The sequence below is a fragment of the Dysidea avara genome, chromosome 11, assembly GCF_963678975.1.
Source record: "Dysidea avara chromosome 11, odDysAvar1.4, whole genome shotgun sequence".
In the NCBI taxonomy this organism is placed as follows: Eukaryota; Metazoa; Porifera; class Demospongiae; order Dictyoceratida; family Dysideidae; genus Dysidea; species Dysidea avara.
In genome coordinates this window covers 18,584,712-18,650,711 of record NC_089282.1, presented here as the reverse complement: position 1 = coordinate 18,650,711, position 66,000 = coordinate 18,584,712, and the positions used below count along the sequence as shown (strand labels likewise).

General features: G+C 38.8%; 2 protein-coding genes and 4 long non-coding RNA genes across 6 annotated transcripts; 1 reads left to right on the top strand and 5 right to left on the bottom strand.

The window, feature by feature from the left end:
* Positions 1-207: 207 nt before the first annotated feature.
* Positions 208-14,953, bottom strand: LOC136238665 (heat shock cognate 71 kDa protein-like). The gene is made up of 3 exons (XM_066029238.1): positions 14,803-14,953; positions 7,335-8,441; positions 208-2,432 (listed from the first exon to the last, which is right to left on the bottom strand). The coding sequence occupies exons 2-3, from the start codon at positions 8,422-8,424 to the stop codon at positions 442-444; spliced, it is 3,081 nt and encodes a 1,026-aa protein (XP_065885310.1). The 5' UTR covers positions 8,425-8,441; positions 14,803-14,953; the 3' UTR covers positions 208-441.
* A 10,958-nt stretch (positions 14,954-25,911) lies between these two features.
* On the bottom strand, positions 25,912-27,716 carry LOC136238679 (uncharacterized). Its single transcript, XR_010693154.1, has 5 exons — positions 27,039-27,716; positions 26,932-26,988; positions 26,810-26,867; positions 26,619-26,723; positions 25,912-26,261 (listed from the first exon to the last, which is right to left on the bottom strand). It is a non-coding gene; the product is annotated as an uncharacterized lncRNA (long non-coding RNA).
* A 3,735-nt stretch (positions 27,717-31,451) lies between these two features.
* On the bottom strand, positions 31,452-34,026 carry LOC136238673 (uncharacterized). The gene is made up of 3 exons (XR_010693144.1): positions 33,882-34,026; positions 32,143-32,260; positions 31,452-31,695 (listed from the first exon to the last, which is right to left on the bottom strand). It is a non-coding gene; the product is annotated as an uncharacterized lncRNA (long non-coding RNA).
* On the top strand, positions 34,024-57,545 carry LOC136238671 (kelch-like protein 26). Its single transcript, XM_066029245.1, has 2 exons — positions 34,024-34,237; positions 55,948-57,545. The coding sequence occupies exons 1-2, from the start codon at positions 34,200-34,202 to the stop codon at positions 57,269-57,271; spliced, it is 1,362 nt and encodes a 453-aa protein (XP_065885317.1). The 5' UTR covers positions 34,024-34,199; the 3' UTR covers positions 57,272-57,545.
* LOC136238678 (uncharacterized) lies at positions 44,303-45,653 on the bottom strand. The gene is made up of 3 exons (XR_010693153.1): positions 45,384-45,653; positions 44,631-45,323; positions 44,303-44,571 (listed from the first exon to the last, which is right to left on the bottom strand). It is a non-coding gene; the product is annotated as an uncharacterized lncRNA (long non-coding RNA).
* On the bottom strand, positions 45,685-46,798 carry LOC136238674 (uncharacterized). The gene is made up of 3 exons (XR_010693145.1): positions 46,140-46,798; positions 45,929-46,087; positions 45,685-45,806 (listed from the first exon to the last, which is right to left on the bottom strand). It is a non-coding gene; the product is annotated as an uncharacterized lncRNA (long non-coding RNA).
* Positions 57,546-66,000: the final 8,455 nt, after the last annotated feature.

Genomic DNA, 66,000 nt, shown 5'->3' with positions numbered 1-66,000 from the left:
ACTATTGGAGTAATTAATGGTGTATTTTACTAAGCCACAAACAAAATTTTCAATGTCAATACAATAATATTAATGTTGATACAAGTAACTATAGCAAAGTATTCTGTTTTCTGTGTGATGATAATCCAGTCTATAGTATGATACACTCACAGTTGCACGTAATTTAGTGACAAAATGTACCTACTCATATGTAGCAAGAATTCAAAGTTATTACAAACAACTGACAATTATTTATTTTTATCTTAAAAAGTACGGTTGTGCTACCTTATACATACAACTATGATACAATAATTCTACTTCGAAATGATTATACTGTCTATTGCATGATCCAGGAATCATAGTTAAAAGTATATGTTCTACTACTTATTAAACTAAATGCATACCATTCTTCTAACAATTATAAAAGTTCGTTAAACGTAGATCCTTCAAGGATTACCAGATTCAAGGATTACCAGACTGAGTATATGATTGCCCCTCTTGCATCCTGCTAACTTGCAACAGCTTCTGAATGGTGGGCTTGTAGATCTTCTCAATTTCCTCTTGCTGTGCTTCATACTCCTCTTTTTGTGCTAATGGATTATTTTCAAGCCAGTCAATAACTTTGTAGCACTTACTAACAGCCTGTTCAAATATTTCAAATTTGAAATCATATTCCAGAATACCCTTCAAATTAAAAACGTAACCCTCGCAAGCGTTCTTGGCTGCAATTCGCTCCCTCTGTTTGTCATCATCGTCTTTGTATTTCTCTTCCTCAATAATCATTCTCTGAATGTCTTCTGCTGACAAATTATTTTCAGTATTAGTGATTGTTAATACATGTTTAGATTCCCCATTTACAGATGATACATTTACAATTTGATCAGCACTAATATTCCTACCACAACTTGCAAAATTGGTTGAGTATTCAGTAATTGGTTGAATTTGGTGGCTTTCACTAGATCTATTTTCCATTATGCCTTTATGTGAAATATACACACGTATAACTCCATTGCGGTCAACATCCAGTGTAACCTCAATCTGCGGGGAGCCTCTAGGAGCCACAGGAATCCCAGTCAGTTTAACCATCCCAAGAAAGTTATTGTCTTTGGTCATTGCACGCTCTCCTTCATAAACCTGAATCAGCATATCCGTCTGATTGTCGGTATATGTACTGAAGACTTCTGGATTCTTGAAGGGAATAGTGGAGTTACGTTTGATAAGTGATGCCATAACACCTCCAGCAGTCTCTATACCCAGGGACAGTGGAGCAACATCAAGGAATAGTAGATCTTGTAGTTCTTCACTCTTGTCTCCATTGAGAATAGCTGCATGTACAGCTGCTCCATAGGCCACAGCTTCATCAGGGTTGATGGATTTATTGAGGTCTTTGCCATTAAAACAATCTTGAAGGAGTTTCTGAATCTTGGGGATACGAGTGGAGCCACCAATAATAACAATTTCACAAATCTGACTTTTGTCAAACTTTGCATCATGCAAGCACTTCTCTACAGGCTTGATTATGGCTTGAAAGAGGTCCATGTTGATTTCCTCAAATTGAGCTCTGGTGATTGTAGTATAGAGGTCAATACCCTCAAACAAAGAATCAATCTCAAGGTTAGCTTGTGCTTGAGAAGAAAGTGTGCACTTGGCTCTCTCACAAGCTGTTCTCAACCGATAAATTGATCGCTTATTCTGGGAAATATCTTTCTTGTGTTTTTGTTTAAACTCCTTCACAAAGTAATCGACCATTCGGTTGTCAAAGTCCTCACCACCAAGGTGAGTATTACTACTAGTTGCTACTACCTCAAATATACTATCTTCAATAGTTACAATGGACACATTGAGAGTACCACCACCCAGATCAAAGATCAATATATTTCTTTCTTCTCTTTTGATAGACAAAGGGCCATAAGCAATGGCAGCAGCAGATGGTGCAGTAATTATACGGAGAACATTGAGACCTGCAATAGTGCCAACATCTTTGATACACTGACATTGAGTATGATTGAAACAAGCAGGAACAGTGATCACAGCATTGGCAATGGTTCGTTTCAAATAAGCCTCGGCTGTTTGCTTTATTTTAGTGAGTACCATAGACAAAATCTCTTCAGCACAGAGCAATTTTGTAGTGCCTTTGTACTCCACGTTTATTCTTGGCTTTCCTTTGTCATTTACCACATCAAAAGGCCAATGATCTCTGCCTAGATTTAAATCATCATCCCATTTTCTACCAATCAATCTTAGAGCACTAAAGATTGTACCGTATGGATTCAAGGAAGCCTGGTTTTTGGCAGAATTTCCAATAAGCCTCTCTATGTCATTAAAAGCAACATAACTTGGAGTAGTCCTATTTCCTTGGTCGTTGGGAATAATCTCCACTTTTCCATGTTGAAAAACACCAACACAAGAGTAACATGTTCCAAGGTCAATCCCAATTGCAGGAAGATTCATCTCTACAATGCAAACAAAAAGATAAACACATCCTTACACTTCCTAATCTCACTTATATATATAATTAATTACAAAAGTTATGGATGTTAAAAATAATGATTAAAGAGAAAGATTTGCAGCTTTGCATGTCTGTAAAGATTTAGCTACTTGTAATCTAAGCAAGAAATTACATTGGTATTTCATTAAAATACATATGTACAGAGGCATGTATATATCAAGACACTCGGTACTATGCAATGTGGCAAAGGAAGTCAGTCACCCCCTGTGGGTATATATTGACAGGAATAAAGAAAATGGCATTTTCACACATGCATAGCTCCATGATTCCTTCTCCAAAGCACACAATTTTTTGCATTATAGCTATCTCCAGGTATGTAAGTAGGCCATGCAGAAAATTTGATTAAGTTTGCACCAGCTACTTGTGAGATATGGACATTCAAATTATTGATTTTCTTCATATTTCCTTCTATGGGGGCTTCAAATCTTTTTGATGGCACAAACATGCAACTTGATTGCCACAAACTTCGGCACAAATGAAGAGTGCATAAAGGTACATTAATGTACTAAGCTTCCTATAAATCTTAAAGAGTTATGAATACTTATTTGCAAAAAAGATCAAACTTTAGTCATGGATACAGAGAATGGAAATACATTGAGAATCGGTGTGTACATATGCTAATCATCATAGCAGTGCCTTCTGATGACTTGAGAAACAATGGAGTTACAGCTACAGAGGTATAAAGCAAATATTAAGCGTTAGTGTTGTGAACCTGCTGAGTTTGCTAAAACTGGTTATTGAATGGTGAATATTGGCCAGTTATTGAAGTTGGCAGACATACTGGTACTCAACAAGCCTGTTGGAAGCCTTAGGGTGGTACCAAGGTGACCATCAACATCCTGCCTTACAATAACAATCACACATTTACAAAAGTTTTGAGGTTATGTTGTGATGTTAACACTTGTCAGCAGGTGTAGCAGTACTTTGTAATAGCCACTGATCTAACGATGTGCTAGCAAAGACATGCTTCACTGTCTCCTGCGATGCCCATGAGTGACTGCACGTATTTACTTTTTCAGTGAACTCCAGTAGCAGAGGTTATCACGTATGTCAAAGTATTTGGCCAAATCCATCGCGAGACGATGAACTGACGTGCAAATGGGAAGCTGGAAATGCTATGTTGGACACATTCCTAGGAAGATCTCCAAAGTCAGCTTGATCTTTATTGCATGGTGGTACAAGCTGACCTTCATCTCAAGTTCAATCTCAGCTTAGTTTACAAAAAAAACAACCAATAAAGTGGTTCAACTCAACAACCTCAACCTAGTCACTCTTGTGTGATCATCTCAAATAATTGGCAAAAAACTTTGGCGAATTGAACGCTATTCGCCAAAGTTTTTTACTATACAGTACCAGTTTACAACACTACTAAACAAGCGTAAAGTCACGGGATTAAGATACTCTAATAGAGCAATCACCAAAGTTGCACAAAAACTGTCGAAACAAACTAACCAGCATTCAAACCAGGGACTTCCAGACCTAACATCTTCATCCTTAACCACTGAACCACTGCTAACTTGGCTGTTTACCACACTTAATTTCACACTAAATTGAGTAAAAACAAATTTCCAATAAATACAAAAAGAAGTGAAATACACACAAAACAGCCAAGCTGTGAAAAAATGGTGTTGTTTTTAAAAGCTTGGGTGAAAAAGGTTGTGAAATCAAAGGAGGTGGTCAAGAAATGGCTGCAGTGATATTAATGCTAATAAATTTCAAAGTGCATTTATTAACAATACCACTGCAGCTACGTATTTCTTGGCCGCACTAATACTAAAATTTACAAGTTAAAGGAAAAATTAGAAATTTTAAGTTCAATTATGGATCATAGAAAAAAAAGTAGGGAAACAAGGGAGGTTGCCTACACCTCCAGATATACTAGCGAACATTTAATCCCTAATCCAGTCTATACCCAAGACCCTTAGGGATTAAATGTTCATTAGTATATCTGGAGGTGTAGGCAACCTCCCAAGCTTGTTTCCCTACTTTTTTTTTCTATGATCTCTAATTGAACTTAAAATTTCTAATTTTTTCCTTTAACTTGTTTGTTTACTTTTTTTTGTAACATTATTATGACTGGTGAACCCACGCATACCACATCAAAAGAAGGATGGTGCCAGAATTAATGTTTTCATCTGAACGCGTGCCCCAGCTATCACAAACTGCTTCAAAAGTACGGTGGCCATTACGCTTCGATTTCAGCTATGATCAGCCTGTTACACAGTGCTACAGATGAAAAACAGTAAAAGAAGTCCCTCTGCAACAATCCAGTCACCACAAAAATATGATGATTCGCATGCCCCCAACTATCAATCACTGCCTCATAAGTGCAGTGGCTATATTACGCTTTGCTATTCAGCTATGTTCAACCTGTTACACAGTGTTACAAACGAAGAACAGTGTTAGAAACATCTCTGCAATCACCATGGAAAATACGGACGATTTATACAAACGTACTGTAGGGAAGCCATGCATCACACTACCGTGAATCGACACTTTTGGCTATAAGCAAAAAGGAATGGGACACAAAGGAGGACAAAGGTAAGTCCATAATGCGTGCATTGTACGTACTGCAGTATGCAAAAGGCACGTCTCAGGACGAAGCGACGTTGAACAGTGAAAAGATCAAGCCCGTAGCATTATCCGTTATCGAGTTACACTTGCCTGAAGGCATCAGGCAGGCAGGCAGTTAGTCAGAAGAAAATTCCATTGTATGAATTAAAAAAAAAAATTGTAACAATTTATTGGAATCCTTTAGGATCGTACTGAAGGAACTTTTGGGCTTGGTTATACGTAACCAATACTGCCAAGGTGCCAGGATGGAGTTGTGAAGCTGGTTTTTGAGGGAATTTTTTTGGCTAAGAAAACCCAAATCTCCATGATTCCTAATATACAGTACCACCATACTGTATGATTAGCATTATCAGCACTGCAGCCTTTCTTAGCCACCACCTTTGATTTCACAACTTTTTGCACCAAGATTTTTAAGGCCACAATTATGCATGAGAATAGAGATCCCTCTCAAAATATAACCAAAAATTCAACATTAAAAACTGTAATAGTAATTATATGTACGATAAAACAGTCTTTGTCTAACTAACATGAAATACAGCATTAAAACAAGAAAGTCATTATAGAAGTACAAATGTGACGAGAATCCCACATGTTGCTGGTGTAAGCTTAATTTTACAGCAGAATGCATCATTCAGTACGATATTACTGTATAGTAGGGACCACAAAGGAGTAGGCGTGGCCCATGAAATAACATCACCAAAAAACCAGCCTTAATTTTCCCTGACAACTATTGGTTAGGTAAAACTAAGCCCAAATAAGCTTTCAGATTGATCTGAAACATTTTCAAGAAGTTGTTATGGATTTTAAAAAAGTTATTCAACGAATTTTCTACTGACTGAGTAACTGACTGATGCCTTCAGACAAGAGTAACTCGATAACGGATAAGGCTACGGGCTTGATTTTTTCACTGTTCAACGTTGCTTCGGCCCGAGAGGTACCTTTTGGCATACTGCAGTACGTACAATGCATTCTTCATGGACTTACCAGTGTCCTCCTTTGTGTCCCATTCATCTTCGCTGACAGCAAAAGGTGTCGATTTGGCGGTAGCACATGGTGGCTTCCCTTTGTAATGTAAATCATCCGTATTTTTCATAATGGCTATTTTGCAGAGGTGATTTGTACTGCTGTGTAACGGGTTAAACATAGCTGACAACAAAGTGTAATGAATACTTCACTTTTCAGATGATAATTGATATAGGTGGAGTGCACGGTGCCATTTCAGATGCGGTAGTAATTATTTACAAAAAAAGTTAACAAGCAAGTACACAGAAAAATTTGGAACTTTCAACTAGAGTAGGGACCATAGCATATCGATAAAAAGTACTGAAACAAGCTGGAGTAGTGCATGATATTTAATGACAGTAAAACAATAAGAAGTGTTATATCCCTACTGTGCATTTCCATTATGGTATCTAGGGATATAACACTTCTTATTGTTTTACTGTGATTTAATATTGTGCACTACTCCAGCTTGTTTCAGTACTTTTTATCGATGTGCTATGTCCCTACTCTAGTTGAAAATTCCAAATTTTTCTGTGTACTTGTTAAATATTAAATGAAATGGATAAAATATTAAGAATTCTGTAATATTTTTAGCACTTGTTTTGCAATGAAAGAAGGTATTAACAGCAAAAACTTTGGTTGCATTGTGTTACCCAAAGGCAAAGAAAGTGAAGTTCAAAAATCATGCATTGTTTCATGTCACTGACAAGAGATACAGTGTATAAGTGTTATTCCACCTTGCACTAAATAAGCCGTTTGCTCTCATTTTTTTCCTTTGCCCTGGTCATTAGAAGAACATAACTTACCCAGCTGTTCATGGATACTGTGATGTAGAAAAGTTGGATCTCCCTACAGGACTGCATTCATAAGTTAAAGTAAGCACCTGTAGTTTATTTTCTGTATTGTCACTGTACAAATTGATCTTTCTGTTGATACCGCTTTGCAATACTGTAGTGTTGAAAGTTCTCAGCTTCTATGGCTGAAACGTATAACTGTGGTTGACCATTTCTTTGGCTATCTCTAGATACATAAAGGAAATGAAATGGATTTTGAAAATGCTTTAAAATTTGAGGTTCTCCAGATCTGGTCACAAAAATTGAATCTTAAAAAAATGTCAAAGCCTGATTTTTGGTCCAGCATCACCTATTATTGTAATACCATCATTTATTGTTTCACTACATTTTATTGCTTAGATCCCTACTTCATTTTAAAACAATAATTTCTTGTAGAAAGTATAGACATATTATAACATTTAGTCATAAAATGATACCTTCAGTTTGCTTCTGAACTGGTTCCTGACACTTCCCATCAAGTTTCTGAGACAGTTCATGTATCAGTTGATCCTTTTCTGCAATTTCTTGGTCTTTTTGTTGTAGCTGTTTGCAAAATTCTTCATCCTTCCTCTTTAACAGCTGATCTTTCTCAATTTCTTTCTGCTGTAATAAGATATGCCTTTCCCGGAGCATTTCATCTTTCTGGTCTAAAGACTTAAACAGCTCAATGATGTCATCCCCTCTATTAGGCCTGTATGTATAGCTGATATTCTTCAAACTCTCTATCACTTCTGCAATAACAGGTCTGTCTCCTGATCTGTCCTGTAAGCAACACTTTGTAAGCAGGTTTAGTGCTGGGTAATTGGTCATTACTGCAAGGTAATGCTCCCTTCTTTCAATCTCTGACAAGACAATTCTAGCTGCAGTTACTTGGTTCTTTGGCATAGGCCATTTCATGCTCACTAGATGTATGCACACGCATCCGATTGAGAACACATCCATTGGTAAGCCATACACTGGCTCATCTATCAAAGCTTCCGGGGGCATAAATGCTGTAGTGCCAGGAACCATTGTATGTCTGTGGAGACCAGGTGGTATTACTTTAGACACTCCAAGATCTGATACTTTCGCTACAAGATGTTTTGTAAGGAGAATGTTATTGGAAGAGAGATCTCGATGAACAATGTTTTGACTGTGAAGGAACTGGATACCCTGACAGGTGTCCATGAGAATGGACAACTTAAAATGAAGAGGAAAATTTTCTCTTACACATTTCTCAATCAAGCCAGTTAGACTGATATACATCAACTCCATCACTAACCATGGTAACTGGGCATCAGGACTAGGGTAGTGTATTCCTAGGAACTGTACCACATTGGGGTGCAGTATTCTGCTACACTGAACACATTCAGTGAGGAAATCTCTTTTCTTCATTTCACTCATCAGTATTGGATGCATCTCCTTAGCAGCACAATGTGTCCCGTGCACCATCACCTCATAAACATTAGCATATGAACCAGTTCCTATTGGATCCTTTCTCCTTGTCTTTGTAACCACTGATAACTCCAAGCTGCGAAGGTGTTCCATGGTAGCAAATTCCTATCCTAATATTTACAATTGCAAATGCATAGCAACACTACTTAATACACTTTGCGCTACAACTGTCCACTACTTCTGTATACATTTATACACTGATACTGCACAAGTATATGGAACAGGAAGTTGAAATACAGTTGGGATCTCTAAACAAGAGGTATTGAAAACATATACTTAGCCACCCTTACCCATTTGTTGCGCACCCTTACCCATTTGTTGTGCCTGTTACAAAGCGTTATACACACGAAGAGCAGCACTAGAAACGTCTTTGTAAATCAACCCAAGCACTATACAAAATACGGGCAATAAGCATGATAGCCAGCCACTCAGAAGTCATATCATGCTACTGTATATTGGCACCTTTGTATTCTCTGTGAAAAGAACTAGGACACAAAAGAAGCTTAGCTACAAATACAAGTCCATGATATGTGGATCGTACATACTGCAGTATATCAAAAGGCACATATTGGGCTGAAGCAATGTCTATCAATGAAAACATCAAGTCCATAGCCTTTACAAAAAGTATTGACTAGAAATTTTCCTTCACAGTGCCTTGGCAGTATTGGTAAGGTATAACCAAGCCCAAAAGTGCCTTGAGATTGACCATGGCCAATATGCTTCCGATGAGTTGCTACAAATTTTAAAAGTTTTCTAATTTTCTGCCCGGCCGACCAACTGAATGACCGACTAGTAAGAATGTACAAACCTCCATGATCCCTAATATAGTGCATGCATGGTTACTTCTATTACAGTGGAAACTGTGCATAATAGTCACCTCATGGCTAGACATTTCTGGCCTGTATTTTATATACAAGTGGTTGTTATAGGGAAAAAACCTGCATAGGGTAGTCAGCAGTATTTTAGTAGTTATGACAATTATAACAGGGTAGAGGCTCTCGTCAACTGCAATATGCTGGTATTGTTAACAATTATCTACCACTTGTATCCACACCATGTGCACAACACACTATCGTGTGTCTTGGTTCGGGTACAATAACAATGTTACGCTATTACATTTAATAGTGCTACACCCTGAACAGAAGGTTGGCATTATCGGTAAATCTTGTACAGGTGTACCTGTGCAAGTCATTCTAATTTCTAAAGCAAAATTCATCCCTTGAATACTCACAACAGAATTAATCACGCTTCCAGATATTAGTAAGTACACACATTATGTTATGAAATTAACAACTTATTTGGTGTATTATCTATATAATTACATGAAAACTAACAAGGAGAAAACATCCTGACCACCTGGTAGACTCTTGTAAGCGTTCGAGCATAAATCGGATGGCTGCAGGTTCGAGGCTACCTAGGTCCAGTCATGGATTTTTTCTCCTTTCTCCAACTTTTCAAACACATTAAGTAGCTAAAGTCTTTGAGCAGGCTGTAGGACCAGGTGTCCTACAGACCTTCAGCACTTGTGCTGTAAAGCATTAATAAATTTAAAAAAATAATAAATTAGAGCATTGCATTAGTGTAGCATAATTCCATTAACAATGTTTCCATTAACTAAACAAATCATTATAAGCATAAGGAAAATTCTAATTTTTCCTTACACTTGTTTGTTTACTTTTTTGTAACACTATTATAACTGCTGAATCAGCGTATACCACATCAAAAGAAAGGATGGCACCAGAGATAATGTTTTTGACTGAACACATGCTCCAACTAGCAATTACTGACTCAAAAGTAAAGTGGCCATTATGCTTCGCTTTCAGCTATTTCAGCCCATTTCACAGCATTAAAAACAAAGAACAGTAGAAGTGCCTCTGCAATAACCATGGAAAATATGGATGATTCCCATTTACAAATGTAAGGAAGCCATCATGCTACTGGGAATTGACACTTTGAGCTGTCAGCAAAAAGAAATGGGACACAAAGGAGGACAAAAGTAAGTCCATGATGCACACTGTACGTACTATGGTATGCCAAAAGGCACCTGTTGGGCTGAAGCAATGTTGAACAGTGAAAATATTAAGCCAGTATCGAGCTACGCTTGTCTGAAGGCATCAGGTAGGCAGTCAGTAGAAAATTCCAAAAGTTAAAAATTTTGTAACAATCTATTGGAAGCATTTAGGGTCGTACTGAAGGCACTTTTCGGCTTGGTTATACCTACCCAATACTGTCAAGGCTCCAGAATGGTATTGTGAAGCTGGATTTTGATATATTTGGCCAGAAAACTCAAACCTTCATGATCCTTAACATAACCTTCATGATCCTTTATATACAGTACATAACATACAGTACTACTGTACTGTATGATATATACTGTATGATATATACTTGAGCTGCTAGCTTGAACCACTTATACCTATAGATTCATAACACATTCAAACTAGCTATAGCATAAGCTAGCATAGCTTGAATGCATGTAAGCTAGCATGTAGATACATCGCCAATTATCAACTGAGTTTGGTCCTTCGCATTTGAGTACATCCTATCAACTTCCAGTTTTCACCACTCTCTTCATTTCTCCTTGAGCTATCTTGTAAAAAATTATTTGGTATAACTCATGTGGTCTATTCTGCTGGCAAGCTCTGTGTGTTAGACTGAGACCATGTAAATAAGCATTTATCAACCACCAGCATCCATTATCGATGCAATTCCACAATTATTGACCACCTAGCTACTGTTAACTGAGTCAAAACTTAGCCCTATTCTACTTATTGTAGTGCACTAATCCACCAAGTTTTTGCCCTTTGCGTATGTTGCTGACGAGGTATTGATAAAACTTAGATTTAAGATCAGAACAATGATAAGTGGTTTCCATTACATTTGCCTACAGCAGCAACTACAGCGGAACCTCAGTTATCCGGACACCACTTATCCGGATTCTTGGTTAACCAAACTACGGAAATGACTGCTCTATTAGAGTAGTGACTGTTCTATTAGGGTAGTTGAAAATACTGATATTAAAAAAAAATCTTTATGGTTATTAATGCACAGTTTCAGAGATATGGACTTTTCAGACTTATGGACTACCCCTGGTCCCAAGGGGTTCGGATAACTGAAGTTCCACTGTACTTACTATTCAGTCTTAGCTGTGCCAGGTATTTGCTTCTCCATGCTTATTTATAACAGATCATGTGATCATGTAAATTTCTGTAAAGAATTGGACTTGCTGTTGGTCTTTCTGATCAGTAATACTACAAATAGAGTCTCCTTCCTTTTTTCAAGTGAGTATCACTTGATAGTGTTGAGTGTGAGCAGTTGTCATCCGTTTTGGTTAGATATCAAGAATCCCTTCTATGTCACATCTTCATCCTGTGATAAACAAAGTTCTGACACCAGGTTTCAGTCAGGCACATATAAAAAAGTCCTTATAAACAGACCCCTTCATTTCCTATCATGGATGACAGAAACTTCATAATAACTCTGGAAATGCATGGTTGATCATTGGTATCGTGAAGGTCAATATTAGATACCAATTGATAATTGGCCGCTTACACTACCAATGCTTAAAAGTAAAGCATATGTGCATCCTTGGTTAGTATACTACACTGCAGCACTATTTGAGTCTTGAGTGAATAATAATAATAAGACTGCTGTAGTATTTAAGAAATTTGTACTTGATATTTTATAGCTTGTCAATAACATAAATTTATGGAAACTTAGGAAACAACAACTTATCCTGAATACAGGCTTGTTGGAGTTAACAAACGGTAGCAAGGGAAAAGCCATACTGGGAACCAGGTGTGGCTTGCAAGAATTCACTACATGCGTTGACACAGATTGAGACAGCTGTTGCTTGCCTCCTTATAGGGTTGCACATATTTACAAGCCATTAAAGTGCTAACCAAGCAAAGCTATGAATATGTTAACATTACCATCTACTTATAAGGGAACAACAGATCAATGAATCATTTTTTCTATAATTATATATAAGCATGCCAATGTGTCTTCTGACCATAAAAAAAAATTGATAGGACATAATGTCCTGAGGGGAAGCACACTGTCTGAGCTGTGCACAACTACTACTAACAATACAGGAATTACCAGTTGGTTGCTTGGAGGTGCTACATCCTTGCAACCCAAGGGAGGGATCACAAATGTGCCAATGCTAACAAAAATCAGCTACATAGCAGCTTTGTGGCTATTACAAACCATACTCAGGCTACTTGGCAGTACAGTATATAGCTAGGCAAAGTGCAGTTGCCCAGCTAACCATATGTTCTTCCAACCAACTACAAAATAATTGTTGGTCTCCTGACACTCAAAAAAATTCTTATCACAAGTCTTGGTCCTGTTGGAGTTTAAATCTTTACTGGTTGTGAATTGGCCTTGTGTCAGCAAATACTGTCCTCATTGACTGCTAAAGCTCACATTACTACATATAGTAAATGAGATAGCTGATGATAAAGAGAATTAGAAGAATGGAACTGGACACAGTCTTGAAGGGTGGATGTGTAGCTCCATGTTTAGTGTGTATAGCTTCCAGTTACGATAACAATAAAAAATTAATTTGTGAATCCAGTAATCAATTACATAATTGAAATCTCACCATGTTGGTCATGTAGACTGTGATTGAGGTGTGTACATAATTGTGTATGTATACATGGTGCTTGCTGAGATTACAATGTGACTACTTCTTATTATGTTCCCTTAGTCATTACGTAGTGACTAATGCATGGCACTAGACAATATTAGTGTCATTCTGTGATGATGTAAAGTATATTGTCTATATAGTAAGTTATGCAGATTCTAAGGTGATTTCACCGGTCCAGTCAGCTTTTTTAAACTGAAAAAATTAAAACAGCAAGCAAAATTTAAGTCTAAATGAGCTGTTTAAAAAAGTGCATGATCAAACTACATAAACCGCTCTCCAGCACAACCGAGCCTTAAATGTGTTAAGCACTTCTAAAAATAATTATCAATTATAATTATCAATTAAGGTAATTTTGTAGGCGCTTTGCTTATAGTTCTGTTTTAACTGTTTTGCACGGAAGAACACACTAAAATAAAATGGTATATTAATGTACAAGTAATACCATAAGCGGCGGTACACTCAACAAGGGAAGCGCTTGTACAGAAATGCAGGCACTAAACAGCGAAACTGCTGAGTTACTATTCATCAAAAACCAGGTTTCATGGAAAGCCACACCATGATATTTAGCACTAATAAGCTATAACTTAGTGATTTCTAGGTCCTCACGAACGAATTGAGCTGCTATCCAATTGTAACAGCACGGTAGTGGGCTCGTGGTATTTCTGTAGCAGTACTAATTGCCATTATCCTTGAAAGATACGATAAATAACCAGCCTCTCGTCAGTTTTCCCACAAAGTCTCTACGACAGGACCTAGATAATATAACCACTCATTGACACTGCCATAAAGAAATAGTACTAATTGGCTGACAGCTGCTATTTTTGATGAATAATAACCACATCAAGCAGTAGTGCTAAATGCTGGTTTGCAGGAGACTTAATTTACCTTTCCCAGTAAATTATTAACACTCACTTTGTATGATTCCTCCGCTATTATAGCGGCTATACAGCACTTTGAAATTAACAACCTTCTCACTAACACCTACTCAAGTTTCGTGCCAATTTGCATCATCCATCATTATCATGCATTAAAAAATAATAACCTATTAAGCGCCTAACCTGTAACCTTAAGCTAGCAACCCTTCTGTATCTTTCTGTGTAGACTTAGAGTGGTAAAATTTAGCTGTGAATGATTTATTAGGATGATTGTATTAAAATAGCTGCAATTAAAATGTCTCAGAACAGACCCCACCCCTAATGAGCTTTTCTTATTTGTTTTGTTAATTAGCAAAACCCAAACCATCAAGGGTACAACGCTAATGTACAAGGTTAACTAGCAATGAGATAAATAACCTTTAAAGGAATCTAAATCACAGTTACTTAAGTCCTCAATGTTCAAGTTGTTGCAGTCCAGGATTGTCCTTGGCAAAAATGAATAAAGGTAGCTATTGGTTTGTTCTGGCAAACAGTTGCATGAGCTTTTGATTGTGGTTTGCCCTGGTAGTTGTTAAGGGGTATGGTGCTGGCAAATACTGGGTGGGAATGTGCATCATCTTGTTTACAAACTTTAATAACAGAATTAAACGTGAGTGTCTTCTACGATTCTCAAGGGATTGCCATTTCTGCCTTTGAGTTGGAAACTTAGCTCTTAGTTAGGCACAGGTGTGTATTTTTAAAGCTTTATGTGGCCTGAGCCAGTTCACAAAGATAGAAATTGTATGGTGTGCTTTAATTAGTCGCACGGATATTCTGCAGACCTAAAGTAGCATCCTCCAATATGTCTGTGAGTAGGCTAGGATAACTATAATAGGTAGTTGTCAATGTGACACGTCGCCAGACATATAATACGCATGCATACACTGATAAGGCATAATAAAGTACCTTAAACACGGCGGCCGGACAGCTGATTTCGCTTTTCGCCGTTAACGATGACAATACCGCGCTGATCAAGAAAGTACTGCCTATCTTCGGCTGCAGTCCTTGCTAAGTGCTACAATATACAGTTACCGAGTACTATCCATTCTCCGTTGCTGATTACGTAGCCAGGTCTTCCTGACGTCATGCTACAATTACGCAATGTATGAGCTCCAATTTCGTACATAGAAAATCGATTGTTTGTCCAGCACATGCCAATTAACTGGTGCTGGGGTGATATAGCAACCGGGGAAAAGATAATACACTCTAATTGCTAATAGAGCAGTTAACCACACCCTAGATTAGGCCACTCCAAATAAATTCTCTGTTTCCCGTCCTGGACTCTGGCATATTTGCATGCGGGTCCATTTCCATTATTTCATTAGAAGATTGGCAGCTATCCAAGCCATTATTTTCCTGGCAAAGACTGCATAAAAGCATGTTTAAAATTGTTCCTTCCTTTGTAAGTTGCAAAAATAACACAAACGTGAAGTTTGTGCTGACTTGATAGCACTGCTGGCACGTGAGCTGACACTGTTTCAAGATAGCTTTTACTGAGCCTATCAGTATGCAAGAATAACCGGAAAATAATGGAAGAATACGGAATAATGGAATATTTAGAGCAGGCAGTAACCAGATGCGGGCGGTGGACGGGAAACAGAGAATTTATTTGGAGTGGCCTTACACTGACTAGCTATTCAACAAAACTTTGAAATTAACTACTGAGCTGAGTCAGGCATTGCCGGTCAATGAAAGTGTTATACGTTAAGAGACCCAGAGCCTAAAATGTGTTGTTTGACCATTTAGAAAGTGCAGTGTTTTGTCAGTTTACTGCTGCACGTGTGGAAGTAGTCTGGCGCGGCCGCCCCTTCGCAAACAGGAAGGGTCTGGAGACTCTAGCATAGTGTGCTTGTGCGAAAGGAATGTAAATGATTAGTGGGAGAAACGTGGTTTTTCGTAATTAGATTGCACCATTATCGTTAGTCATTGCGATATTCATATCCAGTGGAACGCTAAAAAAAACTCACCGCTTCTAACTTTCAAGACTACTTAACGTACTCTTTGTACTTTTTTACTATGCCATCCTTATTCCTCCATGTCCTTCACGATAAGCTGTACTAATTGGACAGGACCCGAGGCAAGCAAAACAGAAGCCATAGTTTGCCGCCTATCAAGTTAGCCAAAACGGATATCTACGTCACTAAATGAGCAGGCTAGCGATTTGATTGGACGCACCAGTTTTCGGTAAGTTTGCACAAGTACACAATGCTAGAGTCCCCAGACCCTTCCTTTTTGCGAAGGGGCGGCCGCGCCAGACTAGTGTGGAAGTAGCTTTGAAGTTTCCATTATTAGGCCACATAAACTTACACAGTAAATTTAAATGGATCAATTTTACCTCCATGGGTAAATTTAAACTGCAGAAGTTTTGGTTAAAATGACCATCTAAAAGTGGTTGTAACCCGAGTAGGTATTTGAACTAAATCAGTCAAAATAACCAGGGAAGGTCAATACAACTGTTCGTTGAAATAACATATTTTGGTGATTTGAGTGTGAATTATCAAGTCTACTATGGTAAAGTTTAGATGACCAGCTACATGTTTAAATTTACAGTACACTGGCTGTTATAACAGTTGTGTTACATCCCACAATCAAAAGTGAACATGGAGAACATAGGTTTTAAATACAATTTGAAAACTCTATAAGACCAGGTATGTTTAAGGTATTAAAATGCAGTATGTAACAATTATTGTGAATATGTGTCATAGATAGATTTAGCACATATTTGTCGAATCACGTATTGTGGTTGCTGGTGGTATTAAGTATTCATTGAATTGCATTTAGTAGATGCTGGTAGTATCACTATTAACTATATTTTTTGGCAGGTGGTCAGGTTGTTTAATCACGTGATCAGGTGCACGTGATCCCCTCTCAACGCAGGTCGGTGACAAGAACGTAGCTGCTATTGCGTTTTCGAGCCTTTGTTGTAATCTGTATGGCTCGATGTAGGATTTTTGGCCCCTGCAGCTAACTCGAGCCTATCTGGACGAGAGTTCCATAGCCCGTGCTGTGGAGAAGGATCTGACCTTTCACCTTATTCCTTGTTTATTAGGAGTAAGGGAGTATGTGGTGGAATTCGTAGAACGGGGTTGGGAGTGGTGGGGCACTTTTACGCACGACGAGTTGAAGTTCGATCACACGAGCCAACAAATGGCGCCTTCTGCATCACGTGCGTAACTGGCTGGAGGCATGCGTGATTCTTTTTGTGCTAACCACAGTTAAGCTATTAACCTCCATTTAGCACATATTTGTCGAATCACGTATTGTGGTTGCTGGTGGTATTAAGTATTCATCGAATTGCATTTAGTAGATGCTGGTAGTATCACTATTAACTATATTTTTTGGCAGGTGGTCAGGTTGTTTAATCACGTGATCAGGTGCACGTGATCCCCTCTCAACGCAGGTCGGTGACAAGCACGTAGCTGCTATTGCGTTTTCGAGCCTTTGTTGTAATCTGTATGGCTCGATGTAGGATTTTTGGCCCCTGCAGCTAACTCGAGCCTATCTGGACGAGAGTTCCATAGCCCAAAGAAAGCCCATAATGGGGTAGCAGGGGGTTCTAAGTGGCTAGTTGGAGTAGTTTAAACCTTGTCGAAAATGATCATCTTGTTTGAGCTTGGTTTTCCTATCGCCCAGATGAGGTCTTGTCACCTTTGATAGGCACTGTTAAGCGTTAGCGCCATAGGGTTAGCACGTGTGTCTGCCTATTCATGGCTACCTGGCCACCTCTGTAAACCGTGCCAGCAGCACAGTTTAGGAGCTGCAAATTGCTATTGGTTGTTGATACTGGCCGGTATAGAAAGGAATATATTTCAAAACGTTAAGTGAGTGATGTTACCATAACAATATTCAACAGCTAGAGAAAGTACAGCGTAGGGCAGCTAGATGGGTCCTAAATGATTTCAATCGATTCAGTTCAGTCACAGCTATGTTACAGCATCTTTCTTGGCCAAGCCTTCAGCTGAGACGTAAAATATCCAGATTACAAGCACTTTTTTAAATTATACATCAAGATTATTCACTGTCAATTCCTCCTCATTTTATTTCAATGACAAGATCCACCAGACTATATCACCCACATCGTTTTATTCTACCAAATTCATCTACCTATTCATACCAACAGAGCTTTTTCTCCAGATCAATTAAGGATTGGAACAACTTACCATCTTCCATCATTGAGAGCAACAATATTGACTCTTTTTCAGCGGAACTGCAAACATTGTATGGAACCCAATAACTGTAATCTTTGTAACTACGTAGCTAAATTCATTTTATGATTGCTTTTTTTTTTCCTGAGCATATCAGCTGTGCTGTCTGCTCAGTAACAATAATAATAATAATAATAATAATGTTGTATCAGTGCCATGCCCTGGTCTGGCCGGCGAGCAATCCGCTGTCAGCAGGCTACCCCAGCTTCATCGATACTTAGCTGCGTGACACTACAGCCTTTGTTTGATTGAAGTTTTATGGTCATAGTTATGACTTATGCTAAGACTGCTTGCTATAGGTGTGTCACCAGCGTGGCGCCAAGTTGGCAGTATCAGTATCCGTAGCTATAGCTTGTTACTATAATGTACGTGTGTATGCAAGTGCGTTTTAGTGGCTGCATGGCCTGTTGGATTTTTGCACTGTAGTCATGGGATAACCTAGGTGATGTGCAGTTGCGCTCTGTCCCCAGCTCGCAGTGCAGTCATAGTGAGTAATATTGGCTCACCTATTTGTGTACTCTTGACACAATCATAATTGACGTGTTCCCCGTCTCCGGAGAATTGAGGCACAGCCCAGTCTGATGTGTCTATGTGTGATACTGCTTAGGGCGATCTCACATCTCTGTTTATAGTGTAAGCATGTGTGTTAACCATGCCTGGTGTGATTTCAATAAACTAGTGCATGATACCGCTGGCATGTGGTAGTGATCAAATACCTTAGTACAACTTTGTCTTGTTGCCTGAAGTAGTGCTACTAGATCTAGACTCACTCGGTTGCTTTGTTCGGTGGTCACCATAGCTGTTATAGTGTGCTGCTTATCTGTCACATCCTGACTAGCTGGATATAGAATATTCTAGTCTGTTTTTTGTTTGTTTTTCTTTTTTTTTTGATTGCTAGGAGTTCTAGTCAAGGTGTTCCCAGCAAGTGAGCTGTACTAGTCGCAGCTGGTCATCTTGATTATTGGTTATTGATTTAGCTGATATGTGTGTACTGTACATGTGTTACTGAACATCGCTGCCACGTCTAGCTACAGCAAATAATATAGTCTGGTGCTAACGCTCAAGTTGATGACTGACTACGCTGTGCTGGTCACTTAGCAGGTATAGTCATATGCTCTCGGTGTAGCTGAAGCGTGCTTAAACTGTGGCCACAGCTGCTGCAAGTCCTGCCATTTAGTGGTAGTGATTGGCTGATGTGTGACTGTACCATGCTACCAATGTAGCCGTCCTGTCATTCAGTTAAGTGCAGTAACTGATATGCTACTGTATAGGCAACTGAGTAGCCATTTTGTTTACTGCCATCGATGTTGTCATGTATAGCTGATACATATCTGTAGTGAACTGTGCTATACCACTGTATAACTGTCAAATATACTGCAAATGACACTGTCAGGTGCTATCGTTATAGCTGATGCAGGAACTAGGCCTTTATGATCAGTGTGGGTGAAGAGGAGTCTTTAGAGCACATGGTTGGACATGCTAAGTATGTAAGATTTTGCAGAGACCAAAGCCCAACCTCAAGCGATTGCTATGGCCACTGTACTGCATTACTGACATAGTTGTCTCACTCACTGTGACTGATACTGAGTGATAGTGATGCAGTCAGGTGAGAAAGCTCATAGCTGCCCTGTGCTGTTACTATCTGTAAGATCTGTCGATGGTGCAGGTGGTACAAATAACGCAACTAATGTGTAGCCGCAATCATGATGTGGTTAGGATTATCTATCCCGGCATGGCTGTTACGTCTGCAACTAATGCGTCAGGTGCTTTCAGTATGCAGTTGAAATTCCTGACACTTCTGCTGTACATTATTCGTAGCAGTCTATCTGATGTGTGGATGTAGGATCATGACAAAGCCAGATGTCACATCTACTACAATTGATGCAGTCAGATGTAACAATATACCTGATATATGTGACTGCACAGTGCTACTGATGTAGCTGTCGTGTCCACTGAAGCTGCGATTGATGTAGTGAGCATGTGTGGTTACACTGGTGATATTTCTGCTACCTCCATTGTAATTGATATAGTCTGATGCTAACAGTATAGACTGTACAGTGCTACTGGTGTAGCTGTCCTGATCATGATGCAGTCAGGTGATGATATAGCTGATATGTAGCTGCCCTGCTGAAGTTTCTACCACCTCCGCTGTGACATGTTCCTATGTAACAATATAGCTGATGTGTGGCTGTTGCTACAGTGCATGGTAATAATGTATAGCAGTACTATGGCTGTCCCATTTTTCATTTTTTTTTTTTTTTACCACTAATGTAGTCAGAAGCTAGCAATATAATGACTGTACAGTGTTGTTGACGTAGCAACTACAGCTGATGCATGCAGTATAGCTGCCGTGTAAATGTGTGATGACAAGAGGTCACGTTCACTGTGATTGATAGTCAGGTAGCTGATGTATGCATGATTGTACTGTGATACCAACATCGTTATCACATTAATTTTACTAGAATTGATGTTGCATCATTCCTGTTTGAGAGCTACCAATGTAGCCCGTGTTTGAGTACTATGGATTTAGTCCACGTTTACTGATGTAGCTCATGGTTGAGTGCTATCGACATAGCTCACGTTTGAGTGTTACTGGCGTAGCTCATGTGTGATTGCTACTGACGTCACTCATGTTTGAGAGCTGCCAACTTACCTCATCTGAGTGCTACTGACATAGCTCATGTATGGCTGCAACTAATGTAGTTCATGTCTGGTGCAGCTTGCGTTTGAGTGCTACCAGCTTACCTCATTTGAGTGCTACAGACTTACATAGCTCATGTCTGGGAGCTCCTGTCTGGGTACTATCAATATAGCTCATGTCTGAGTGTTACCAATGTAGTTTCTGTTTGAGCATCAGCGATGTAGCTCATGTAAGCATGTTTGAGTACTACCAACGTGGCTCATGATCATGTCCACATAATGCTAATGATATAGCTCGTGTTTGAGTGTTACTGACATAGCCCATGTTTGAGTGTTACATGGACGTAGATCATGTTTGAGTGCTACCAACACAGCTCATGTCTGAGTGCTATTGATGTAGCTCATGTTACCAGCTTACCTCTTTTGAGTGCTATGTACCAAGTAGCTCATGTACGAGTGCTACTAATATAGCTCGTGTTTGAGTGTTACCAAACATAGCTTATGTCTGAAATTGAGTGCTACTGATGTTCGTAGCTCATGTTTGCATGCTACTGATGTAGCTCATGTTTGAGTACTGCTGATGTAGCTCATGTTTGTGTTTGAGTGCTACCAACATAGCTCATGTCTGAGTTTAGTAGCCCGTGTTACCGACTTGTATAATTACCTCTTTTGAGTGCTACTGACATAGCTCCTGTCTGAGTGCTATTGATATAGCTAATGTTTGAGTACTACTGACTGCTCGTGTTTATGTGCTACCAAGATAGCTCATGTCTGATACTGAGTGCTACTGATGTTTGTAGCTCATGTTTGCTTGCTACTGACATAGCTCGTGTTTGAATGCTACCAGCGTACCTCTTTTGAGTGCTACTGATGTAGCTCATGTTTTGAGTGCTACTGATGTAGTTCATGCTTGAGTGCTACCAATATGTTTATGGTGGAGTTCTACTGTTGTAACTCATGTTTGAGTGCTACCGACATAGCTCGTGTGTGAAAGCTTTTAACTTACCACATTAATTATGGGTGCTACCGATGTAGCTCATGTATGGGTGCTACCGATGTAGCTCATGTCTGGGCACTACCAATGTAGCTCATGCCTGAGTGCTACCGACGTATAGTAGTTCGTGTTTACGTGCTACCGACATAGCTCGTATTGTGAGATGTAGACTCATGTTTGAGTACCAACTTACCTCATTTGGGTGCTAGCAACATGGCTCATTTCTGGGTGTTATAGCTGCTCATGTCTGGCTACTAGTGATGTAGCTCATGTCTGAGTGCAACTGACAGCTCATTCTGGGTGTTACCAACATATTGAGTGCTACCGATGTAACTCAGATTTGGGTACTACCAATGTAGCTCATGATCATGTTTGAGAACTGCTGACATAGCTCGTTTGGGTGCTATACCGTCTTAACTCATGTTTCGGTGCTGCTGACATAGCTTATGTGTGAGTGCTACCAATGTAGCTCATGTTTGAGTGCTACCGGTGTAGCTTATGCTGTGTGAGTGCTACCGACATGGCTCATGTTGTGAGATGTAGCTCCTGTTTGAGTACCAACTTGAGTGCTACCAACATAGCTCATGTCTGGCTACAGCTACTGATGTACCTCATGTCTGGGTGCTACTGACAGCTCATGTCTGGGTGTTACTGACATGTTGAGTGCTACCGATGTCACTCAGGTTATTACCGACGTACCTCATGTTTGAGTGCTACCAATGTAGTTCATATGTGACTGCTACCAATGTATTTTTCTACAGTTGTGACTCATGTTTGAGTGCTACCGACATAGCTCATGTGTAAATGCTTTTTAACTTACCACATTTGAGTGCTACCGATGTAGCTCATGTATGGGTGCTACCGACGTAGCTCCTGTCTGGGTATTACCAATGTAGCTTATGTCTGAGTGCTACTGATGTATAGTAGTTCAGTTTGAGTGCTACTGACATAGCACATGTTTAAGTGCTACTGACATAGCTCATACTGTGAGATGTAGCTCATGTTTCCGTACCAACTTACCTCACTAGAGTACTACCAACGTAGCTCATCTCTGGGTGCTATACGTGTCTGGCTACTAGTGATGTAGTTCATGACTGGGTGTTACCGACATATTGAGTGCTGCTGATGTAACTCAGGTTTGGGTACTACCGATGTAGCTCATGTTTGACTGCTACTGACATAGCTCATGTTTGCAACATAGCTAGTGTTTGACTGAGTGCTACCAGTGTAGCTCATGTTTGAGTGCTACCGTTGTAGCTCCTGTTTGAGTGCTACCATTGTAGCTCATGTTTGAGTGCTACCGTTGTAGCTCATGTGTGAGTGCTACCAACATGGCTCACATTGTGAGATGTAGCTGATGTTTGAGTACCAACTTACCTCATTTGAGCGCTACCGACATAGTTCATGTCTGAGTGCTACTGACAGATCGTGTCTGGGTGTTAATAACAAATTGAATGCTACTGACAACTCAAGTCTAGGTGTTAATGACATATTGAGTGCTACTGATGTAGCTCAGGTTTGAGTACTACTGATGTAGCTCATGTTCGCTACTATTGACATAGCTCATGTGAGAGTCCTACCGATGTAGCTCATGTGTGAGTGCTGCCAATGTAGCTGATGTTTGAGTGCTATTACCGTTGTAGCTGATGTTTGAGTGCTACTACCAATTAGTGTAGCTGATGTTTGAGTGCTACCAACGTAGCTGATGTGAGTGCGACTGACGTAGCTGATGTTTGAGTGCTGCCAACGTAGCTGATGTTTGAGTGCTACTGAAGTAGCTGATGTTTGAGTGCTACCGACGTAGCTGGTGTTTGAGTGCTACCGACGTAGCTGGTGTTTGAGTGCTACCGACGTAGCTGATGTTTGAGTGCTACCGACGTAGCTGGTGTTTGAGTGCTACCGACGTAGCTGATGTTTGAGTGTTACCGATGTAGCTGATGTGAGTGCTACCGACGTAGCTGATGTTTGAGTGCTACCGACGTAGCTGATGTTTGAGTGCTACCGACGTACCTAATGTTTGAGTGCTACCGATGTAGCTGATGTGAGTGCTACTGAAGTAGCTGATGTTTGAGTGCTACCAACGTAGCTGATGTGAGTGCTACCGACGTAGCTGATGTTTGAGTGCTACCGACGTAGCTGATGTTTGAGTGCTACCGACGTAGCTGATGTTTGAGTGCTACCGACGTAGCTGATGTTTGAGTGCTACCGACGTAGCTGATGTTTGAGTGCTACCGACGTAGCTGATGTTTGAGTGCTACCGACGTAGCTGATGTTTGAGTGCTACCGACGTAGCTGATGTGAGTGCTACCGACGTAGCTGATGTGAGTGCTACCGACGTAGCTGATGTGAGTGCTACCGACGTAGCTGATGTGAGTGCTAGCTACCGAAGTAGCTGATGTTTGAGTGCTACTGATGTAGCTGCCAATCCACCTGTCCCCGACTGAACCAGGCCTAGCTATCATTCCCCTTTTCCCTCCCTCCTAGGGGCTATACTTTAAAATGTGGGATCCAACCAGCTTAATTTGCGGTCAACCAATCCATAAATTCCTTTCAAAAGAAAATTCCAGCAACCTTACCCTAAAAAGGCCAGGTACCCTCTACGCCTACCTCCAGGATGTACTATATTTCACTCCCTTCCTGTGTGAAGGGAGGAGAATGAGTATAAAATCGATGACTGGTTAGTGGGGACTTCCGGTGGTAGGTGATAACTCACTCGGCGAGACAATACTGGAGCATCTACCGATACAATCAGTTGTGATCTGTGTGTGCCACCGCGGCTAGAGCACTATTGATCAAACTAGTGCCGGAAACTTTCTTGAGAATCTTCCTGGTCACATTCTGACGGTTATCACTGTGGTTCGCGGGGTAAAAGTAGAAGTTGATACCCTATTATTCATCACGATATCATTCCGTTTGAGGTAGAGATGAAGTATCATTGCTCTCCGTCTCGCACTTTTACGCACGACGAGTTGAAGTTCGATCACACGAGCCAACAAATGGCGCCTTCTGCATCACGTGCGTAACTGGCTGGAGGCATGCGTGATTCTTTTTGTGCTAACCACAGTTAAGCTATTAACCTCCATTAATGTATGTTATTACTAATGATGACTGACTTGTTAATTAATGTAAACAAACAAACAAATAAACAAATCTTTTGTGACATGGGTTGATTTTACCACGGATGGTTAAAATGACCAAGATGGCAAGGTTATTTCAAAGACCTGGCTAGAGGTTGAAGAGACTATAGAGCATCTGGGTAATATGACTGTATCTTACAAAGTTAAAATAAACCAATACATCCTTGTGTAATTAATTTTTCTGTATGTGTGTATGTAAATAGTCTTTCTTTTCCTTGCCATGCCCGCGTGCTGACCCAATTACCGGTCAGCTGTGCGGTCGCATGTTGTCCGAGGATCCACTTGCTTTTATTTTGTATACACCTTGTTCATCATAATTTGATGGTTAATAAAAAAAGTCAGTCAAATACTCTAATAGAACGGTCACCACATATAACACTATTGAGAATCCTCCACATAGTTGCTGAGTATGAAAACTAACATTTGCAGATTCTACTCATAAATGGCACTTATACCTATACAACTCTTAGCATACTTAAAAAGCAGTGTGATTTAGATATTTGGCCATGAAGCTGCTCAATTTCAGTCCTGAAACATAAATAGCTTTAGCTTCTTGGGGGCTGTGCCCCAGATCCCCTGCTCCATACTTGCTACCCTGCATGGTGCACCCTCCTGGACCCTCTCCTCTTTCAGCTATCTAGTAAGTAAAAAATAAAATAAACATCCACCCTCCCTCACTGCTATTTTGAGTTCAGGAGGATGAGAAATTAATAATTAAGTTTATGTGCAGCAGTAGAGCATATAACTAATGTTTATGAAACATGTAGCTATTGCAGTTGTTGAAGTAAAGTTAGCTGATGTAAAGTGTATTACTCAAAACTTGTGAATATTTATTTATCGTCATACTTTCCACCATCACTAATAAATCACTTTGGTGTAAAGAACAAGTATTTATGTTGCCATTGCTTGCATCCCAGTCTTCCCAGATCTTTTTTTGTCAATATTCTGGCTATGCCTTTCATTTATTTAGCTAAATGACAGGCTGAGCCTGTGTTAAAGGTCTGCATGTGAGTAACATGGTGAGCCAGAGAAACATACAGTTTAGTACACAAATCAATTACATACAGTTAATTATGTGTACTGATAATTTGGGATTGGTCATCAGGGGCAATAGTGACATTGGAATAGGATGTGATAAGTTCTCTCAGCATAAAAGTTGTTGGTAAAATGAATTCGTAATGTTTAATTATGTTATAGTGAGTGAAAGATAAATGACTGCCATTGACTGGTACATACATACAAATAGATGCAAAGTTTTGGAAGTAAAAAATAATGAAGCTGTTGATGATGTCCTTGAGTGAGTAACCTTTTGATGTGCTCCAGACCTTTAGCAAAGGTATATATGCAGTGGTGTGACTTTGATGTTAAAGTTGTATCCATGCATCGTTGCTATTAGAAAGTTAGTAAGATCAGACTCATGAATACAACATTACTTATAAAGCAACAGCATAAAAAGGCTACTCAAGTATACTGGAATAGAACAATGCAGTAGAAAAAAGTCTCCATTAACAAAACATGTTCATTAAATAGATAATATATGTAGAAAAAACCTTTACCTTCAGTGCTGGACACTGTAAAGTACTAGTAAGAATAAATACTTAGGTTTAAAGGAAGAAAATCCATCCCTCTTGGAGGAGACTGAGTGTGGCGCTTGACTAGACATTGGGTGGCCTGCAGTTCAAATACTGGGGTAGGAGGGATTATTTTTCCTTTCATTGGCCCTTTTATGTTTCACCTTATTGTTACCTAAGTAAAGTAATCATTAAGTCTCCAGTTCCTGTTAGGTTAGGATAATCCAAAGGCTGCAGCACATGTTGCTGTCAGACCTTCAGTGCTGGACACTGTAAAGCACTAGTAAGAATAAGAATAAGAACAATTGCATATATCTAGCTAGGATGGTAAAGAAATGAACATCTATATAGACTTAGTTCTGTCACCTCAATGTTAAATCAGCTATCATGGCCAACTCTCCAGACTCGCCGCAAATTATCTCGACTACAAACATTACACAAAGTTTTTTACCAACAGATATCACTTACAATTCCTCCATACTACCTACCAACGTCACAATCCACGAGACAGTACCATCCACTGCACTACATCTTACCACATGTATCTACCACAGCACACCAAAATAGTTATTTTTCAATGATTGGAACTCTTTACCAGTAGATCTTATTGAAGTTGCAGATGCTGACATTTTTATAACCGGACTACAATCATTCGGAGTATTGTAATTGTGTTGCATGTATTTGGGCAAATCTGAGCACACCAGCATCTGAGCACACCAGCAGGGCTGACTGCTCAGTAATAATAATAATCAATAATAATCAAGATGAATTAGTGCTAGTTTCCATGCATGTATGTAGCTGTTGCTTCTCATGGTCTTGAGAACAGAAACAGGTGGCAGACCAGAGAAGTGCTGTAATTTGTATCTCATATAGACCTCAATTCTAATTATAAGCTTACTACCATGGAAACCTTAAGCCATTTCATCCAGACAAATGCTACATTGAATTCAGAGTTTTCAGTATCAATTCACCATTAATAGTATCATTGTTCATTTAAAACAGGTACTCAATGGGCCACATTATTCTCTGCCCATTAAGTTTCTAATTACATTAAATGTTGTACAGCATAATGTCTTACACTGCGATTTGCCACGTTCAGCTAGTGAATTGTGAATGGGTGGTGAATCATCCAATACGCTTTTGTTTCACTTAACTATGGAGATTCTGAGTGATCTACTTGTCTGATGACAAGTCAGTTGGGTGATAGCTAGATCGTATATTCTTCGTAACGGTGTTTGGTAGGCTATCGTTTTGTTCACCCAAGTTGAGTCCATAAGCGCCTCATAAAATAATTACGTATACATGAGTCAGCATTATAAAACCGATAATATAGCGATTTCGTGACATCATGGACGAGAGAAGCATGAACAGAAGCAGTAAACTGTCTAATAAGCTGAGTTGATTGCCATTGTTTGAGGTACAATGTGTGCACTTGTATTACCAAGTATTATGTTTTTTATGTTTCTTGTCTACCCCTGAGAATCGAGCTGAGAATAGTATATGAACAGAACATGGCTTACAATTCAGCCTTAAGTGATCAACATTAGGGCTTGGAAAATGTTAGGTACAACATAGTGTACTGCCATTAGGCCATGCAGGTAAACTTGATACTTGTTTCTCAACCATGCCATGGGCCCATGGATTCTATGTGGGAGGGAGGTCATTTTATATATGTACACTCGGCTGCAGGTTCGAGGCTACCTAGGTCCAGTCATGAATTTTTTCTCCTTTCTGCAACTTTTCAAACACACCTTATGTAGCTAATGTCTTTGTATCTAATGTCTTTGAGCAGGCTGTAGGACCAGGTGTCCTACAGACCTTCAGCACTTGTGTTGTGAAGCTTTAATAAAAAAATAAATAAAAAATTAACACCTATCGATGCTAACCCCATACTGCCCATACAGGCAGCTAGGGTGGCGATCAAGTGGGGATTTAACAAAGCAAATGTTACCTGCTGGAATACTGCTGCTACCTGTAAACCCATTGTCATTAGATACAAAATAGAAAATTTATTGCAGTGGCCTACACCTGGCACTGCTGGCAGGATATTTTATTGGTAGCTAAACCCCGAATCTCACCTACCAAGCCTGTACTGGGGGTTACGGATGATAGGTGCGGTGTTCATTGTTGAACGAAGTACTCACAAACTACTGCAAAAGTAGGTTATCCACTATGCAGAAATTAGCGGATCAAAATACGTGTGCATGTGATTAATAAAATTTGAGGCAGGAGGATGTAAGTAATGCAGTTAGGAATGAGAAACAATTAATCTGGCCTTAGAGTGTACATTGATTTTGGGGTCATGCAACTTACAGCTAAATGTGCTGTGCTACCATGCTTTATTAGACTTGTGATTGAAGCTCTTGAAATGACTAAGGTTTTCAAACTAAGTGTATATAGCAGTCTTGTAGTTAGAGAATGAGAAAGTCAACTAGGGTAGCAACCCACCCAGCTAAACTGGAGAACAAATACCAACTGTTCATGTCTTTGAAGGTCCAGGTAGGACTTCGGGTGCTCACACCTTCATCTGTGAGACATGCATGGTACAGCCTCCTGCAGATGACTAGTCCTGCCCCAGGAAGATCTGCTGGCACTGACTCGAAGCACCTGAGTGGCACACAGGTGTCCCAGTGCTGGTTCACTGGGTGGGTGTGACTGCTAGTGGCAGCTAAAGGTTTTGCTTTGTGTGTGTGTGTGTATTGTGTACCTGTTAGTCTCGCATAACCAGACCAGTGTTTTAATGTAAAGGCTCCCAAGCTGAAAAGGGTTTGCTACAGACATGGGTCTCAGTACACGACTAAACTAATACTTCAGTACAAATTTGAAAGTACTGGCTTTATCTCAAATTTCCCAATGTATTTGTAAGTTTTTTGCTAAGTACATAAAGTACTTATAAGTATTTTAAGCACTTTTTAAGTATTGTGTACTTTGTATGCATGTGTATACTAAGTAAGATTGGAAAACACTAGAAGAATTTATGAAGTTATATATTATACTTCTACAGCAAATGACATGTGAGTTATGGGTGCTAATTTACAGTGTAGTAGGTTGTCGTCATAATTTCCATGTTAAAACAGCTCGCTTCAGCACATGGAGGAGTACAGGAAAAGTACTATATCTTATTTGTCAGTTCATGGTGAATAGATTAGTAGCTTGTTTCAGTCATGATTCATTAAGCACCTGTAACTAATTTGCCATATTGTTGCTGTACAAATTATCAACTGTTCCAACTGTGTAGTGCTATAACTCAAAGACCACTCATCTTACAAGGCTGAAACTTTGACACCCACTCCTTTGTTACAAAAATGGAATTCGAGAAATGTGCAAAGCTTTTGCTCAGTCGGTTGCATTCAGCATGAAATGACAAATCCATACATGTGCTTGTTGCCATTTTGAGTGGTGTAATCAACACTTCACATTTCCTGCTGGGTGTTGTCACAATTTGCCTATTGGAAGTGTACCAGACCCTTTTAGCACGGGCACTTATAATCTCTAATTGATATGCCTTTGCACTGAAATAGTGGTGTGGCAGCAGGAGACTTTGTATGTGTGTCTCAGTAATAATCCATGCCAATAGCATTGCAAAAGAATGGTGCAATCTATGTACATGTCACACTTCTAGTGGTTTTTTTTCGGCCACTATTGTGGTCAAATTAGTCTAGTATGATTGTATTCCTGCTGCAATTTTAATATCACTGCAAATGTATAAAGTGCTCCCAGTCATTTTCAGCTAAAAGATGATTTAGGAAATTAGGACAATACTGAGCATGACAGTTCAATTTATAAAGCGTCACTGCATCATGCATCAAGTTTCATACCACAAGTTGCTGCAGAGATTTATAGATGTATTCCACACATCATGGAATTTTTCATTTATTGACCAGTGAAATAAAGAATATGCTGGTGTGAATGCCAATCTAATGCAATAAATTATCTGTATTATCTATGCAACAGGTAAGGTATATAACTAACGATTGGTTAGTAGGCACATTTCAAAGTCAGTTTATAAACTACATATATAAAATTAATGTGTTTTGCTTCATGCATACTTACAAAATTCTTACTAATAAATGAGCTTGGCTCCAACCATGCAAAAACTTCACACATCCCTGCATAGCTCACAAAAGAAGTTGGCTTGCTGTTAGACTATAGACTACAACTCATACGATAACAGTGCATTTATATAATTACATGGATTTTAATACCAATCAATTAGTGGGTGTGGCTCCATATGTATAAGCCTGCAGGCAGTAACTGTCGCAAAGACAGAGCTGCCACTCCTATTTAAATATTATCAATACTAGAAAAACGATATAATATATTTATACAATTTTTGAAGTCCAGCTTTGTTAAATACATAATATCAGTCTTATCATAATTCTCAGCAGCAACCTACATTGATTCATGCATACCTGCAGACTGCAATACACCTACAGCTACTGATAATTGCATGACTACATATGCCTATAGAACACCACTGCAACTCTAGCATACATAGTAGTACGATTATATATTGCTACTGTATTTGCAAAATTAAGGTGTACCACGCTACTATTAAAGTGCAATGGTGATATCAGTAGTCATACTAGCTCCTACTTTTCATAACTACACGTGATACATGCATGTCTACAAGTGTATAAATATGTGAATGTGGCTACAGTGGAACCTCTTTTAATGGACCCTCCCTGTAAAGGACACTGTACATTTAACCTCCTTATAAAGGACAGTTACTGAAGTCCCTATAGACCTTTACCAATACAATTTTACCTCTGAAAGAGGACAACCTCTTTATAACAGTAAAATTTCACCAAAATTAGTTGGTCCCAAAGTGTCCGTTAAATAGAGGTTCCACTGTATACTGTTTGTAACTGCTTTACTAGAGTATCTCAATATATAGGTACTTGTGTTTTAGTGGAAGTACAGCTGTGTGGTTGAAGAAACATTGAACATGAGTTAAACGCATGCATGTACGTAATATCGAGAATGACTGGTTGTTCAGTATGTTTTACTCTAAATTAAAATTGATTGTTGTTAATTGACATTACAAACCCACTGCGATAATTCTCAATCCTCTCACTATTCTTTAACATAATTATACATAATTTGTATGAGCAGAATAATTACAATAGTTGTTTTGTTTGTTCTTACTAATTGCAGGTTTATTCAATGTCTGGTCAGACTGATGATCACTCCGAATACAGCAGCAAATGGCCAGCACATCATTCAAACATCATGAAGAAAGAGTTTTCATTCTAAAGATATGACAAAAATGTATTTATAGTGTATTGAACCATAAAATTACTTTAAACCAACAACAGTTACGGATTTAAAATTAACTGATGCGTTGCCAGTGCAGGTGCGCGTAATAAACATGAAAAGGGTCTAAGTAACTTAGACACCTCCAAAAATCCACCAAAAAACTTCACACCACAGGGGTCTAATTAATTTAGTAACCAGATGGCCTTGTGTCATGGCGCCTGAGCGAAGCAAAGGTGCTACTACAGGGCCTGAGGTACACAGTAAGTACTGTTAAGTTGGTCTCATAAAAAAAACTACTGTGTTGACCGGTAATGGTCATGCAGCCTTCCAAAATGAAGAGACAAACAATAGCAATGATGTTACTGGTACACATTTGCTTTGCTTGGAATGATTGTGGCACAGCCATGTAAATAAATACTGGAGAACACATTAATACTTACGTAGCTGGTGAGCAGGCAATGTGTTTAAAGTTCTGCACATCCAGTCCCATCCTAAATTATCCTTATAGTTCATTCCTCTACCTCTGCTTATTTTTTCATCACACGGACTCAGTGATGTCTAGTATCAACAGAATGCACAATAACAAACACTTGATTGCTTTCAATACCAGCAATCAGGCTCTTATGGAATGAACAAAACAACCTATAATATTATCAGCATTGTCATTAGGCTAACACCAAGAAGTGATGATTGGCTTATTGTGAATGAGGCATTCAGTTGTTGGACAAACAGACTAACTGATACAATGCCTCATAAGCAGTAAACTATAGTAAGGCGATGGATCAGGGGAAAGACTGCCTGTCTGATTTACCTTTACATTATATGGGACACAGGCCTTTTGCATCTTCTAAACCAATGCTAGCACTAGTAATCTGTTAGTCTGTGATTGTACCAGGAGCTTTATAATTACTGCTAGGTGCCTTTGTGTTTATAAACCCCTTGTACTAAGTGTTTATATAAAAAGGTAGTCAGATTTTGGAGCTACGCATTCCCACATTGGTACATTTTATTATTTATTATTAACACTTTACAGTGACCAGCACTGAAGGTCTACAACAACGTGTGCTGCAGCCTTAGGATTACCTAACCTAGTTTCAAGGACTTAGACATAATAACATAATATACTATAAGGGTTGGCTCTTCTGAAGCTCTTTAATAAACTCTAATAAGTGACTGAATTTTGGAAAATCACCCATATGGGTGCGCATGAAATAATTAGAATTTTCATGTTTGATGGGTTGCTAATAAGAGCAGGACACAGTTTTGAAAATATTTCAAGTATTATATTGTAATTTAAGGTATTGAGAATGACTTTAAACTGTCAAGAATTAGATTTGTACTATACAGTTTGTGATTTGATCATTAAATACTTTAGGTGTCAAATGTGCCCATATGGGTGGTTTTCCAAAATTCGGTCACATTAAGCAGATGTATCTGTTTAGTTGCATAACCCCAAAATCAATGCACACGCACATGCAAGCTTGGTAATTGTTTCTCATTCCCACCTGCATTACTATTCATCCTCTCGCCTCAAATTCTATTAACGTGTGCACACATTTTGACCCGGAGAAGACTGGCCTTACAGCACAGAAAAAATATTTCCAGATAACTTTAATAAGAAGGCTAATTTCTGCATAGTGGATAACCTGCTTTTGCAGTGGTTTGTGAGTATTTTGTTCAACAATGAACAGCACACCTATCATCCATAACCCCCAGTACAGGCTTGGTAGGTGAGATTTGGGGGTTAGCTACCAACAAAATATCCTGCCAGGTGTGCACGTGGGCCACTGCAATAAATTTTCTATTTTGTATCTAATGACAATTGGTTTACAGATAGCAGCAGTATTCCTGCAGATAACATTTGCTTTGTTAAATTCCCACTTGATCACCACCCTAGCTGCCTGTATGGGCAGTACAGGGTTAGCATCGATAGGTGTACATATATAAAATGACCTCCCTCCCACATAGAATCCATGTCATGGTTGAGAAACAAGTATCAAGTTTACCTGCATGGCCTAATGGCAGTACACTATGTTGTACCTAACAATTTCCAAGCCCTAATGTTGGTCACTTAAGGCTGAATTGTAAGCCATGTTCTGTTCATAATTATACTATTCCCAGGGGTAGACAAGAAGCAGGAAAAACATAATACTTGGTAATACAAGTGCACACATTGTACCTCAAACAATGGCAGTCAACTCAGCTTATTAGACAGTTTACTGCTTCTGTTCATGCCTCTCTCTTCCATGATGTCACGACTCTGAAATCGCTATAAATACGTAATTATTTTTATGAGGCGTTTATGGACTCAACTTGGGTGAACAAAACGATAGCCTGTTTGATAGTCTGGCAGCGCCCCGCCCCTCCGCTTTTAAAGTGAGGGGCGGGCGCTGCCAGACTAGGTGTTTGGTGAAAGCTCAGAAGTGTTATCACGTGATAATAAATTTTCGAATCACGCCCATATTGGAAGAGACAGTTACTTATTCTTCTTACTACCATGGAACAGAAGCGCAACCAAGGAATCTTTTGTTCTTCGTAAGTTATAGATACACTTGCTGTAATCTTGATGTGCACAGTTATACTGTTTCAACTTTGTATGCAGTACTTGCAGAGCTCTCAACCTGTCAGTTACCTTAGAGTGATGACTGAGTTTAAAATGAGTGAGAAATAAGTATGTAGGAGTGAGACATGCTGGTGAACATCCGACAATGTGCAAAACATACTTAGCTAAGGGGTCTGGTGGCCATGTACCCTGGGAAAATTTTGAAAAATAGCTAGATTATACAGATTTGAGAGCATCTTAAAATATTATTATTAATGTAAGTGATAAAGCAGTAAAAACAACTCACTTGCATGGTACAACTATACTATTTAGCTACAGTATGTAACATAGTCTATAGAGTTATTGTTTGCTACTGTGAGCTTTATTGTATTCAATACACAAAGAAAACACCATAACCGGCAATGCTGGCACAAAGGCCACTGTGAAAGGGGAGTAACTTGTACTGAGCTAACCAGATATTACAAGTAAACAACCACTGTGAATAATATTGGGTGCTATTCACTATAGGAAGCCTTAGAGATAAAAATTAAATTTGCTGCAGCATCACAGTGCAGCTACACGTGTATTTGCATGTGATACAAGAGAGCCGGCGCCGTTCACTACGAAATCTCAAGTATGAAAGTATACGGATCGTTGTCGCGGGGTACAAAGATTGTAACGGGCTTGGATTAGACAGTCTGTTTCTGAAAAATGCGTGAGATTTTTGCAAAACCATGCGTGAGTTGCAAAACCAAGAGTGAGATTGGAGTCAAATGCGTGTGTCTCACGCGCAATGCGTGAGAGTTGAGAGCTCTGTACTTGTAGCTAAGGCGGGTACTGATGAAAGCCGAATGGAACGGAACCAATCGGGGCGCGCTAAGTTAAAAATCATTTAAAACAGATTGTGCACTGTTTCCAACTTTCACACAAAAACTAGAATTGTACTACAATCAGTTTGCTTCTACTAGAAGTCATTTGCTCGACAGTTCTATTTAATTCCCACTGCAAGAATGTTCTGCAATTGTCTAAACTGAGCAATGATAATTTTAGCTAAGCTGCTAAACTATTTTTTTGTAAGCAGTGTTAATATAACATACTGCAGTTTGCTAGCTCTCGTAAATCGCTGCCAATAATGCACCAATCAATGTCATGCCCCACCTACCCCAGGTCGGGAAGCAGGTGGGGATTTGTCACCCAAGCTCGTCCCCGGGGTAGGGGCATTTGCAACACGAATATCCGTACTTTTCCATACTGTTGTGATTCCCGGGATAATTAATAGGGGATTTGTAACTCAAAGTTGTCCCCAGGGGTGGGGAATTTGCATTCTCGCATTTGCAAATCCCCAACTTGGGGTAGGTGGGGCTTGACATTGATAGGTGCATAATGGTAGAATTATAGTCGCTTCAGAAAACCAGCAACACTTGTGCTATAAAGGCTTGAATACCGCTACAACATGAAAATACTACAGTAGTTTACCTTTTAGAATGGTAAGGAAGTACTACATCAGGATTAAACTAAACTGGATGGATTTTATTTACACACAGCTTGCCATGTGGCGGGCATTTAATAGAACTTTCGAGCGAACTATTACTAGCATGCCTATGAACAGAAACAAATATTGTGTGACAGTTGGAAACAGTGCACATTCTATTTTTAAACTTGGCGCGCGCCACAACTCATTCCGTTCCGTTCCATTCCGGATTCATCACTACCCCTTCTAAGGCAGTGAGTGGATTGATATCAGTATGATCACATCCCAGTGGTGGATGTAAAATTTTCGTCTGGTTTAGCTTTGCAACAGGGTCAGATCTATTATGTGGACATTAGTGGAAGTCACTCAACCAGACCTCTCAACCTGGAAGCAGACCTGGTCGTGAGTAGGGACCAGTCTATTTTGCTTTTTTTTCTACCTATTTTTCTTTCCAGCAATTCTTTTATTTTTCACCTATTATGCTCCATATTTTGCTCAAGAATTATAATTTTGCTCAGCACTGATCTTTGTTAATTGAATATTTCCAAGTGCAAAGCTACAGTTTCGCCTTAAAGTGACTGTTCTATTAGAGTATCTCGATCAGAAATTACTTCTAACATGTAAAGCAAGAAGCCAGCTAATATTGCTTAACATGTGCGACTGTTTTATTAGGGTATCTCGATTGTCACTTGTTGTTCTTGTAACAATTAGCTATGCATTGTCGATATTTTAGCGTGTCTGACTGTTCTATTAGAGTATCTCGATCTTTTGTGCAATTTTTATGTCCACTTCACAAAATTGCACATATTATGCCAGCATTTTGCTCTTTGCTTTTACCCAACCATTATGCCAAAAATTTTGCTGGCGAAATCGACGGGTCCCTAGTCGTGAGAAAGCCAGCCATGCACTCATCCCCATACATGCAGCTGTGAAGCCTACCATCTTTATTAGTGCATAAACGAATGTACTGCATTCGTTCAATGGTTCGAAGGGTGCATCATTCGAATGACATAAGTGAAGTTCGGATTTTGCGCATGCGCAACCTGATCATATTAGCGAGCAGAAGACCATAAGAATTCAACTGCTCATCACACCATGAATAATTTCACTGTGAGCAGTTACGCTTGAGACACTAGAAAGTAATGGAAGGTGGTTGTGCTAAGTGTCCAACTAGTTAATTAGCTTGCATCATGAGTGGCCACGCCCATCACTAATCGCGAAGTGCAGTTGGGAGAAGCTGTAGAGGAAAAACATTGAGTTTTGTGCTACTGTAAGGTCTTTTAGCAACAGCTACATCTTGTTTTGTGTTTTCTCCAGCAGGACAAGTTAATTAGCTCTCACCACAAGTGGGCACGCCCACCGCTAAGGACAAGCTGTAGAGGAAGAATATTCCTGAGTTGTGTATTGCTGTAAGGTCTTTTAGCAGCAGTTACATCTTGCTTTGTGTTTTCTCCAGCTGCTATATCTTGTTAAACAGACGAATAATAGTGTCAATGTTCTATACCATATGCGTATTTTGTACCATATGCGTATGGTATGTACCATATGCGTATGGTATGTACCATACGCGTACGGTACGCTTTTCCGTTCCATACGCATACATACACGTATGGTACGTACCATCATGTATGTGTATGTTTGTACCATACGCATATATGCATATGGTATGACCATACCAAGAGTTCATAATATATATACTGAGGAGAGTATCCTACCCCTGTAGAAGGGCGTATCGTGAAGTTATGACGTAGCGCTTCTGAGTTCGCCCGTTTTTCTTTGTATAATTAATGATGTCATTAGTTTAACATGGTATCAATTGAACGCGTGCCTAACAACGTCGCTAGCAACCAAATTAACTCTAGCTCTAAGCGTTTCTCACCGAACTACAATTGTTCCTTCATGGGTTAAGACCGCTTCGTAGGCGTTTCTTGCTAGGCCATTCGCAAATACGGCTATACTGGCTATACTGAGCGTAAAATAGTGCTAACGATTCTTGCATTTTTACGGCTGCTTGTACGTCACAAACCACAACATCTTGTCGTTATGTCATAACTTCACGATGCGCCCTTCTACAGGGGTATACGAGAGTAGGATACTCTCCTCAGTATATATATTATGAACTCTTGACCATACGCGTATGGTACAAAATACACATATGGTATAGAACATCAACATGAGAAATTCCATTTGCCAAAGGGAGCCAAAACAAAAACTGGATTAAGCTAGCCGACTGTACACTCAAAATTATGCCACCTACATAATATGTGCTGCCTACATAATATGTAGCTATAGCACCAATATTCATCAAACCTTCGAATGTTGCATTAAAACCTTCGAAGCATAAAATCGACATTCGATTATGCACTAATCTTTATGATGGGGCACATGCACATACATTTGTTTTAACAAAACATGTTTTAAAAGGCACAACTAGCTAGCTATGTGAGTGCAATACTGCATGCTGTTTACCACAGCTTATAATATCTCTATGCTATAGTGTAGCCTACTATATGACAAGAACCTATTATTTTTGCTCCATCGTTGAATCACGTGATATCAGTCTTTCAACTCAGCTGATGTATTGGTTCACCAGTGATTTATCGTTGAAATCACCTAGAGTAATCAGTATCCAGCTGTGGATTTAGTGTTCAGCTCAGATTTTCCGCACAAGTACACCTCACAACAATCGAAATTAAGTAATAAACATTTTTTTAATTAAACCAGGCGCACGCCCACATCTGGCCAAAGGCCGGCTGTGGGCGTGCGCCTGGTTTACTGAAATTGTTTTCGTAAAAGTGTGTGTGTGTACCTATCTACCTATGTTTGTCCGTACGCACCCACGTGAGCAAAATTGTTTAATAACGGTAAAAGCAGCTTTTACATAAGAAGTAAAAGTGAAATGAAGTCTGTATTAAACTTCTGCACAGGTGAACTTTGCTCTGAGGTGGTTTCTTTTTGACGGACTGAAATATGGGTGTGGTGACTTTCCTCAGACTACCTTCCCCTTGAGGTTTTCACATTTAGCAACTGAAAAACAACGGTGTAGGCCTCATACACTGCCAGGAATAGCCTATCGCTTCGAGTTGAAAGGGGGCGTATCCCTTACGTACGTGAACAAAAATGAAGAGCAGCTTTGAGGCTTTGTCGAGAGAATTTGTGGGAAAAAATACGTTAGTCACACTATAAAACAGTTTAGAAGATAGTTTTGTGTGTAATATGTTGGTAAAAGTGGTTTATTTAACAAACGCTTCCTTAGCAGTGCATAGCAACGTAATTGAACGAATTACGAATATTTCATGAATTATGAAATATGAGAATTAGCTAATAATATTATTGCACAACCCAAAACTACCCTATTGTAAAGTAGTAATACATAGTTGGTGAATTCATAGTAGTATATACTGCCTATAGTTAATTCCAGATGAGTTAGCTAGCTGCATGGCACCTGGTTTTTAGAAGTAGCACAACATCAACTTGTTTTTTTTTTAAAGCAATAAACATTATTTTGTAATAACACAACTGGTAGGATTTCACCTAATTCTTCACCTTTCATGTGTGCTGAGTCTTTTCTCAAAAGATTTCACCTTCAAATAGGGCTCAGTTCATTGAGTTTGACAGCAAAGTGACTCATGACACATTCAAAAATGCGGGAAACCGCCAAAATTTCCGGCCCAAAATACAGAGACACCCCACTATTCTTATTAACTGATCATGTGGTACCTGCTACAAGCTTAAATCAAGGAGATTTAGCGTGCCTTAGAAAAATTTATTGAAAATCGTGAGATCAGCAAGCGGTCGGGATATGAAGGCTGAAATCGTGTGTCACACGACCAAATCATGAGAGTTGAGGGGTCTGCTCAACAAGTGTGCTTTGCTCAGCATGCTGTTAGGAGAGTCTGGGGGCACCAACCCCAGGAAAATTTTGAAAAACAAGTTGATGTTTTAATACTCTTCCTATCTAACTAAAAATAATAGGCAATTAGCTAAGGTCACATAAACTTTATTTGTTTTTCATCATGTACTCAAAATAGCAGTGCGAGAGGGTAGATTTTTATTTTATTTTTGCTGAAGGTAGCTACTATCTTTAGAACGTGCTGGATAGCTGCACTCAGCCACCAGTGGTATAAAAAATCCTTGATGAGGTAAGAAAAAACAGCCATGCAGGCAGGATGAGAAACTAATAAACTAAGTTTGTGTATATGTAGCCTAAACAACCATATATATAATTTAATTTATATTCATGCTATTGCTATTAGGGCTGGAAGATAATTTAGATAAAAAGATTATCGAGGTACCTAAATCACTTATCAAAAATATGATAATGATTTTTGTTATCAAGATAATAGTAAATCTTTGTAATCTATTGTATATCAACCATGCACAGTCACTTGTGGAAAGGTGTCAGAACCAGTTTAGGAAGTGGTAAAATTTCTGACTTATCAAGCTCTACATGATTTTATGTCAACAAATATGTAAAACTAAACAGTGCCATAGCCAGCACTCAGAGCAGTGTGTGTGCTGATGGAAATGATACATATGCATACATACACAGGCAAGAGAGTTTAACTGGCATCGGAAAACCACAATACTAAAACACAACTTACACAAAAAAACCAAGTTAAGTTAGCTATATTGGAAGTTTATATTGTAGGTGGCATGGTCTCTGAAGATGACTCAGTAGTGAAGTGAGGCTATGCACAACAAGGGACATGGTGAAGGCACAATTGGCAAATGATCCCAATCAAGCCAATATGGCACAATAGACTCTGTTGTATCTAGAGGCCACTGGTGATGTGCTAGTATATCAGGGGCGTGGCATTGGCACTAGTTAGTACAGTGATCACAGTCTATAATATTATGCATACAGTCATGTGCAACATACAGGAGATAGTTACACATTGTTGTATATCATCTTCTTGCTTATTACAGATTCACAGTAGAGTATAGTTAAACCAGGTGGAAAATAATTCCAGCTAGAAAGCCAGGTGAAGGATGAAGATGTACAATACAAGTATTACATTACAACATACTCATTACCTTGTTGTTTACGAGCGCATCAGCTGGTTGCATGTTCACTGACGCCTGGAATGCATATCCTGCATACAAAATACACAGATACAAACATTTAAACACTGATATATACTTGTAATCTTGTTGTTTACGTGTAAAATGGCCTCTGGCTCTTCTGCAATCATGGACCTGCAATCACTCCATGAACATTTACTAATCTTCTCCTTCACGCAATCTGTAATTAAGCAAGGGTATGGTACTGGGCATTATATAGAATTAGTTATCAGCATGAACAGGCATACTTATATGGTTGTGCCTTCATTCACAGGCGAATCTATCTCTGCTTAGTTCATGTTTGTAGGCCTCTTAGTTTTCTCAAACATTTATTTAATTATGTATTATTATATATGACGTAATCTCGACCACTTTTCCTATTATTCTTAGTACTTGGTTGTATAATCCAGTTAGATAATTAGATTTATAAATACTGTATTGTAATTCACGAATTATTTGGTAATTGTGTTGCTATGCACTGCTAAAGGAACCATTCCTATAACAAACCACTTTAAACTGCATATTACATACAAAAGTAGCTATCTTATCAACTGTTTTATAGTGTGTCTATCATATTTTCTAATGCAAATAATCCTCAGGGCTGCCCTTCATTTTCGTTCACGTAAATGCACCTATCAATGTCATACTCCACCCCCACACCCCCAGGGAATACAGGTCAAATTCCCCAGTACTGGGGCTAAGAAGCTGGTCAAAAACCCCACTATGTCCCCACCTCAAAACAGGGGTTTCTATTAGGGCTGAGCGATACTGCCATTTTAGTATCACGATCGATACTAAAGCCACTATTCATGATACTGAATAGTTCACGATACTTACAAATAAGTCAATCATAGCTGGTGCTACATAGCATATTGCTCAGCATTCCTGCAGGAAGTCCTTATAGGTGATAACAAACTAGCCACTATCATCCTTGTTTACAGTAACAGTTATTGTAACACATGCTTTGAGGTTGTTATGGTGTTCACACCTCTCTGCAGGGGAAACCAGATGGGTGGACTTTATCATTTACAAGAATTCTTAGCCTAGCACTGCATAACAAATGAATTTTTAATGACAGTAATGTACAGGCATGGTATCACGATAGTTAATAACAAAACATCACGATATCGATACTTTCAAAATATCGCGATATATCGCTAAAACGGTAGTATCGCTCAGCCCTAGTTTCTATAGGGGATTTGATTTATGTATTGAAATATTTTTTGGTTCAGCATAATCAGCAAACTGCTGCCATCAAAAGCGTAGAGCTTGACATTGATAGGTGCACAAGTACTGGTAATGCCCCCCCCCCCCCCCCCCCCCCCTTCAACTTGAAAGATATGCCAATTCTGGTAGCCTAAGAGACCTTCAACATTGTTAAAAGTTGTTAAACATCTGTAAAATTGAAAGAAATGACCATTAAGTATATGAAGAGTCACTACACCCTTATTTCAGACCACTCAAAGTGAATGTTTACTACAAACTTTCAATTCTTACATTTTAATGTTTTTGCTTACATGGGTGCATATGGACAAACAAACATAGGTATAGTTTGTTCACGTTCACCTGAGCCTCCCCCCCTTTCTTGCTAATAAGTCTTGTTATGTGGGCCAGCTGCCCAAAACGTTAAGTAGCACTGTGAAGCCTTTTAATGCTGGAACTGTTTAGCATTGATATGGGCAAGAGCAAGTGAGCTGTGAGGGTCATTGGAAACAGCTGAAATTGAAAACTGAAAAACTAAATTTGGTCAAAATAATATAATAACAGGTACCTCTTAACAAAGACCACCTCTGTAATAAGATCACCTGCATAATAAACCAGCTTCTATTATAAGACCACCTCATTATAGTAGTTATGTCAAAGTAGGTCCAACAAATATGGCTAAGGTGTACTCATAATGTAATAAAGTATCAATCAATCAATCAGTATTTAAAAGTTAAAATAACAGCTGCAGGGTTTTACAAAAGGATCTACTCTCTTACTGTGCCAAGATCGACCTAAAGTCCATGGCCATGTCACAAATGAAAATGGAGCAACTGTATGCTTAATTTACTTTGCTGATACTGGATTTGATAATGGATTTCTCATGAATTGTGCATTATTCAGGAATTGCGTAGTTACAAAATCAACATTAATGATCTTGGATTTTATGTCTTGATAATAGTTAGGCACTCGTAATAGGCATCTTTGAAAATTTAAAAACCTGAGGTAACATCACCTCAAGTTTTTAAATCTTCGAAGACACCTATTACCAGTGACTAACTTACCAAGACACAAAGTCCAAGATCATTAATTTAACTAAGCAACTCTTAAATCATACACAATGCATGAGAAATCCATTATTAAATCCAGGAGTAAATTATGCATGTAATTGCTCCATTTTCATTTGTAACATGACCATCAACTTTAGGTCTTGGCACGGTAAGACAGTATATATTTTTATAAAACCCTGCAGCTGTCATTTTAACTTTTAATTACTTACTGATTGATTGATCGATACTTTATTACATTATGAGTACACCTTAGCTATATCTGTTGGACCTAACTACTATAATGAGGTGGTCTTAATAGAGACGGTCTTATTATACAGGTGGTCTTGTGGTCTTTGTTAAGAGGTACCTATTAATATGAAGTTTTCAGTTTCATGTTTCAATTTCAGCTGTTTCCAATGTCCCAAGTTGTGAGGTTTTGAAATATTGTATAGGCTGTGTTTCTCATTATGCCTGCATCAATCAAGACTCACGGTAGTGAGTCGCGCGGCCAAGAAACTACAAAGCGCACGCCCAATTAAAAGACGCGTGGCCACTACTGTGAGTTATTTACGTGTAGGGCCGGTTTCGCAATATTAGTCCTAAATTATACAACATCTCTCAATAGATTTGTATTGCGTTACGTGATAAAAAAATCTTTAGGAGTCGTCATCATCATCATAGTTTTCTTGTGACCTCGCTAAAATAAAAAAGTAACCATCGCAAAATAAAAAATAGGTGTATTTCACTTTATTTCTCTACCTTATGTTACAACTACTGTCACGTTATACCAGTCAACATAGTCGTGTTTGTATAGTCCATCTAGCACTGACATTATCCAATCCTGGTTTGCCTATACGCGTATTTTCTTCAATTAAACCTCTAATCCCTACAATAACTTTTAAAGGCACGACGTGGACACAAACTCTAATGCCTGATAAACAAGTTGTGACAACGCGCTGAACCGTAAGTTCCCTAGGGATGGCGTTTTAAGCAGAAATCTTTTAAATTCCATTTAGTGCCACACCCCAATGCGAGCGTTTATAAATCGCCAGTTGTCTTATGGTGTGAAAAACAAAATCACTAGCGAAGGTGCTTTAAGCATACTCTTCAATTCTCTATTTACTTGTAATTTTTAATAGATTAACCACAAAGGCCGATAAGGTGAATACAAAAGGTAACAAGCCTTTAGGGGTTACCACCTCTATGTAGTATTTACCATGTAGCTTGTGTTTTGGCTTTCGTTGAGTATTATGCACACACAAATGGTGCAACAAAATTTTGTAATGGATTGCTCGAATGTGGTTGGTGGTGTTGTGGCTCGAATGTGGTTCGTGGTTTGCCAGTGACCATGTATGAGTTGGGGTTGTTCCACACAACTTACACAATATTCAAATTTCATGATGGCCATGAAAATTTCTTGCCATATGGTAAACATACAACAATGTGTAACAATGTTAATCAACATCACATCAAGACTTGAATAAAAATAGTTCCAACAATAGTGATGATTTCTTGTATGTCAGCATGACGATACTGAGAACTGTAAAAGAATAAGCAGGCACTGAAGTTAACCTTAAATTAAACACTCATGCAACTGACCTGGAACATTGGTCGCAACACCAAAAACACTTGTTTCGATATCTGATGACACAATCCAGTAGGCACTGAATTAAAAGAGAATGTACAAAAAATCAATATGCCGGGCTGTATCAATAATAGCATGGATAATCAAAATGAACAAAAATTATATCCCAGGCTAAGTGAATGAATAACATAACTGTTGGGTAAGCATGTCAAACCTGAACATTAGGACATTAGTCAAACAAAAGTACGCTATCACAACTTGGTCATAATACAATGTTTGTACCACTGGACTTCACACTGGTTGCCCAAAAATTGTGCCATTCCAGGACAACAGCATAATTATGAAACAAATAGTTACTACAACACAGAAGGCTTACTGTTGTACTGTCTACACTGATATACCATAATTTAAAAACATAACAGGTAGGCATTAAATACAATACACTTAACATCTGGGTACTAGGAAAAAATCACTAACATCACAACATGTAAACTGACCTAGAAATTAACACCTGATGCCACTACAGTCTACACTGGGTATTTGTTTGAACCCATCAACACTATACCCGATACATCTGAGTAGACTGACCTGCAAATTCACATCACTAGTATACAGTGATAATTGATAACTACAAAAACAACAATTGCAATAATACAATTCTTCTGTACGTCAACTGAACTGAAATTCATGACACTCGATACCGAGACCTGTAAAAGAATAAGCAGGCACTGAAGTCAACCTTAAATTAAACACACATGCAAACTGACCTGGAACATCGGTCGCAACACCAAGACACCTGTTTCGATATCTGACGAAACAATCCAGCAGGCACTGAATTAAAAAGAGAATGTGCAAAAAATCAATATGCCAGGCTGTACCAATAAAGGATGGATAATCAAAATGAACTAAAAATATATATATCCCATATGCAGGTTAAGTGAGTAACATAACTGTTGGGTAAGCATGTAAACCAGAACATTAGATCATTGGTCAAACAAATGTACGCTATCACAAACTGGTCACTGATAATTGATAACTACAAAAACAACAATTGCAATAATACAATTCCTCTGAACGTTAACTGACCTGAATTCATGACACCTGTATTTTTGTTCTTGCATGGTCTCAACTTACATATGTACCATGATCACATTCAACTGCTAGTGGATAAACCAGTATGACCAGATGGCCTGCAAAAACCAGCAAGCAGGTGTTAAATACTATACACCTAAAGCCTGGAATATGAAAAATATTATATAAGCATTATTCCACACTGATATAGTAATAGATTATAGGACGTTGTGGAACTTGCCTAAACGTGTAAACTTGAACATGAGGACAACTGCATAATCTGGACACTTGGAATTGTCCAATACCTGATGAACAAGTTAGTACTAATGACATTCACTTCAACATTTTATCCCAGCTGGCTGAATCTCTTGTAACTGAGTAAAAAGTGTTTATTTTCCACCTGCAACCAAAGTTCTACATTTTGATCTGTGGTTGAGTGTACATAAACTGACCAGGAAAATCAGTATGCCATAGCCGGGGTATGGAAATGGTTCCTTTCCTTCTGTTGTGACATTACTTACAGCTGACTGGTAAATGAAATGATCATCAATGTCCCCGTGGACCCCAACAATGAGTATATCAATAACTTCACAAGTTGGAATGAATTTCCTTTCAACATGTGGTGGAATGAATTTCCTTTCAGCATCTGGTGGACAGGTCCATAAACCCTATCGCACAAACACGGTGAATCAGTGTGTGGCGATGTGACACGTTACACAAACTTCACTTCTCGTTTCGTTAGCATTCAAGACCGGCATATATCATAGAGTACCTCGATCAGTATTCTTGACTCTTACTTCTTCAAGCGTTGCTCAAGCGATGTAGTTTCTCACGAGGGGCTCGAGTTTCTCATTAAAGTCAAGCCGATTAAAGTACGCCTCACCATCTAGTTACATTCTTAAACCATTCAATTTAAAACCACGTATCACGAGTGTCCGCTTAAGGTAATTAGGGACTTTCCACGAGATTTCCCCTAAATAGATCACGTGTTAGTTGTCAATCCGGTGGATTCTGGTGGTATACATGGTTCAACAATGCGGTAAGTGTACATATGCTGTCAATAATTGTTTGTGCACTGCTAAACTAAGTTATTTTTGTGTGATAAGCATGCTTGAGGAAAGGTCTGGGGGATGACACTAATGTTTTGACAGCAGTTGATGATGGCCAGGCGAAGAACTGCGAGAAGAACTACTGTGATAGTGTGATAGTAGGGAAAAATTCCTGCCTAGGGGCATTATCTACAGCTACTGTATTATATTGCCGATATGTACATCCGGGCCAAGAATAAAGGTGAAAGTGGTAGTAAGGCTCAATCCTATTATTCTGCTGAACAGGCAAGGGAGTCTGGGACTCTGGGGGCATGCTCCCTCAGGAAAGTATAAGTATTACAACTTTTTTGTTTTAATTGCTTCATCAAGTATAAAAATTTCAGTCAAAAGGTGATGATCGAGGCTCTGGTCTTATGCACTGGTTGGAGTGGTTGTATCGATACTGCACTGTGGCAACCTTGAGGGGTTAGTGCTGGCATTATCCTTGGCAATACTATTCCACCTCCCCGAGTCTTGATGATTGAGTCCTCCATTCCTTTCTCTGCTGCTCCAATCCTGAAGTTGTGACCACAGTCAAAAGGTGACGATCGAGGCTCTGGTCTTGCATCTATACTGTACTGCAACACCCTTGAGGGGTTAGTACCGGCATTGTCCATCACAATACTGTTCCATCTCCCATATACAAGTCTTGATGGTTGAGTCCTCTATTCCTTTCTCTGCTGTTCTAATCCTGAAGTTGTGACCAAAATAATAAAAAATGGTTATAACAGGATAAATGATTATGGTGATAACAATTACAAATGTATTTATAGCTGTGTAGCAACTGTAAACTAATTAGTCACTTGCAAGTTTAATTAGGTGTCTGAAGCATTTAACATGCACAGATATGAGATATATTCGTCACATGCAGGCAGTAAAGATAGATTTACTCTAATAGAACAGTCATACTACACCGTAAATTCATACTTCCGAATTTACGGTGTTATGAAACAATCATTATTATGTATGGATTTTACTGACTCTCCAAGATAATATTCTGCATTAATGTTAATTGCTCATTTCCAAAAAAATTACCTTTTAAACCAAATGTAGAGTCTATCACTGACAAAAATGAGTGATATCCACCCCAAAAACACCTTCGCTGTAAAAAAGGCGCGCCCAAGAAACTACAAGTACCTGGGAACCCAATGTAAAAAAACAAAAAGAAAACAGCTCAGCTGAAGTGAAAAGTAACTGGTAACTTAAAGAGCTGATATCTGAAGTGGCCAAGAATACAATTACTAAAGTTTAATCCATGCAAGAACACCTTGGCTATAAAACAGGTGTGTACATGAAAGTAACTGGCAACTGAAATGGCTGATATCTGAAGCGGCCAAGAATGAATGGTCATATGCAACTAATTCAAAAATTTAACACTGAACCTTTATAATTCAGCTGTGTTCTATATTCACTCTTGCTGCATCGTAAAGTAATTTCTTTTAACTCTAATTGGCTGGTAATTTGGCCGCCTTTTTTTGCTCTATTATACTGACTATTAAAAAAGGCGGCCAAATTACCAGTCAATTAGAGTTAAAAGAAATTACTTTACGATGCAGCAAGAGTGAATATAGAACACAGCTGAATTATAAAGGTTCAGTGTTAAAATTTTGAATTAGTTGTATATGACCATTCATTCTTGGCCGCTTCAGATATCAGCCATTTCAGTTGCCAGTTACTTTCATGTACACACCTGTTTTATAGCCAAGGTGTTCTTGCATGGATTAAACTTTAGTAATTGTATTCTTGGCCACTTCAGATATCAGCTCTTTAAGTTACCAGTTACTTTTCACTTCAGCTGAGCTGTTTTCTTTTTGTTTTTTTTACATTGGGTTCCAGGTACTTGTAGTTTCTTGGGCGTGCCTTTTTTACAGCGAAGGTGTTTTTGGGGTGGATTTTAAGTACCTGTACCAAATTTTAATAATGGATCACATGAATGTACTATTTCATGATAGGAGGTACAGGATGATACAAAATTGAGATAAATTCATTAGCCGTACATATAAATGGTGGAAGTCCACCCACCCTTGTTCAACAGGGTGCATGGATGTACTCTTCAAGACTAATAGAATAGTCAAGAGACTAAAATAACAAGAGTCAAGTGTATAATTAATAACCTCCGACCCACATCACTTTTTTGAGTATTGAAGATTCAGGCATGTAAACAAGTTTACAACATGAAAACATGCTTGTTCCAGTACAAAACCATTGAGAGTGAGCACATGTTCACTTCTTTGATATTACTACATTTGGCAAGGGGCTCAGGTGAACCCGTACTGACTATAGGTATGCACACACACACACACACACACACACACGCACACACACACACACGCACACACACACACACGCACGCACACACACACGCACACACACACACAGCCAACTGAAGTTGTTTAGCAATACCAGGGCCCTAAGTAGGGACCAGTAACCAGAGCTTATGATAACATCCCAACACCAGACAAAATCCGGCCAAATTGCCTAGATGTCTGTCCATAATGCAATTTGTCCGGACATAGTGTCCCATCAAAGCAAAAGGATGGAGCCTAAGGGCTGAGCTGGCATGCTATCAACAATAACAGTCACTTGGTTGCCAGGAGATATACATTCTTACAACCCAAGGGAGTGACCACAAATGTACCAATGCCAACCCTCCGTTGTACTGTAACCACATAACAGCTGCAGTAAGGCATGTGACATCTTATCACTATAATGTTCATTTGCTATGCTACAGTGAACGTATTGGGCATTCATCTTCCACATGTCCACTAAATTTTAGCAATTGTCCAGCCAATTTTGGTTTGCCAGGACATTGTGGCAGGACAACAGAGAATCCTTATCATAAGCTCTGAGTGACAAGCTGTTGTCTTCACACCGATCACAGTAGTGACAATGTCATGTCAAATCCCCCTGACGGTGGAACTGTACACATACACGCACACACACACATTTTTACAAAAAAATTTTTGGTGTTCCTGGTTTATTAGTCTTCTAAGGTAACACTTGATTGAATAAATACAATAGAATTATTGCATAAATCTGCGTGACATGCAATGCATGGGGTGCAACATAGAATTACTATAATGTAGTATGATTTTTCATATCCCTTCAAACACCTGATTTCCTTCCATTCTACATAAATTCACCTAGGCCTACTGATAAAAGTAAGTTTTGGCGAATTTTTGCAGAATAGTTACCAGGCAGTTTGATCCAGAGTTAAAGGGTGAGGTCCACTCTAGAACATTGTAGTTGTAGCTTCAGTCTAGTCATAACAAATAATCGCTCTCCAGCAATTTTTCACCATTTACTCTTACCATTAAGTCTTTAGAAGTAGTAGTAATCAGTCGTAATATCATTAAACATTAGAACAGTACTGATTTTATAGTTGTATTTTACGTATGCATGAAGAGGCCTGATAAGGGTGGTGCTAGAACAACATCAAAAGTTAATTAAGTTGTTAGCTATACATAATAGTAAATGTTGTTTATACACTTGGCTGCTAATCTTCAAACTAGGTAGCTTCACCCATTGCCCCCTGCTGTAAACTGATTTTGGGCATGTGCCTTAGAGGGGATTTCAGTCAAAACCAATGCAACCCCCAGTATCTGACACTGCATCCAGAACTATTATAGATTTTAACCAACTGTAAGTTTTGCCTACCACTGACTGTCAACACTTTCTAGCCTTAGTGATTCCGATGTATTGATGTACCAGTGGAACCTCAGTTATCCAAACCACATCCATACCTTTAAAACTGTGTATAAAGAACTTTAAAATAGCATAAAGAGTATTGGTAAAAATATCAGTGTTATTCAACTACCCTAATAGAATAGTCACTACTCTAATAGAGCAGTCATTTAATTTCATAGCTCAGTAAATCCAGATAAGTGGGTCAAGATAACTGAAGTTCCACTGTAGTATATACTCCACTTTGTAAATGTAGTACCATGCAATTTTCTGTCAGGTTTTAGAATGATGCAGTGTGTTGTGTGTGTGCATGCATGCATGCATGGGTGTGTAGTGTGCATGTGCGTGCGTGCGTGCGTGCATGAAGCTCAGGATCGTACCAGATGGCATTCACTATATACTTATATGGACTAGATAAACATGGGATGCTGCCACCTTTAAACAAGCCCTTTATTTGTGCCACCTTCCATCGTTCATTTAGAAGAACACAAGGCATAAGTGTACCACCACTTGTCCTTGTCAAAAATAGGAAAGAGTGACCACACCCCTGGATGGCATCATCTCATGCATATGATGGCTGGCTTCAAGTCAAGTGTGTGTGCGTTAACCTTACTTCCAGACAGCAACCAATGGGAGAATAGTTCATTACATTTAGAAATCATTGGTTTGAGGGAACTCGCTGCAGCAACAAACCAGTCAGGTTGCTTCCTACCGCCTAGCTTTATATAATGAACACGGTGTTTGCAAAGAATAGGATCCATCAGTACACTGGGAAACATCCATGAACCAAGGTGTGGTATTGCATTGACTACATATTGATGCGCCATTCACAATGACCGTTTTGCACTGATGCTAAGGTGTTTTGCTCAGCTGAATGCTGGACTGATCATAGATTGGTTTGTGCTACACTAAGGCTTGCTCCAGTTTTCAGGAAATGAACTTCATGTAAGCAGAAGAGGGTTAATGTTGGTCCTTTACCAACTCCAAACATACCTCTTACTCCCAACTATGATGGATCCATGTCTTCTCCACATCGAACTCTTGCATTAAGGTCTCCCATCACTAGTAAAAGATCATCAGGGGGTGCTGAACTGATCACAGTCTGCAGATCATCAAAAAAACTGATCCTTTATCTCAACAGGTGCTCAATGGGTTGGGGCATAAACACTAATGATGGTAATGTTAAGTTTGTTAAGAGTCACTTAGACACAGTTGTAAATGAGCAGATACAGCTAATTGCAGACCGAATCTCTCTTAAATCCCTCCATGTTTGTGCCATCAAGGGATCCAGCACAATAGCAACTCCTTCACCATGCTGGATAGTATCACCAGCCTATGAGAGTGAAGCACCATATATCCACCCACTTCATAGACATTATTACCAAGCCACTTGGTCTCACTAATACATACTACACCCATATGAAAACATTTCACTTCTTGTACCAGAAAATTGATCTTCTTGTCAACAGATACTGGATAACCCTTAGATCAAACAGTAGCAGTCTTTACTCCACCATCCATATTGACAAAGCTTCTAAAATTCCAGCGCCCTACACATAACCTTAGGCAGTTAAAACTGCCACAGTGCTTTGTGATAGTGACACACGGCTTCTGAAGCGAAGTTGCAATGAAAAACACTAAGGGCTCGCTACACCGGACCACTGTAGTGCAAGGCTCTAAGGATTCCAGTGGCCACTGATTAAATCAGTACGAGAAGCCACAGGAAACTATATCCTAAGAGTGATCGGCTTTGGCTAGTAATTTTTTGTAAATACAAACATTGCCCAGGTGTCACCAAGTGGAGGCACCGATTAACATAGTCTTCAGCCAGTGCACAGTGTTCTGTTATTAAGAAAAGAGATGGGGAACTATGTGTTGGACTTGAAGAGACTTTGGGTAGATGGAGAGCAGACAGCACTTGATGAAATACAGCAATTGACAATAAGGAGTGAGCTAGCCAAGCCTCCTGATAGGGATGAGATATTGAGGGCTCTTGGACAACTTGCTGTGGGTAAGGCTGATGGTATCAATGGTCTATTGCCTGATGTTTTAAAGTGTTAAGGTGGGCCATTTTTGAAGTATATCCTCAAGTAGTTTCAGACCATTTGGGAGGAGAGATGTGTGCCCTCAGGGTGGAGAGATGCTCTGCATCCCTGTGCTGAAGAAAGGACACTTGTCCTGTTGTGATAACTGGAGAGGCATTAGCCTCTTGGATGTGATTGGCAAGCTGTTTGCCAGGGTACTGAATGATAGGCTGCAGTTGGTAGTAGAAGAAACAGTGTCAGATTCTCAGTGCAGGTTCAGGGCTGGCAGAGTTTATGTTGGCATGATATTCTGTGTTCGTCAGCTAGTGTAGAAGGCCATTGAACATAATACTAAATACTAAAGTGTTTTTGCTGTTTGTCATGACTTGCTATGATTCTGTATCCAAAGCAGTTCTTTGGTGAGCATTGCAGAAGTATGGTATACCTGATGATGTGCGGTTTCTTCTTCTTGTGTGGTTTCTTTGGTTTCTTCTTCTGCTACAGTGACAGCTGGAGGTGGAAAAGTCTGAGCCATTCTCAGTTCGGAATGGTTGCGTCAAGGGTGTACCATTGCTCCCACTCTGTTTATCCTGTGCTTTGGGTTAGTGATTGATAGATGACTTAGTAGGGGTCAAGCAGTAGGTGTGAAAGTGCAGTTTAAGCTGGGTGGGAGGTTGATTGGAGGATACCAAGCTCTTTTGTACTGTCAGAGTTCTTATTTGCAGCTGCTCTGGTGTGCTCTTTCAGAGAGGATATGGTTTTGGTTGCCAGGATGTTAATGATGTAGCTAGCGATCAAGTTTGATCTTACCCTGAGTGTCCCTAAGACAAAGCTGCTGGTTGCTGGGATTGGTCTAACTGATAATGTCCTGGCCCCATTGAAATTGTATGAGTTCAAGTATTTGTGCGATCATTGGTTAAGGCATGTGGTGGGGTAGTTGGTGAGTAGGATTGTGCAATCATCTAGAGCTTTTGGTAGTCTCTGTGACTCTGTATTCACTGGAGACCAAGAGGATGGTGTATAGATCTGTAGTGTTGGGAGTGTTGTTATATGGTGCTGAAACCTGGGCTCCACCCAAGAGCTGGTTAGTAGGTTACACAGGTTCCACCAACGATGTGTTCGTTCAATCTCGGGTGTTAGCAGATCCATTCAGTGGAAGAAACACCTTACTGCTGCTGAGCTGATTAGTAGATTTGGTATGGTAGTGAGTAGTGATGACTTACTAACACAGTGCAGGCTAAGATGGTTGGGAGATGTTGCTAGAATGTCAGAAAATAGGCACCCAAAGAAGCTGTTATTTGGCTGGTTCCCTCAAAAGTGTCCTTGGAGGGACACAGTCCGAAGAAGTAAGTGTGGGATAGATGAAACATCATGGCATAAGGAAGATCAGGATCATACCAGATGGCATTCAGTGTGCACTTATGGACTAGGTAAACATGTGATGGCACAACCTTTAAACAAGCCCTCTATTTGTGCCTCCTACCATCGTTCATTAAAGAACACAAGGTACATAAGTGTACCACCACTTGTCCTCATTGAAGATAGAAAAGAGGGACCACATCCCTGGACAGCATCTTTTCATGATGGCTGGCTTTGAGTTGAGTCAAGTGCAAGCGTGGTGTGTGTTGTGTGCGTGTGTGTGTGTGTGTGTGTGTGTGTGTGTGTGTGTGTGTGTGTGTGTGTGTGTGTGTGTGTGTGTGTGTGTGTGTGTGTGTGTGTGTGTGTGTGTGTAGGTGTATACCGTGCGTGTGTGTGTACTGTGTGTGCATTGTGTAATGTGTGAGTGTGTGTATTTGTGGGTAGCTATGATGTATAATGTAACAGTATCTACAGCATGTCAACCTCGCCATCCACTGAGGCATGCATTATGCATAATTGATGGGATACATGATGCTAAAGAGGAACTGGTGTTTAAATTGCCATCTGGCTAACCTTTGTCTTGTTTCAGCTCCAACACTGCTCACATGTTGCTACACATTGATCACATTTTATCAGTATTTTTCTGCTGCTTTCCTCTAGAGTGTTTGTGACATTAATGTTTTTGATATGGCCAGGGTATAGTGATGAGTACATGTGTTATTTATCAGGTGGGGAACAGTACTGTGTTGGCTTTACAGCTTCATATAAACACATAATTTTATACATGGAAGCCATAGGACATACCCCCTTAAAACCTGTACACATGTTCACTCAGCTGATGCATATATCTACCTCATGGTATCTCTCTACAGTAACCACTGGTTGGTTCATAGCATTAATCGCATGCCATGCAGTTGCCTGAAAATCTTTGTGTATTACTCTAGGCCTTCTCATGGCAGTCTCGTCCTTTTGTTCCTTGTGATCATTGTTGGACCGACATCTTACCTATCAAATTCAATCCTTTTAGTGAAGCATGAAGTCTACCGTTAAGTTGGATAGAGCCCATGTATGCATATTACTGAATTGCCTTTGTGGTTAATTCCATGGTTTTAAATAATATATTTATCCCGAAATGTTAGAGAGTGCTGCTATAAATTAATATAGTTTTACAAAGAAGAAACCAGCTAAAACAAGTGTTTGCTTGATCGAGATACTGACATTAGGTGCTATTATACCAGCTTGTTTTGTAGTTGGACACTATGATCAATTGTAAAGTTAATAGCAATTAGCAATTGAGTGTTTCTGTTGTGTTCTTATGCTACATCTGAAATGATGGATGGCTAATTCATACTACAGTTCAGTCATTCATACATATATATGTGCAATGATAGGCAGTACAGACTATGAACATGCATTATCAACTTTGTTAAAGTGCTGAAGACAAATAAAAGTGCTGTTTAGACTTTCTTGCATGGACTTTATGCTAGTGTGTATGTGTTTGGATTAGTGAAAACTTTACTCATATTGCTCCAGTCTACCCCAGCTGTGTCAATGGGGATCTTGTGTTAATGGAAGAATTGAAGTAAATGTCAACCATCTGTGTATCAATAGTGGGAAAAGTTGAGTCAGGAGTTTATGTGCTCACATCTTTACCTATAAAACATGATATATACAGCCTATTGTGGGGTGTTAGTCATATGCCCAAGAGGATTTTCCTGCACTGACATTAAACACCTGATCATGAGTAGTGCATGCAGGGGGTCTAGAGTTTTGCAATAAGGGATTCACACCAGGGCAGTAGGTAAATAGAGCAGAGGTCTGGGGGCACAGTCCACCTGCTGTAGTCATTTTATAAAAGCTTGCATTTGCAGCAGCAGCATACTTACAGTTTCAAAAGTGTACATGTGTAAATGAAATTTGTTCAGAATTCTTTACAGTGTTGTATGTGGTGACTGTTCTATTAAACGTGATTATCTTGATCTTGCCAGTGTATAGTTGCAGTGTAGATGCAGGACATATAATACATCCATTCTCATGACAGCTGTAATAATTTTAGTACTTTAATGACTGAGCAATAAGTGTATACATTCATTTCTATCACACAGTGCTGCTAAACGGATATGTCTAAGTGGCATTAGCTTCATGCAAGGAAGTTCAGACTTGCCTACTGATGTAACCCTCAAGTTATCTGATGGGAGTATTGCAGCTAATAAGATGTTACTGGCCCTTGTGTCTCCTGTCTTCAAAGCAATGTTTTATGGTGACTTTAAAGAAGCAAATTCTACTGTGGTAGATATACCAGACAAAAAATTGAGGATCATGCAGATGCTGTTGGATGCAGTTTTTAAGGGAAGTTGTGAGATGGACAGTCTTGATGATATTGTTCCACTGATAGAGGTTGCTGACTACTACCAAATAGAGAAAAAACCACTACAACAAATGTGTGATGAAGCGATACTTACACGGTTTGAAATGAATAGCACAATAGATACACAATTATTGTCAAAATGTGCCAAAGTGATGAGTGAACAAAGCATCAAAAAGGTTGTTGAAATGGTCATGAACTTCACAAAAAGTAAATTTACACAGTTAAGTGACCTTCCTGAGCAAGTACTGCACCACTTGCTTCAAAGGAATGACATTGACTGTGAAGAAGTAGAAATCTTCAACTACTTATATGATCATCATATTATTGGACAGCGCAACCAAACCAAACTGTCTCAGATAACTGCTAGTCACTTTGCACTTGTTAGATTTTCATTAATACCTCCCCAGTATTTATTAACTGAAGTGATAAAATGTGAAGTTGTAGATAAAGAACAGGTACACAAAGCTATTGAAAACATCTACACAAGTTGTGCTCCTTTGGGACAGAATGATGGAGATGTTTATCGAAATCAGGAATTTGGCCAGTACCCAAGAATGGCAAATTATTCACTGAAGTTAGAGTGGTCTGCAGCAACCAGTGAACAAGTTTCCATTACCTACAAGACCGACGAATATGATGTGGAGTATTCCCTGAAAGAAAAATCCCTTCAAGATGTTTTGGAATCATCACCTCTGAAGAATGGAATATATTCTTTTGCTGTGATGGAGTTTTTGGAAGGAGGGTGTAGGTGTAAATATAATACAGAAATAATTGCGTTAAAAGTCATTGGATATTATGCAACCCTATGCACAATACCACTGTCACAATATAGCATAATTACGATGAATAATCAAGATGGCTGCCTTTTCTTAAAAATCATTGATGGAATGTATCGATGTCATAGCGTCAAATCAACCACCAGTCTTACTGGCCGCACACCTATTAAACTCAAGATAGTTAACATATGTGATCGATCATCATATTATAATGCTCGGAATATGTATTCCTTTAAGATCATTCCTGCACACAAATTAAAACTCAGATATACTGCAAGGTACTAGATGTTTTTCTACTAACGGTAATTTAACAATTATCGTTATACACTTTATGACTTATATATGTAATTTTTACTCTTAAGGCTTAAACCATATGCATTTATAAAGTTCAGTATATACATATTAGAGTAATACCATGCAACTGATACTGCAACATAGCACTACTGATATGTTTTTTATACTTCGTATTGTACACAATCATTTGCAATAATTATTTTATTTTCTGTAGTCAAATTAAGATATTCATGTAAAAAAATTTTATTGAAGAATTTACTTTCTGTTTTTGAAGACTACATGCACATAGCTATAGACTGAATTAGAAATTTACTAATATATCTGCAGGTGTAGAGATGTTTCAATGCTCTTTATTTCTAAAAGCTCTGCATGCATGTATGTACTAAAACCAGCCAACTATATAATTATGTTATGTATTGTCAATTCACCACCAATTTTTCTAGTTATTGCCACAATACTAAATAATCTATCATTGTCACTTTACAAATGCCTTAGTTACTTTCCTCCATTAGTTTCATTTTTTGCATGTAATCATCAACGCTACAAAATAGTATGCATGAGTAAACCAGACATGATCACATAATTGTGTTGAAAACATTCGTGACCTATGACTTTGGTTCTCATATATAACATTGTACAAAGTTTCAGCAATATTATTGGCTAAATATCACACCAGTTTCAGAATTAAGAAATTCTTCAGTCAGATAGTTAAGGTATAATCCACTTTACAAGTTGTGACAGGTGTACTTCGTGTATCTGCTCACCTCGTCATAAATTATTTTGTGAAGTGAGGTCAAATTTATTTAATTATGCAGGTGGTAAAATAATTGCCATACTTAATTTCATTAACTGCATTTGGTGCATTGACTGTATGATCATAAAATATTCATGAAAAATTTGTCTTTTAAACAAGTGCATTGAAGATTCAAAAGATAGCTAATAATGCAAAAGACCAACAAAGAGTTGATGGAAGAAAACCTTTTAAGACATGCATCCATATTAGCAAACTATACCAGCTAGGCCTTCAAATTATTTACCTGAGCAGAGCTTTCCCCAGAAAAATAAAGTAGAGCTGTAAAACTATCATATTGCTGCTAACATCAAAGTCAATTTGTTAATTATATGCATTCTTTTTACCACATCAAAAGAATTCTGAGTAAAGGCAGAACCGCTCTACCGCTCTTTTGGGAAGCCCCTAGCCTGCTGAGTATTTAAATGGATGAAGAACCTTTCATTAATTGCACAAACTTGGCCTATATTTATAAACCAGCTAGTCTTTACAAAGTGTACCACATGTACCTACATTCTATGTTGCTAATGGATTTCAAATTTAGGGAAGAGATGATATAAAGTGGCTAGCAACATAATGATGTATATAGCTAACTGATTATATATTTGAACAATGTCATTAATTAATTAATTGACCTAAAATTAATAAACATTCTGACATTTTTGTACAGTGCTGTAATCTGTTACTCGTTGCTTCCATAACTTTTGTGTTGATTTGTAATTGGTAAGAATTAATAAAGATATTTAAGATAACTTCATACTTACTGCTATCTTTTAGAGGAGAGTGAAATTTTCAGTGCTGAATAACATACGAAGGTTGGTTGACTTAGGTAAAAATTCCTAACTTAGAAAGGAATATGACATGCTAAAGTCAGTGAGTGCAGTGTGGCATGCAGTTTAATTTGCTTTGATTTGTAATCAATTACATGGATACAGTCAGTACACAAATTAGTTGAAGTGTCATCAAGCAACACATAATTTATTTTAATAGTGTTTGTAATGCAGATGTGGGACAGGGTACCAGCTGGTGAACAACAAAATTTATGTTATGGACCTAAAGTTTCCTGTAGGATTTGCATACTCCTACTCCTTGTAAGTTGTGCTAGTAAGCTTTGATTCAAATTTGCAAGCAAACATTTTTAAGAGGCAAACATAAATAAACACATATAAGGTACCGGAGTTTGAAGTTAAAGTCCACATGCTAAACAACCTACAGTATAACAATTGTAATCAAAATGATTCTGACTCCATGTATGTATATGTAACCTTCTCACAAGTCCTTGTATGACGATATATGGTAGTTATGATAAACCTTCAGTTGACAAGAAGTCAGTATGCTTTTAATTTAGGTTGTAGAATGTTAACGGAATGTTAACAGTTGTACAATGAATATCGAACGTATGGCTTTTATTATCATGGTCTGCCCTACCCTAGAATATGCATCATCAGTATGGGACCCACATGCTCAGAACTCTAGTTGTTCTAAAGAAATGGTACAAAGACAAGGTGCTCGATGGGTAACATCCAACTATGATTGGAACAGTAGTGTTACATCTATGGTTGAAGATCTTCAGTTTCCCACCTTATCACATCAACATAATTATGATTTCAAGACTAAAATTGTTCTATAACTCTGTATCATTCAGCCTTGAAGATTCCTCCATATTTTTCCACCACACCACTAACATCCACTTCATTTCACCACTACTCCAGTAAGAACCAAATTCACTTTTTTTTCCAGAACAATAAATGATTGGAATAACTTACCTGTTGAAACAATCGAATCTCCCTCTGTTGGACAGTTTTTAGTTAAATTACATGATTTATTGCTGTAACTATCGATTTTGTGACTTACTCCGGGCTGGTCCCCTGGACATATCAGTGATTCTGTCTGTCCAATAATAATAAAATAAAATATATGTAGAGGAGTACAGTACACTATAGTTGTTGTGGCTCCTTTGGTGCATATCAAGTTTCTGGAGAATTAATTCACAACCTGCAACTGGTCAGCAATTTATGATCATGCAGTAGAGTGGGGAAGTGATTCCAATAAGTCACAGCATCAAGACTTTTATTTGTTCAGCTATTATTCAATTGAGTTGGTAATATGGGCTGGGAATGATTCAATAATATATTTTGATATAATACTATTACCACTTACGTAAATAATGCAAATATGCAATCAACATTATGGCATTTCATACAGACAATAGACCTGTGCTATATGGTACATTACATATTTATCTGATTACAGACATGCATGCAGAGATTGGGGTGGCCGACAACTGGTAAGGGCAGGGACTGCCAGTAGCTTGCATATTAATTACAAACTAGACAGTACTACACAATTACTTTAAAAGTGGGATGGGTGAGTCTTGTTTGTACGTTTTGCAGAGACAACAAAGTTGTAAAGTACAGTCATACACCGTCAGTATTAAAATGGTCCATTACAAAATTAATATAGTCACTGCCATGTGTATGAAAATCACAAAGAAAGTATGTACATTATTATATATACACTATAATATTATATGGAAAAATGTCTGTATCTATGTAAAGCACAGCTACATTTATAAACTAGCCTTTACAAAGTGTGCTTATATTCTGTATGCAGCTATAATTGCTAATGCACATGCTCCATGTCAAATTTAATGTAAGGTTCTTTCTTTGGCATATTCCTGAACATTGTCGGGACTGGTAGAGTTGGCTGTAGTCCATCAAAATAGATACATATGCTGAAAGGATTTCTGCCATCAACACTATTCGTTGACCTAACTTTTTCAATTACATTACTTCTATAACTGTTCTTGTTACTCTCTTCAATACATTTTATAAAGCCAAAATTTTTGTGAATGTACACAGAAATTAAATTATTATTTGCCAGCATATTTTTACATAAACATATGTCATCAGTATTTTTAATTGCAATGGAAAGGTTTGGAATATAGTCTGACTCGTGGTACATTGTAAAGGATGAAATTCTACAGGAATATATTCCATCTCTTAGCAAGACTGATTTAATGACAGAACTGTCATCCTGTAATTTTCTATAAAAAATTGTGACCTTACATTGGTCTAATTTCTTAGACTGGACTGTAACACTTTGCTGCGCATGCCATTCTACCCTCAAAGGATAAGCTGGCTTCCTTAAACAATATCTCAAAGACTGGTCAGCTTCTCCAATTGGACTGCAACTAGAATACAGATATTCAAAGGCTCAAATCCTTATCAACTTGGGGACATCTTGCCACCACAGAAGACAACAGCTGAGGAATGATCACTGAGTATCTGACACACTGGAAGAGTTTCAATGCAAGCTGAAACACATTTTGGGTGTTGTCCTTCTGGTAATCATACCATTTTCCCAGAAAATTAAAGACGTCTATTTCATGGCTTGCAAGGTCATTACGATTTAATAGAAGCAATAACACCTCCCCTGGAAGATCTTTGGTTTCATCAAACTTAGATACAAAATCATTGTTAATGTAGCTCATGACCTTATCAGCTGCATTCTTGTGACTTTCCTCACTCATCACACTAACATACTTTGGTAACAAGGTAAGGTAATTAGAGGAATCCGATTGTGATAGGATGGCTTTACCACACATGTGAAGAAATGGTACTTTACTGATTTGGTAACGTTCAGCAACTTCCATTAAAGAAATGATGTCATCAAGATCATCAATCTCACAACATCCTCGATAAATAACATCAATGATTCATTGAATTGTTTTGCAGTTGTTGGCTGGCAAATATACTTCTGATTTATTTCCTTCCTTGAAATTTCCAAAGAGCACTGTGGAGATGCAGCGGCCAATAGTCGTTTTTGAGTGGAAATAGCGCTTGAGGGTGATATCAGGCTTCTGATAAAGTGATGAAGTAACTTCTGCAAATCCCAACTCATTTCTTAGGCATATTCCTTTAGACTTACTGTAAATACAAATTAAAATTAAATTATATATGTACATAGAAGAGTTTATAGTGACACATAATAAAAGTGCTAAGATACAAAGTAACATGTGAAGATTGTCATGAGTATAGTAAATACTTCTTGTATACCTATTTCTTTGTCTCTTTATGTATAAGCAAATTCTGTGAATAATTTTCTACCCAGTTTTATCTTTTATCATACATATCGTACTGTATAGAAAGGACCACAACGGTTTGGGCGTAGCCAATCAAAAAACATCACCCAAAAACCAGCCTCACTTTCCCTGACAACGATGAAGTAGTATTGGTTGTCTAAAACTAAGTCCAAACAAGCCTTCACTTTGACTCAAAGCGCTTTCAAAAAGTTTGCTATGATTTTTAAAAAATATATTAAAAGGAATTTTCTAGTGACTGACTGACTGGCAATTTAACTGACTGATTCATTCAGACAAGCATAACTCAATAATGGCTACGGTTACGGGCTTGATTTTTTCACTATTCAACATTGCTTCAGCCGGTTACATGCCTTTTGGCATACCGCAGTACATACAATGCATTCTTCATGGACTTACCAATGTCCTCCTTTGTGTCCCATACATCTTAGCTGACAGTGAAACTGTGAAAGGTGTCGATTTGGCAGGTCCCTTGTGATGGCTTTTCTTTGTAATGGAAATCGTCCATATTTTTCACAGTCAGTGGCTACTTTGCTTGCAGAGGTGCTTTTCAAACAGTTTTTGATTTGTACTGCTGTGTAACGGGTTGAACATAGCTGATAATGAAGCATAGTGGGTACTTCACTTTTCATTGTTTACTGTGATTTAATATCGTGCACTACTCCAGCTTGTTTCAGTACTTTTTATCAATGTGCCATGGTCCCTACTTTAGTTGAAAATTCCAAATTATTTTGTGTACTTGTTGATTAATTGTAGACTACCACGTTGGAGCTATGGTGCCACTCATTTTAGAAATTTAACCACCCTGCAATAATACGGGTAAGTAGAATTCTAGGAAAACGGGAACGGGACGGGAACGGAAACAACCAGCGGAAAATACCTGATAAAGGTCATCATACCAATATAAAGGTTGGATTTTACAGCACAATGCTTTGCAGCATTGTTGGATTCTTCCGCTAAAATGATCGAAACACTCTAATAGAACAGTCACCTGTAGTAAAATACTCTAATAGAGCAGTCAAAAATGTTTTGTTATCTATCCCACCAGAGACCCACATTGATGGCCTGTGAATTGATGGGCTATATAACTGTCATAGATTAGGTATATTGACTAGCTAAGTCATCAACATTGAAAGTTAGCTACTCCCTTGAAGCCATAAAATTTATAGCAAGATAGCATATAATTATAAGTTTACAAACTAGAATTCTAATTAACTGACATTGCCTGCATATAGATGAGGGAAGTTGTACCTGCAACCTCAGGAAAATGTCACATGATGGGCACATGACAGTTGAAGTATGTGTACATGCATGGCTCCAATGAGAAGACTAAGGACTATATGCAGGGCCGCCCACAGGAGGGGGGGGGACAACTGGGGAATTTTGCCCCGGGCCCCAGCCTGAAAGGGGCCCCAGGAGGCCCCCTGAATACCTGTTTAAAAGATCGATATACTCTAATAGAGCAGTCAGATCTAAATACTCTAATAGAGCAGTCACAGTATTCTTCAGAGGAGCAGTGTAGCAAGTTTATAGATAAGGAGATATGGTTGGTGATGGGTAGTTATTGTCATTGCCAGCAGGTTGTGACCTTTTTTTTTTTTTTTTTTTTGGTCTTCACCTTACAACTTGGGTCAAGGGCCCCACTTTAACTCTTTGCCCTGGGCCCCTTAATTTCTCTGGGCGGCCCTGACTATATGAGCAGTCATGGGGCTCTTGCATGGAGTCACTTTAGCTTGACAAGCATACCAGTGCCAGTGGCGGATCTAGGATTTTTAAAGAGGGTTTCTGACACACACACACGCACACACTGTGCGCACACATACACACACTGTGTGCACACATACACATCAGGGGCGTAGCCAGGACTTTTTTGAAGGGGGTTTGGATTTATAGTGGAATGTCTTACAGGGAAGGCCTGGGTGCTTCCCCTAGACCATGTTTGGACGAAAATGATGCATACACAAAATGTGCCCTTAGGCAGTAACATTAAAAGGTGCTGTTTATGCATCTAACTAAAACCTACACACTGCTGTTTATGCAGCTTATAGAAACTATAAATCTAGCTGTTCACTTCCAGACAGCATACTGACAGCCAACTTTAATTTCCTAGCACACGGAAGCCCTCCACACTCAAGTCCCTTAGTTGGCAATACTTCTTTCCAGATACATTATTCTCGGCCGGTCCTCCTGTTGATGGTCAGCAACTTCAGACTTGGCTTGTACTCCAATATGTTCGAGACATCACATACCCACAACATGTAACAAATAAACAAACCATTCGTCTAAATATACATCAACAATTCACAGTTTGTGCTAACCTGACACATGTATAACATGACCACTCAAATTTATCAGCTGCTGCCTTGTAATATGTCTCAACCGACCATTGAACAGTCCTTCGCCATTTCACTCGTGCCATTTCACTCGCACCATTTCAACCATCGCCATTTCACTCGTGCCATTTCACTCGCACCATTTCAACCATGCATCACGTGCGCAATTGATCACGTGATGCAATAGATATGCTTTTCAATGGTTCAGCATTAATGTGATGTGACCCTCAGGAGTAGTACAGAGGAGCACCAGTGGGCAAGTAGCTACCGGAGAGCTCCAGGGCTGTAAGATTTGGTGTGATTTTTAATTTTAAAAAATCTGCTTCTGAAGGGGGAGTTCGTCCGAACCATCTGAACCCCCCCCCCCCCGCCTACGCCTCTGCACATTGCACACACACACGCACGCACGCACGCACACACACACACACGCGCACACACACACACACACACACACATGCACAAACACACATACACAAAACACAAACCTTGTACTAAAGCACCAAAGACTCAAATCATATACAATCCTGTTGCATTTTCATTGTGGCTTTACAAGTGTACGGTATCAATATTGCTATATGAGGATGCTTATTACCAACAAAACCTACCACATACTTCATAATCCACATAGCAATTAATTTATACTAAAACATCCAAGCTGTGAAAAAAGGTGCAGCCCTCAAAAAGGCTGGGGTAAAAACATTAGTAAATCAAAGGTGGCCAAGAAATGGCTGCCATGATGCCAATACCAATCATTTTTAATGTCTGTGTTGGTATAGATATACTATATCTGTGTAAGGTTAAATATTAAGGCTCTTCAAGTAGCTAAATACATAATACACATGAGCAAAAAAAGAATGTTTCAGGAAGAAATGGGTCATAAATTTTATTATTGCACCAATAAAGTGTTGGAATGTTAACAACTTTGTGGTAAGGTAGTTACATGAATGATAGCACTTGTCAATGAATATTATTTCTTAGTCCATTAACATTTCTCAGAAATAGATAAGTAATAGTATACAATATCTCAATATCCACATGATCCCAGCTGACACCTCTAGCTTGTCTTACTCTACCCCCCTTTTATGGTTTTGTACAATTGCATATATCATATAATACATTATGGCATTGGAATTACTTTATATCCAGTGTACTGAGAACTGGAATACCACTAATAGGGGTGAACAGTGAAGCAATGATCTATAATTATAATGTGGCACCATTAGGGTCAACTACAAATTCCCTGCATATTGATATATCCAGGTAGTTCACATGCTATAATTTCCTTTGCATGAAATCCCTGTATTATGCTAACAACATTACACACGTTTTAAACTTTTCACTGACACATTAACAAGTACTGGGTGCTGCATTTATCAAGCACCAGTGTTGGGGTGCATGTAATTCATTACATATTACTATTACTTTTACATTTGTAAGTAGCATATTTAGTTATATTACTTAGTTACCACAAAAAGTAATAATATTATGTTAATAA

Coding starts and splice junctions, on each gene's coding strand:
- LOC136238671 (XM_066029245.1), top strand. CDS start 34,200: ATGGAACAGAAGCGCAACCAAGGAATCTTTTGTTCTTC. Junction 34,238..55,947: donor CAAGGAATCTTTTGTTCTTC/GTAAGTTATAGA, acceptor TCTATCACACAG/TGCTGCTAAACGGATATGTC.
- LOC136238665 (XM_066029238.1), bottom strand. CDS start 8,424: ATGGAACACCTTCGCAGCTTGGAGTTATCAGTGGTTACAAAGACAAGG. Junction 2,433..7,334: donor AGTTCAGAAGCAAACTGAAG/GTATCATTTTAT, acceptor TTTGCATTGTAG/AGATGAATCTTCCTGCAATT.